The following is a 68213-nucleotide window of genomic DNA, read 5'->3' on the forward strand; positions in this document are numbered from 1 at the left end:
ATACTTTTAAAGACTAAAAATATTTTATATTTGTAAACATCTAACTCTTTAAAAAATACTTTATATTTTTTAAAAGAAAGGGTAATATAAAAATTTTAATAATTGAAAATTTATATTTTGCGGTATTTTTCAAATCCCATCCATCACACCAATCATTTTCAACAATTACAAGGTGTAACATAAAGACTAATAGGTTTAAATTCTCTTTAACTTTCATTCAAAAAAAAAAAAAACTCTTTAACTTGATTTGTTTAAGTTGTGACTTCTGATGATTCGCAAAGGTTATTTATAAGCAGACAAAGCAATTCATGTCAATTCTCTTTAACTTGAGCTGTTTAAGTTGTCACTTCGGATGATTCGCAAAGGTTATTCATAGGTAGACAAAGCAATTCACGTCCGTGACTTCGGCCAAAAATAATAATACAGTTTGCAATTTATAATTAATGCGTTTACATGATTTATCATTTTAATGAAAATTTACATAACAATAATAATACATAATTTAATTGATTTTACTTAATTAGAATATTTATTAAATTTATACGTTTTCAAGTTTAAATTATAACCATTAACTTTTTACCTGAACTATAATATTTAACGAAACTCTCAATATGTTATTATTACTATATATGTTGATAAAAGAATGACATTAGAAGGGAAAATTTGTGTATTTCTGTTGCTACACCTTGATTTTGTAGTTGAGTAGTTTTCTTTCTGATAAAAAGAGTTATAAATGATTTTTTAGTATATAATATTTTTGATAGAAATTAAGAGAACAAAAAGTTGTGCAATCAACAAATTTTACGACTAATAAAAAACCATAACATTTAAAAATAGTGAACAAAACAGTTTATTTTTAAAAGATCTCTCAACAATAATCCAAAGGGCAATCTTTACAATTTTAAACTGAGCACATTGTGGGTAAGAGGAGAGCCAACCCTCACCTCTTTGTTTGCTTCATCACATTGTTGTTTTGATTTCCGCATGATAATGTGTATCTTTTCTCCTCAAAATTTAAACCTTTCATTGTGATTTTCTGTTATCTTCAATTTTGTCCTCAACTATGTTTAGCATGAAGGTGAGCCCCGTGCGCAAACAATTAATTGATGAATTGTGAAAATGCAATATTTAGGGAAATGCTCAAACAAATAAATTTCCTATTTATAAATACTTTTATAGTTCATTTTCATGAAAAATTAAACTTAAGTTAAATAATATATATTCACTTAAGCGTTGAAAGTTCAATCTCAAACCTTATTATGTGTGTAGTAACTTAATTAGTTGAAAAGGTTTGTACCCTTTTTCTTCAGTTCTTCAGTGGAGAAAATTCATGCTATCAGCGACCTGCATTAAAAAAAAAAAAGATAGGTGACAGTAACGTTTATATATTTTAAACAGAGATATGATGTTTTCATCATAATAAAAATTTATAATTCACAATTTTTTAAAAAAATATACAGAAACTTGTTCTCTGGTATAATATATAAAAGCATAATTTAAAATATAGTTAACGAGCATCCTGAACCATGAACTTGTAAAACGTGTAAAATGAATTGCTAGGAAATTAATGCTTTTTTAATTAACTTTTGGATTGCTAGAAAAAAAGATATGGAGATGGTGTGAATGAAGCTGGCAAAAAATGGTATAAATAAAGAATTGAAAAAAATGAAAATTAATTAATTGATTATAAAAATAAATTAAGTTTTTTTTTTACCAGAAAAGTGAAATTAAGTTTAAAAAGAGAACTGAGTTGATTGAAGAGAAATGCGTCGGCCATTGGTCCCCAGTCGATAATTGCACGAAGAAATTAAATGACAAACAGCGGTCCACAGTCTGTGTCGTGACAGAGAATCTTCTACGGACACCTGTTTCGGATATTATAGATTTATAGTAAGCACTAAATAGTAAATAAAGTAAAATTATTTATATTTCCTTTATCAAAGGGTCATTTAAAACGCCTATTCTATTAGAAAGGCCAATTGGTGTGGAATCTTCTTACTTATTAAATATTTAGAGATAACTTTAATATTATTATTTATAATAACTTCTCTTAATATGTACAGATCTAATAATTTTTAATATGATTTAACTTTTTATTTTTTTACAGTTTTTCGTGGCTTGTATTAAAAAAAATAAAACCACTATTTTATATAGGATTCAAAAATAAAAAAGGTCAGTACTCTCTCTATTAAAAAATATAAAATACTTTTAACTGAATCTCACATTTAATAAAGTAATTATTTATTTTTAAATCAACCCATATTAAACATTCTACAATAAATCAATAGGGACACTTTAAAAAAATAAGTAATGATTATACCTTAAAAAATTAAAAATGTCTTACATTTTTAAATCTTCAACTCTTTAAAAAAATTTCTTATATTTTTAAATGAAGGAAGTATAGTTTTGAAAAATAAATGGGATATGTGTTGTTAGTTTGTATTTTAAGGGAGGTTTGTGTAAATTTTAAAAAAATTATATAAAGAGAATGTATGTAAAAAATTTATAATTAAAGTGTTCAGTATCGTATGTGTTAATAATTCATTCTGCCTTTGTGTTTCTGGTTTTAGAAAAATTAAAGACAATCTTATTTATCTGAAGTTTTGATACGAGGATTCGTCCCAAAAAAAAACAAAAGAAAAAAAAATACACGGGGAGATCCGATCTTATCCACCAATCATGTACGTCTGCATGCCAGAAGAGCAAGAGAGGACATTTTGAATATTTGGAAGGTTAGCTTTGCTGCACTTGCTTCCAAACTCCATCAGATGATTCAAAATCCCAACCCTTGCCCATGATTTCCTGCCACCAAATTCTTTTGCCCTCTAAATCTTGACCCTCCACGTGTCTTGCCTTTGCATCAATGTAAACAACGTGCTTGTTTAGTTTATTGTTACTTTTTCCAACGCTTATAATCGAATTAAGAAGAGTAATTAAAATTCTTAAATTATTAACTTACTTTTAATTGTACCTTTAATACAGGAAGAGTGGTTAAACATGTCATCCAAATCAATCATATATGAACATTTTTAGAAATAATTTACTAATACTTAATTAAAGTGTATAAGGCGTCTTCTATTATAAAGACTAAACAAAATTTTTAGTACGATATAGATTATCGTATAGGTTAACGGCAAAATTTTACTATAACACAAACTGTTTAACATAAAAAATATTTAATATTTTTCTTGAACAGTGCAAATAAATACTAGTTTATAAATGTGGGTAGAAGTGAAGTATTCAAATCTTTTTAATTGATATACAAAGATTCTTTACAACAAAAAAGATTTAAATCACAGAGTGGGTAAATACAGAGAAATTCCAGCAAAGACCTAGTATACCACATCATTTATAGACTATTCAATAAAAACTTACCATATCATATGGTTATAAATATAAATTGATTCTATTATTAATAATGATATAGTGAGAAAAAGAAAGAAATTAAAAAGATATCATATTTTAAAAATAAAATTATTAGAAATAATGATATAAAAAATTATTTGATTGGTACAATTTTATTGTATAGTTACAAATAATGTAATGTGCCCCATCTGCACAAGAATTCCTCACAAATATTAATACATCTGTCTTCATGTGACTTCCCCGCCCCCCCAAACCTCCTTTTTTTTTTTCTGCGCAAATTGGAGCGAAAAGAACTTTCCTTTTTTGACACAAAGATAAAAGATTTTTTTGTTAAATAAGCACTGAAAATTTTATTTCATCAAAGAAAAACCATGCAAGCAGAACCAACCACTAGCTACAACGTATGAAGAGAAAAACAAGAGCTTAACACATGTATACTTGGTCTGGACATTGAGCCTTCTGGACCACTTTTTATCATTTTCTTCTTGCAATTATCAATTGGGGACCAGATTCATCCGAATTTCTTCGAGTGATTTCTATTTTTGTTTATACCATTTTTTTTTCGCCAACGTTTTACGTATACTATTTACACATCTTGGTTTTGCCAAAATAAGTAGAATAAGCTAATCAAATTGTCCTTATAAAATAAATAATTTTAACAATTTACTCTTTTTTACTATTAGTCATCAGTATCTGTTAATATTGGATTAGTAATTTTTCTATTCATAAGATTCGAACCCCAGTATTATTTAAGGGGTGTTAAATTCCTCACAACTCCTTTCCTTTTACAATTATTAAATCCAAATTAATTAGACTTTTTTTTTAGTATTATGGACAAGAGGCCCACATGTAAATTTGGGTGAATAAGGTATGTAAAATGCAATTATATGTATCATTGAATCTTTAGTAAGTGGGACCGATTGATTCAATTATTACAATATGTGATTAGTTATCAAAGTTTCGTGTCTCTCCTGCTAACCTTTGCTTTTCCATATCAAAGCTTACAAATAAAAGTATAGATCAGTTCCTCAAGACTTGGTGAATAGATGTTTAAATCCTGTTTAAAAAAAAAATGCTCACATTTAATCTCTGATGGTATCTTGAACAAGATTGTTTATGATAAAAAAAAAATATGTAAGTGATAAAAAATAAATTTTGCAGTGCCATACAACTTTCGGAGCTTGTGAGCACGTCCAATAAAAAAGAAATATAGAAGGTTGGGGAACTGCAGGAGTACATATTTACTTCATTAGTCTCACTTTTTTTTTTTTAAACTTCCCCCTACCTATAACTATAAGCTTACCTCTAAAAAAATTAAGCGAAAAAAAAAAAACTCAATAAGAGAGAGATGAAATTTTACTGACATTTATCCATGAAGTCAGACGTACGTGCGATGCGGTGGCCACTATCTCAATCTCAAATTATAAAATAATTTAAAATAAGATTATACTAATAATGATACTTTGCAAATATATTTTTTAAAATAAAATTATAAATTTTTAAAAATATCCTTACATATTTAATTATTACGTTATAGTATTATTTTAATTCTAAGTTCACTTAAAGGATAGTATTAACAAATATCATTAATAAAATTTTATTTTCTTAAATTATTTTATATTTTGAGACAATAAAATTCTTCTAAAGTTGTCTCATAATTTAGGATATATAGAGGGAGTACTATATTAAAAAAATTTTTTTAATTAATTACACGTTTTCCTAATTAGAAAGAAAAGTACTTTAAAAGCTAAAAAAAGTGAGGTTTCACTCTTTCGTTTAGAATTGCATAAAATTATATCACTCAGTTATTTTTATTTTGAAGAATGACTATAATTCTGCGGAAAAAAACATGGGCAAAATTTAATATTGAGAAAACAGAATTTTGAGTCCATGTATTTTGATCGCGTTTTGCTATTGATAAATAAGAGCATGGAAGACATTCATACACCCATATATAACATAACAATTGAGATAGGATGTCTTTCTACTAATTTTGCCTATTTGTCCTCTCCTCTCGTTTCCAGGATGTCGCTCCCTTCCCTAACAATATACAACAGTTCAGCTTGTTTCGAATTCTAATTGAAATATAATGATATTAGAATGTCATTTACTTCTTCCTAAGTAATAGGCCCACGCAGCTAGTTTTCTTAGTCCCTTGATGCGTTTTCTTCTGTTAAAACCTCACTTCTAACAATTTTATCGCACAACCGGAAGTGATATATGATTAAACGAAACTAAAGTTATAGCCCAGAAATTAAAGCTTGCATATATGTTAATTATCCTCGAGTTGCTATTCATTTGGTAACCAACAAATTATGTTGAATAACTAAATACTTATTTAAAAAAAGTAAAACAAACAAATTACTCTTCTTTAGTGATATTTTGTTAAGCAAAACTTCTTTAAAAATAATAAGTTAACGTAAATAAAGAACAATGATCAGCAGCCAAGTGTGACGAACAATAATTACTCAACCAGAAAATGATCAATATCACCCAGGCTCTATCTTGGTTCCAAAATCACTATCCAGTACTCGACTCAAGATCTCAACTCTTCGTGTTGCTTTCTTTTAATCAATGATTATGATTGTACAATATATAATGTTTATCAATCTTTGTGATGAACGGTATTGTTGCACGGGGTTTTTTGTTCAGCAAGGACTCACTTCTTTAATTACCCTTTTGTTTTCGGTCCCCAAGTGCGTGAATGTACAATGGAAATATTATCAGATAGCTAGATACTAGATAGGGACGACGATGGAATCTTTCTTCCAATGGTTATTATTTTTTCAAAATTAAAATGGTTTTCAATGCTTCTTTCTTGATGTATACTGATTTTAATCATATTTAGAAGTTCTTTTTTCTTTGCCAATAATCATATTTATAAGTTATTTTTAATATTTATTGAAATTAAGGAAAATAGTAAAGCTAATTAATTCTATCTGCAGATTTAATAGGTTTTTTCAGCTTTTCCCATGCATATTTATTAAATATATATTTTAATAATGCAATTTCTCTCACCAATGGTTAATGGAATAGAAGGGGAAACTAATGATAAAAAAAAAAAAGAAATCAATTTCATGCCTTATAAGTAAGATAAAAAAAAAAATTATTCTCTCTCTCTACTTTATATATAAATAAAGCGGGGGGAACGTACGTGTACATATATTGTGTTTAGTCACCTCATGTAGCGTATGTGGCATCAGCTGATTCAATCTTTAAATCGAGTCATTTAAATATGGTGCAAATTAAATAAAACGATGAGGAATATAATAAAGCAATCACTTAATTATGTGTTTTCAGAAAGATCTTTAGAAGTGAGGGAATCCCTTTCCAGGATGTTTTAACCGTGAAAAAATTCGCTCAGACAATTGAGTAATAAGATTTTGGCTAGACAAGATCTAAATATTTACTAAATAATATTAAAAAGAGAAAGAAAAAGTGAGCATCAGACAAGGGTGTGGGCCCCAGCCACGCAAACTGCTACATTAAAGATTCCTCACGATAAATCAATTTTTGGATTTTCATTGTGACAGTGACTTAGCCCATCACGTGCATCAATTCATCTATCCACAAAAAATAGCATATTAAGTTATTAATTGAGCTATTATACAAATTTTTGTGCGCCCCAAAAAATTAAGTGTCAAAAAATTATCTCATATATTTTTATAACATATACTCCCTCCATTTAAAAGTATGAAATATTTTAACTAAATTTTATCCTCAATAAAGTAATTATTACTTTTAAACTAACCATATTTGTTCATATTTATTATTATTAAATACTCTATAATAAATATAAAGTCATTATTAATAAGGACATTTTTAAAAAAAGTAATGATTATATCTCTAAAAATTAAAAATATTTTATATTTGTAAACATCTACCTCTTCAAAAATTACTTTACATTTTTTAATGAAAAGAGTAATATAAAAATTTTAATAATTCAAAATTTATATTTTGCGGTATTTTTCAAATCCCATCCATCACACCAATCATTTTCAACAATTACAAGGTGTAACATAAAGATTAATGGGTTTAAATTCTCTTTAACTTGATTTGTTTAAGTTGTGACTTCTGATTATTCGCAATGGTTATTCATAAGCAGACAAAGCAATTCATGTCAATTCTCTTTAACTTGAGCTGTTTGAGTTGTCACTTCGGATGATTCGCAAAGGTTATTCATAAGTAGACAAAGCAATTCACGTCCGTGACCTCGACCAAAATAATAATAATAATAATAATGTCCGTGACGTCCTCCGTTTATGAATTGAAAATCTAAAATTATACAAAATTAGGAATTAATTGACATAAAATAAAATGCGTGCCACAAATAATAATACAGTTTGCAATTTATAATTAATGCGTTTACATCATTTATCATTTTAATGAAAATTTGCATAACAATAATAATACATAATTTAATTGATTTTACTTTATTAGAATACTCATTAAATTTATGCATTTTCAAGTTTAAATTATAACCATTAACTTTTTACCTGAACTATAATGTTTAATGAAACTCTAAATATGTTATTATTACTATGTATGTTGATAAAAGAATGACATTAGAAGGGAAAATTTGTGTATTTCTGTTGCTACACCTTGATTTTGTAGTTGAGTTGAGTAGCTTTCTTTCTGATAAAAAGAGTTATCAATGATTTTTTAGTATATAATATTTTTGATAGAAATTAAAAGAACAAAAAGTTGTGCAATCAACAAATTTTACGACTAATAAAAAACCATAACATTTAAAAATAGTGAACAAAACAGTTTATTTTTAAAAGATCTCTCAACAATAATCCAAAGGGCAATCTTTACAATTTTAAACTGAGCACATTGTGGGTAAGAGGAGAGCCAACCCTCACCTCTTTGTTTGCTTCATCACATTGTTGTTTTGATTTCCGCATGATAATGTGTATCTTTTCTCCTCAAAATTTAAACCTTTCATTGTGATTTTCTGTTATCTTCAATTTTGTCCTCAACTATGTTTAGCATGAAGGTGAGCCCCGTGCGCAAACAATTAATTGATGAATTGTGAAAATGCAATATTTAGGGAAATGCTCAAACAAATAAATTTCCTATTTATAAATACTTTTATAGTTCATTTTCATGAAAAATTAAACTTAAGTTAAATAATATATATTCACTTAAGCGTTGAAAGTTCAATCTCAAACCTTATTATGTGTGTAGTAACTTAATTAGTTGAAAAGGTTTGCACCCTTTTTCTTCAGTTCTTCAGTGGAGAAAATTCATGCTATCAGCGACCTGCATTAAAAAAACAAAAAAAGATAGGTGACAGTAACGTTTATATATTTTAAACAGAGATACGATGTTTTCATCATAATAAAAATTTATAATTCACAATTTTTTTAAAAAATATACAGAAACTTGTTCTCTGGTATAATATATAAAAGCATAATTTAAAATATAGTTAACGAGCATCCTGAACCATGAACTTGTAAAACGTGTAAAATGAATTGCTAGGAAATTAATGCTTTTTTAATTAACTTTTGGATTGCTAGAAAAAAAGATATGGAGATGGTGTGAATGAAGCTGGCAAAAAATGGTATAAATAAAGAATTGAAAAAAATGAAAATTAATTAATTGATTATAAAAATAAATTAAGTTTTTTTTTTACCAGAAAAGTGAAATTAAGTTTAAAAAGAGAACTGAGTTGATTGAAGAGAAATGCGTCGGCCATTGGTCCCCAGTCGATAATTGCACGAAGAAATTAAATGACAAACAGCGGTCCAGAGTCTGTGTCGTGACAGAGAATCTTCTACGGACACCTGTTTCGGATATTATAGATTTATAGTAAGCACTAAATAGTAAATAAAGTAAAATTATTTATATTTCCTTTATCAAAGGGTCATTTAAAACGCCTATTCTATTAGAAAGGCCAATTGGTGTGGAATCTTCTTACTTATTAAATATTTAGAGATAACTTTAATATTATTATTTATAATAACTTCTCTTAATATGTACAGATCTAATAATTTTTAATATGATTTAACTTTTTATTTTTTTACAGTTTTTCGTGGCTTGTATTAAAAAAAATAAAACCACTATTTTATATAGGATTCAAAAATAAAAAAGGTCAGTACTCTCTCTATTAAAAAATATAAAATACTTTTAACTGAATCTCACATTTAATAAAGTAATTATTTATTTTTAAATCAACCCATATTAAACATTCTACAATAAATCAATAGGGACACTTTTAAAAAAATAAGTAATGATTATACCTTAAAAAATTAAAAATGTCTTACATTTTTAAATCTTCAACTCTTTAAAAAAATTTCTTATATTTTTAAATGAAGGAAGTATAGTTTTGAAAAATAAATGGGATATGTGTTGTTAGTTTGTATTTTAAGGGAGGTTTGTGTAAATTTTAAAAAAATTATATAAAGAGAATGTATGTAAAAAATTTATAATTAAAGTGTTCAGTATCGTATGTGTTAATAATTCATTCTGCCTTTGTGTTTCTGGTTTTAGAAAAATTAAAGACAATCTTATTTATCTGAAGTTTTGATACGAGGATTCGTCCCAAAAAAAAACAAAAAGAAAAAAAAATACACGGGGAGATCCGATCTTATCCACCAATCATGTACGTCTGCATGCCAGAAGAGCAAGAGAGGACATTTTGAATATTTGGAAGGTTAGCTTTGCTGCACTTGCTTCCAAACTCCATCAGATGATTCAAAATCCCAACCCTTGCCCATGATTTCCTGCCACCAAATTCTTTTGCCCTCTAAATCTTGACCCTCCACGTGTCTTGCCTTTGCATCAATGTAAACAACGTGCTTGTTTAGTTTATTGTTACTTTTTCCCAACGCTTATAATCGAATTAAGAAGAGTAATTAAAATTCTTAAATTATTAACTTACTTTTAATTGTACCTTTAATACAGGAAGAGTGGTTAAACATGTCATCCAAATCAATCATATATGAACATTTTTAGAAATAATTTACTAATACTTAATTAAAGTGTATAAGGCGTCTTCTATTATAAAGACTAGACAAAATTTTTAGTACAATATAGATTATCGTATAGGTTAACGGCAAAATTTTACTACAACACAAACTGTTTAACATAAAAAATATTTAATATTTTTTTGAACAGTGCAAATAAATACTAGTTTATAAATGTGGGTAGAAGTGAAGTATTCAAATCTTTTTAATTGATATACAAAGATTCTTTACAACAAAAAAGATTTAAATCACAGAGTGGGTAAATACAGAGAAATTCCAGCAAAGACCTAGTATACCACATCATTTATAGACTATTCAATAAAAACTTGCCATATCATATGGTTATAAATATAAATTGATTCTATTATTAATAATGATATAGTGAGAAAAAGAAAGAAATTAAAAAGATATCATATTTTAAAAATAAAATTATTAGAAATAATGATATAAAAAATTATTTGATTGGTACAATTTTATTGTATAGTTACAAATAATGTAATGTGCCCCATCTGTGCAAGAATTCCTCACAAAATATTAATACATCTGTCTTCATGTCACTTCCCCACCCCCCAAACCTCCTTTTTTTTTTCTGCGCAAATTGCAGCTAAAAGAACTTTCTTTTTTTGATACAAAGATAAAAGATTTTTTTTTAAATAAGCACTGAAAATTTTATTTCATCAAAGAAAAACCATGCAAGCAGAACCAACCACTAGCTTCAACGTATGAAGAGAAAAACAAGAGCTTAACACATGTATACTTGGTCTGGACATTGAGCCTTCTGGACCACTTTTTATCATTTTCTTCTTGCAATTATCAATTGGGGACCAGATTCATCCGAATTTCTTCGAGTGATTTCTATTTTTGTTTATACCATTTTTTTTTCCGCCAACGTTGTACGTATACTATTTACACATCTTAGTTTTGCCAAAAAAAATAGAATAAGCTAATCAAATTGTCCTTATAAAATAAATAATTTTAACAATTTACTCTTTTTTACTACTAGTCATCGGTATCTGTTAATATTGGATTAGTAATTTTTCTATTCATAAGATTCGAACCCCAGTATTATTTAAGGGGTGTTAAATTCCTCACAACTCCTTTCCATTTACAATTATTAAATCCAAATTAATTAGACTTTTTTTTTTTAGTATTATGGACAAGAGGCCCACATCTAAATTTGGGTGAATAAGTTATGTAAAATGCAATTATATGTATCATTGAATCTTTAGTAAGTGGGACCGATTGATTCAATTATTACAATATGTGATTAGTTATCAAAGTTTCGTGTCTCTCCTGCTAACCTTTGCTTTTCCATATCAAAGCTTACAAATAAAAGTATAGATCAGTTCCTCAAGACTTGGTGAATAGATGTTTAAATCCTGTTTAAAAAAAATGCTCACATTTAATCTCTGATGGTATCTTGAACAAGATTGTTTATGATAAAAAAAAATATATGTAAGTGATAAAAAATAAATTTTGCAGTGCCATACAACTTTCGGAGCTTGTGAGCACGTCCAATAAAAAGAAATATAGAAGGTTGGGGAACTGCAGGAGTACATATTTACTTCATTAGTCTCACTTTTTTTTTTTTTAACTTCCCCCTACCTATAACTATAAGCTTTCCTCTAAAAAAATTAACCAAAAAAAAAAAAACTCAATAAGAGAGAGAGATGAAATTTTACTGAGATTTATCCATGAAGTCAGACGTACGTGCGATGCGGTGGATATATGCATTACATATTTATATCACTATCTCAATCTCAAATTACAAAATAATTTAAAATAAGATTATACTAATAATGATACTTTTGCAAATATAATTTTTAAAATAAAATTATAAACTTTTAAAAATATCCTTACATATTTAATCATTATGTTATAGTATCATTTTAATTCTCAGTTCACTTAAAGGATAGTATTAAAAATATCATCAATAAAATTTTATTTTTCTTAAATTATTTTATATTTTGAGATAAAAAAATTCTTCTACAGCTGTCTCATAATTTAGGATATATAGAGGGAGTACTATATTATAGAATTTTACTTAATTAATTACATTTTTTCCTAATTAGAAAGAAAAGTACTTTAAAAGCTAAAAAAGGTGAGGTTTCACTCTTTCGTTTAGAATTGCATAAAATTATATCACTCAGTTACTTTTATTCTTAAGAATGACTATAGCAGAAAAAAACATGGGCAAAATTTAATATTGAGAAAACAGAATTTTGAGTCCATGTATTTTGATAGCGTTTTGCTATTGGTAAATAAGAGCATGGATGACATTCATACACCCATATATAACATAACAATTTTACTAAATTCAGGTTTTGAATTGAGATAGGATGTCTTTCTATTAATTTTGAACTATTTGCCCGCTCCTCTCGTTTCCAGGATGTCGCTCCCTTCCCTAACAATATACAATAGTTCAGCTTGTTTCAAATTCTAATTGAAATATAATGATACTAGAATGTCATTTACTTCTTCCTAAGTAATAGGCCCACGCAGCTAGTTTTCTTAGTCCCTTGATGCGTGTTCTTCTGTTAAAACCTCTTTTAACAATTTTATCACACAACCGGAAGTGATATGATTAAACGAAACTAGAGTTATAGCCCAGAAATTAAAGCTTGCATATATGTTAATTATCCTCGAGTTGCTATTCATTTGGTAACCAACAAATTATGTTGAATAACTAAATACTTATTTAAAAAAAGTAAAACAAACAAATTACTCTTCTTTAGTGATATTTTGCTAAGCAAAACTTCTTTAAAAATAATAAGTTAACGTAAATAAAGAACAATGATCAGCAGCCAAGTGTGATGAACAATAATTACTCAACCAGAAAATGATCAATATCACCCAGGCTCTATCTTGGTTCCAAAATCACTATCCAGTACTCGACTCAAGATCTCAACTCTTCGTGTTGCTTTCCTTTAATCAATGATTATGATTGTACAATATATAATGTTTATCAATCTTTGTGATGAACGGTATTGTTGCACCGGGTTTTTTGTTCAGCAAGGACCCACTTCTTTAATTACCCTTTTGTTTTCGGTCCCCAAGTGCGTGAATGTACAATGGAAATATTATCAGATAGCTAGATACTAGATAGGGACGACGATGGAATCTTTCTTCCAATGGTTATTATTTTTTCAAAATAAAAATGGTTGTCAATGCTTCTTTCTTGATGTATACTTATTTAATCATATTTGGAAGTTCTTTTTTCTTTGCCACTAATCATATTTATAAATTATTTTTAATATATTTTATTGAAATTAAGGAAAATAGTAAAACTAATTAATTCTATCTGCAGATTTAATAGGTTTTTTCAGCTTTTCCCATGCATATTTATTAAATATATATTTTAATAATGCAATTTCTCTCACCAATGGTTAATGGAATAGAAGGGGAAACTAATGATAAAAAAAAAAATCAATTTCATGCCTTATAAGTAAGATAAAAAAAAATTATTCTCCCTCTCTACTTTATATATAAATAAAACCGGAGGGAACGTATGTGTACATATATTGTGTTTGGTCACCTTCTTTAGCGTATATGGCATCAGCTGATTCAATCCTTAAATCGAGTCATTTAAATATGGTGCAAATTAAATAAAACGATGAGGAATATAGTAAAGCAATCACTTAATTATGTGTTTTCAGAAGATCTTTAGAAGTGAGGGAATCCCTTTCCAGGATGTTTTAACCGTGAAAAAATTCGCTCAGAGCCTCAGACAATTTGAGTAATAAGATTTTGGCTGGAAACGATCTATATATTGACTAAATAATATTAAAAAAAGAAAGATAAAAGTGAGCATCAGACAAGGGTGTGGGCCCCAGCCACGCAAGCTCAACGGTCGATGGGCACATACGTAGTACGAACTGCTACGTTAAAGATTCCTTATGATAAATCAATTTTTGAATTTTCATAGTTACAGTGACTTAGTCCATCACGTGCATCAATTCATCTATCCACAAAAAATAGCATATTAAGTAATTAATTGAGCTATTATACAAATTTTTGTGTGCCCCAAAAAATTAAGAGTCAAAAAATTATCTCATACATTTTTATAATATATACTTCCTTCATTTAAAAATATAAAATATTTTTAATTAAATTTTATTTTAATAAAATAATTATTTATTTTTAAATTAATCCTATTTTTCAAACTAACTCTGGTATAATATATGAAAACATGATTTAAAATATGATTAAGGAGCATTCTGAACCATAAACCCATAAAATATATAAAATGAATTGCTAAAAATTAACGCTAATTTTAATTAAGTATTGGATTGCTAGAAAAGTAAGATATAGAGATGGTGTAAATGAAGCTGGCAAAAAATGGTATAAATAAAGAATTGAAAAAAATGAAAATTAATTAATTGATTATAAAAGTGAAATTAATTTTTTTTTTTACCGGAAAAGTGAAATTGAGTTTGACAAAGGAGAACTCAGTTGATTGAAGAAAGATGCGTCGGCCATTGGTCCACAGTTGAAAATGGCGCGAAGAAAATAAACTAACAAAAAGTGGCCCAGACTGTGTCCTGACCGAGAATCTTCTACGGACTCTTGTTTCGGATATTATAGATTTATAATACGCACTAAATACTAAATAAATTAAAATTATTTACATTTTCTTTGTCAAAGGATCACTTAAGAGGCTTATTTTATTTGAAAAGTAGATAAACATGCTGATTTTTTTACTTATCAAGTATTTAGAGATAATTTTGATATTATTATTTACAATGATCTCCTTAAGATGCAAAGACCTAATAATTTTTAATGTGACCTAACTTTCTATTTCTTACACTATTTTTTCATAGTCCTGTATTAAAAAAATAAAACACATTTTTTATATAGGATTCAAAATAAAAAAGAAGGTTGGTACAATTTTGAAAAATTAATGGGATATGTTTTTTGTATTTTAAGGGAGGTTTGTGTAAATTAAAAAAAATTATATAAAGAGAATGTATGTAAAAAATTTATAATTAAAGTCTTCAATATCGTATTCACTTCTTAAAAAATATAAGTCATTTTTAATTAAATTTTATCCTTTAATAAAGTAGTTATCTATTTTTAAATTAACCTTATCTTTTTATATTTACTCTTGTTTAACACTCCATAATAAATAAATATAAAATTACGTCTTTTTAATAAAAAAAAGTAATGATTACACCTTAAAAAATTAAAAATAATTTATATTTTTAAATATTTAATTTTTAAAAAAATATTTTATATTTTTAAATAGAGAAAATATATGTCAATAATTCATTCTACCTTTATGTTTTTGTTTTTTTAAAAAATTAAAGACAATCTTATGTATCTGAACTTTTGATACGAGGATTCGTCCGAAAAAAAAAAAAAAAAAAGATACGAGGAGATCCGATCTTATCCACCAATCATGTACGTCAGCATGCCAGAGGACCAAGAGAGGACATTTTGAATATTTTGAAGGTTAGCTGCACTTGCTTCGAAACTCCATTAAATGATTCAAAATCCTAACCCTTGCCCATGATTTCCTGCCACCTAATTCTTTGTCCTCTAAATCTCGACCCTCCACGTGTCTTGCTTTTGCATCAATGTGAACAACGTGCTTATTTAAGTTTATTGTTACTGTTTCCAAACACTTTTGATCGCATTAAGAAGAGTAATTAAAATTCTTAAATTATTAACTTACTTTTAATTTTACCTTTAACATAGGAAGAGTGATTAAACATGTCATCCAAATCAATCATGTATGTACATTTTTAGAAATAATTTATTAATGCTTAATTACATTTTATAAGGTGTCGTCCATTATAAAGACTAAACAAAATTTTTAGTATAATATAGATTCGAGTATAGGTTAACGGAAAATTTTCACTATAACACAAACTGTTTAATATAAAATATATTTAATATTTTTCTCGGACAGTGTAAATAAATAATAGTCTATAAATGTGGGTAGAAGTGAAGTATTCAAATCTTTTTAATTGATAAAAATGTAATTGTATAAAGATTCTTTTCAACAAAAAGATTTCAATCATAGAGTGGGTAAATACAGAAAAATTCTTGCATGGACCTAGTGTACCACATTATGCAATATCATATGATCATAGATAGGATAAACATAACTTTTAATTCCTGCATTTTATTCATATTTTACTTTTAATTTTTATACTTTTTTTAATATTTTAGATACTACAGTTTTATTTTTTATTATTTTAGATTCTTTCAAGATTCCTATACTTTTCTTTTAAAGGAACCAAAAATAATAAAAAATAAAAGTGCAAGGACTTAAAACATAAAAAAAAGTATATGGACTAAAAACAAAACACAAGTAAAATACAGATACCAAAAGTTATGTTTACCCTTATAGATATAAATTGATTATGTTATTGATGATGATAGAGCAAGAAAAAGAGAGAAAGTTAAAAGATTTCATATTTTAAAAATAAAATTATTAGAAATAATGATATAAAAAATTATTTGATTGATACTTCTTCCATTCAAAAATGTAAAGCATTTTTTAAGGAGTTAAATTATTAAAAATGTAATGCATTTTTAGTTTTTTCAGCTGTAATTATTGCCTTTTTTTTTAAAAAATGTCTCTATTAATAATAATTTTATATTTAGTATAAAGTGTTTAATAGGAGTAAATATGAAAAGGTAAGATTAGTTTAAGAGTAAGTAACTATTTTATTGAGGGTGAGATTTGATTAAAAATGCCTTACATTTTTAAACAGAAAGAGTACAATTTTATTATATAGTTACAAATAATGTAATGTGCCCAATCTATACACGAATTCCTAACAAAATATTAATACATCTGTCTTCAACTGACTTCCTCCCTCCAAACCTCCTTTTTTTCCTACATAAATTACAGCTAAAAGAACTTTCTTTTTTTTAATATAAAGGTAAAAGAATTTTTTTAAAATAAGTACTCAAACTTTTGGCATTATTAACTTTTTCGACGTGGAAAAATTTTGGCAGGACACATATCCATGGGTATAAAAATTAGGAAAAATTTCATTTAAAGACCACAGTAGCAACTTATCTTTAGGTGACTCCCAAAAAATTTTAAAATATCAGTTTAGTCTTATGGAACTAATTGAAAATAAGTTGAAAGTGAAAAAGATCAAAAAACCCTCAGTTCAAATATTAAAAAAAATCACCAACCACTATCTTCGGTGACCAAAGCTTTGTTGGCGACGACAGCCACTGGGCCTCCATTGTCAGAGCTTTGACCCCTGGCTAGACCATCATTGTCAGAGCTCCAGTCACTAGTTAAACTACCGTCGACGGTGGCTAGAGAAATAATTTCTTCAAAGGTGGCCAAGATGGGTGTAGAACCCAAGATCCCTTGGTTCACCAAAAAATTTTGGACCACCAAGCCACTCAATCAATTTAATTATATAATGCATAAAATTATATATATAATAAACCTTATTTTCAAACCACTTGATTATTACGTTACTTGTTAATTATGTAACTTTACTTGTTAATACCTTAAAAGGACTTATTAATTACTTAACTTTTCTTGTTAAACCCACGACTCTTGCAACAGAAATAAATTACTTGCTAATAACGTAAATATACTTGTTAATATCTTAATAGAACTTGTCAATTACTTAACTCTCCTTGTTCAAACTTCTAGCTTTAATTGTATAAGACTTAACAAGGAGAGTTAAGTAATTGACAAGTCCTATTAAGGTATTAATAAATATAGTCACATGATTAGCAAGCAATTTATTTCTATTGCAGGAGTTGTGAGTTTAACAAGGAAAGTTAAGTAATTAACAAATTCTTTATAAGTATCAATAAGTAAAGTTACATGATTAACAAGTAATATAATAATCAAGTGGTTTAAAAATAAAGTTTATTATATATATAGTTTTATGCATTATATATGAGGTGCTTGGTGGTCCAAAACCTTTTAGTGAACTAAAGGGTCTTGGGTTCTACACCCACTTTTGGCCACCTTTAGAAAAATTAATTCTCCAATCACCACCAACGATGGTCTAGCTGGTAGTGGAGCGCCAGTGATGATGGTCTAGTCAGAGGCTGGAGCTCCAGCAATGGAGGTCTAGTGGCTGCCGTCGTCGACGAAGCTCCGGTCACCGGCAATAGTGGTTGGTGGTTTTCTTTTATATATATATATATATATATATTTAAACTTAGGGTACTTTGATCTTTTCTACTTTTAACTTATTTTCAGTTTAGTCTTATAGGACTAAACTGATATTTTGAAATTCTTTGAAAACTACCTGAAGATAAGTTGCTTTTGCAGTCCTTAAATAAAATTCTTCCTAAAAATTATCTACCCTTCCTTTTATAACACGTGATCTAGAAAACGATTGAATGGGTTGCTTATGTGGTCAATATATTCAGAAAGTTCGATGCACATTTTAACTCTTTTATTTATACCTAACACCCAAAGGTACTTTTAATAAACTACCCAATTTGCCAATGATCCAATAACCTAGTTACATGTTAGTTTTCTAATAGGTCATGGGTTTAATCTCATCTGAAATCTTAGACTTTTTAAGCCTACTATTTTTTATCCTTTTAATCAGAGAGGAAAAAATTACTCCAGGCACATCACTTCATTACTTAAATATATTATTAAAATTAAATTTATTAATTAATTCAATCTGTCTGGTTTCAGACAGATTAATTTTGTCTGAAACTAGACACAATGAATTTTATAATTTTAATATATTTATTATGTCAAAAATTAATTTTATTGTTCTTATGTTATTTTCTTACTATTTTTTTATTTTTTGTTTGTTTACTGGGGTAGTTTTTTAACACCCATTATCATAAATTAGATTTCTATTTCATGGTTATTCATTGAATTTTTTTATATAATTGGTAGCTTATATGTGACAGCATGAATTGGTTGTTGATTGGAGTTAATAGTTATTGATAATTTCATTGAGATGTGCTTAAATTGATCAAATTGAGATGGTTTAATTCCAAAAAATCTTAATTCATAAGTCATTATGCTATCAAATTTTTTAAATTCTAGAACATAAATTAATTTGTTGATATTTCAATTGGATAAAATGAACCATATAATTTTTATTTTTACCAGTTTAATTGTGTGTTTGATTAGAGTTGATAAGTAAATAATATCATGCATTGGATTTAATTTGATGGAATTAAGTTGTCATGTTGCTGAAATTGATGATTTATTAGAAACAAAAAGGTTGACTTGGAGGTTTTACTGTCTTGGGAGTCTCAATTTATAAGTTGTTATGCTTCAGGTTTTTTTTTTAAATTCAAATCATAAATTACTTGCTGATATTCGAATTAGGTAACTGTGAATTGTAGTTGGATAAATGCTTTACGAATGAGAAGGTGCACAAATATGATAGCTTGTATAATGATTCAGAACTGCCTTTGTATTCAAGGCACACAAAATATACATGATTAATAATGGTGTTGAAGTTGTTCAACTTGAAAGTGAGATATGAGTAGAGTAATAAAAGTTTCACAAAGTTGCTCAAAATTGTTCAAAGATATGCTTCCAGAGGGTAATGTATTTATAAAATTTATAACTGTGAATTATTATTCATGCATATATTGTGCTTGAATTTACAATATTTCAAAAGTTTAGAGTCATATTTTAAATTAAAGTTGAGACATATATGCAATATTTAGTCTAGTTTCTTCCTAACTAAAATTAACAAGGTTAGAGTAATTTTGTATAGATATTTCTATTCGAAATGTAGACTTTCATTTGATATGTTTGTACTTGATATATTTATATTAATCTCTAGAGCTGCTGTTTATGTATTTATATAGGTTTTATAAATAAAGGATCGATGTATAACTACAAAAGGTGGTTCTTTTTTTAAAAAAATAGCAATTACAGCCACAATTATTCCATAAATGGATATTTTTGGCCACAGTTGTGGTAAATAGCCGTGGCCTTAACTGGTTGTTCACCGTAATTACTTTATTTTTGCTATAATTCCACTAAGACCTATGGTGAAAATTCTTCTATCATTACTATACTCATTTTTAGTACATATCATCTTATGTCGTAAAAATAAGTTTTTAATTATGGTGAAAATTGCTTTTTGCACGAGTGAGATTATCGTTCACGCTACATTCAATCTGGACCAAATTTGCATAATTTATAAATTTTTCAAATACCTAAAATGCCCATTACTTTAATAAAGCACTATAATTACATCTCTCTCATATGTGTTTGTACTCTTCTCATGAGCTCCGACGTAGTACGCCTTAAAAATTCAAAATTGAAGTTATATTTTAATAATTTGATATAAATTTTATGCGTTGATGTACTCTGTATGATTTTTTTTTAACTCTTGTCGAGGTATTTACATTGGCATACATCAATTGACGTTGTATATTGTATATCCATCAATTCTGGGTATAAATAACCCATCCTGCGTGCTCACTACTTCACAAGCAAAGACACAAGCATACGAGACAGTGACTGAGAGGCAGAGAGGAGAAGAAGATGAGTTTGAACCAGAAGATGATCGTGAAAGTGGCCGTGGTGCTGTTCCTGATGGCTTTCACCGCCACGACGGAGGCTCGCCTCAATCCGAGCACCTTGCTGGCCTCGGCGCTGATGAACGGCGAGCAGAACTTCATCACCAAGTCCACCACCACAGCATGCTGCGACAACTGCGTCTGCACAAAGTCGGAGCCACCTCAGTGCCAATGCAGAGACATCGGAGAAACTTGCCACTCCGCCTGTAACTTCTGCCTCTGCGCTCTCAGTTATCCTCCACAGTGCCGCTGCCTTGACACCACCAACTTCTGCTACCCTTCTTGCTCCTCCACCGCTAAAACGGCCAACTGATCACCACGCGCCTCCGTCGTCGTCGTCGTCAATAACGATGTCATCTTATGCGAGCAAAGCCTGAAGCTACTTCAGGCTCTGTTTGATCTGTGTGTCTGTGAATCCTATCTTGTTGTTTCAATAAAAATTCTTGTGCCTTGCATGCTTGTGGAGTTTGCTATTTTGCAAACTCGTAATTGCTTGCAGGCTCTTGATCCCTATTTTAACTAATCCCCTGTTGCTTCTACTAATTATTTTTGCAATTTAATTAATATATAAATCCCTCAAAAAATCAATATCATCTACCCAACTGGAAAAAAGCATTTTTTGCCTTATTTTTCATAATTTTTTTATTAAGTATAAGGAGTAAGCTTGATAATAACAGAAGATATCTCCTTCAAAATACTGAGAGTAATGGATAGATATTTCATAGTTAAATTGTTATATGCGCAAGGGTTGGTGTTCAAATTCCTAACCACTGATTTAAGTGATGAAAACCTCTGTCACTCGTGCCGATAGACTCTAATTAGAGTTTTCATAAATTGATGCTAATGAGTCCGTTAAAAAGGGGAAAAAATCTGGAATTCTTTCGAAAAATGATGAAAATAAAGGAGAACAATGCGCAATAAAAAAAAGGGTTGGGGAGGGGAAGAAGTACTTCTTCCATTTTCAAATTTAAGCCACCAATAATTACTTCATCAAAATTTTAAAAAATTTAGATGGCTAATTTTTTTTCTTCTAAAAATGACCTTAATTAAATAACTTGAAGATATTCCCTTACCCTCTTGTCCTCAGTGAGAGAAACTTGACCATGTAATTGATTAGTGAAAGGTATTGGTGAAATAAATTAATTAATCCTCTAGAATCCAAACATATATATACTCCCTCTATTTTTATATATGGGAGAGAAAAAATATATCACAGTTTAAAAAAGTTAATTAACTATAATAATTATGTTTAAAAATAAAAATGGGCTAAAATACTCTGTATTAATCAATATAACTATACATTAATTATTTTTTGTTAATATAAATTATAAGGAATAATTTAAAAAATTTGTAATAAATATTTATTGAAATGAGTAATTTTATTTATAACAAAATATAAATTAAAAGTGAGAGTTTTTTGAATAATAAAAACGGGGAGGATATGGACAAGTGTCCTATATTTGAGTGGCGAGGTAATATACTAGGGTATATGGTTTACTCATCGGTTGTCTTTATTCAAATTTCATGAATAATCATGTGGTATTATAATATCAGCGAGTCACTTCGTGAATGACGGAGACTACTCACTATCTGTTCACCACGTCACACACAACACACAACACACAACACAACACACACACACACACACACACACACACACAAAGGGAGGTGGATTGGTTAATATATGTTCGATCGGCAAGGCATTCGGCGCTCATTAATATCAACCTAAAGAGTGATCTGGCCCTTCCTTTTTTTTTCAAATAATCTCTACCAGAATAATATTTAAAATATTTTTATATTGCATTTATCAAAATAAAAATTATAATATTTATTGACTGGTCATAGTATATTTAGATAATCAATTGGTTAAAATTATAAAATTTTTAATATTAAATTATTTCAAATCATATTTGTACTATACAAAATACATCTAGATAATTAATTTATAAAAATTATTAAAAATAATATTAAATTAATCATTCGATTAAATTTTTATTAGCTAGATTGGTGATAAATAGATTTATTAAATATTTCTATATTTTTTTACAATATTTTTATTTTAATAAATATAAAATAAAAGTAAAAAGATAAAATTTGAATTATCTAAATCTTCTCAGGAGTGACAAGTATCATAATATTTATCCTTTAATAAGCATAAAAAATAGTACATATTTAATATTATCATTTTTTAAAATTTTGAGAAATTTTTATTTTAATAAATATAATATAAAAATATTTAAAAATAATTTTAAGTTAATGATAGAGATTATTTGAAGAGAAACGAAAGGTTCAAATCACCCCTAAGAGAGATGAGCACGCGGCCACGCGTTTCCATATTTGATCTGCTTCGGATGGTTTAAAAAGGTAGAATAACGTTGGCAAAAACAAAAAACAAAAAAAAAAAAAAAACAGAGAGAAGAGAATAACAATGAAGAACTTTAATAGGTGAGTCGGTGCAGTGGGGGAGCCAACGTTGGGTGACCTATGTGGTCTAACATCAAAGACAAATTAACTGTATTTAATAATATTTTTTCTTAAACTTTATTTAAACAACTTATTAAAATAAGGAGACAAATTCCTTACGATAAAGAGGCTAATATCCATGCTGCATGCCCTTGCAGTAAATCCATTTTTACTTCTATTTACAATTTATAATTAATAATCATTTAGGATAATTTAAACCATAGTAAATAAACAAGAATAAAATTAAAAACAAAATTAATTAATCTAAATTTGTCTTATATTAATTTTTTATCTCTATAATTTGACTTATATTAGGCACAAAAGGGAGTTTATATAATTCTAAACGAGTGCAGGCACGCTACACAATTAAATATTCTTTGTACTACTCTCTCTCTCTGTAAAAAAATATAAGGTATTTTTAACTGAATCTCACCCTCTAATAAAGTAATTATCTACTTTTATACTAATCCTATCTTTTCATATTTATTTCTATTAAACACCCTATAATAAATATAAAGTCATTATCAATAGGGGCACTTTAAAAAAAAAGACAATGATTATACATCAAAATACTAAAAATGCCTTATATTTTTTAATATGTAACTCTTCAAAAAATATCTTATATTTTTAAACGAGGGGAGTACAATATAGGGTATTAATAACTATTTTGGAATACAAAAAAGTTTGGTAAAATCTTTATTTTAAAAAAATTGTGCATCTTCTCAATTATATCCTCATTTATATAAATTTCTTAATAATGATGATTAAAATTTTAATGCATGATTTTTGTTTTAAAAAATAACAATAAGTAGGGGTATATTTAAAAAATATTTCTAAAAACTGCTCAATATTTTATATTTTAAATCAAACAAGACTTCTAAAAAATGTCATATGTTATGTCATATGTTGTAGATCCAATGGAGTAGGTATAACTGGGGATAGAGTCAAAATTTAAAGGGAAAATAATAATAAAATCCTTTTAAGTTATATAAATAACATTTTGATCTCTTGAAATATCATAATTTTTCTAAAGTTTTTAGAAACTTTTTTGTCATTAAAGAATTAATGTAAATAACTAAATTATCCTTAATTCAAACTTGCAAATAACTATTAAATTTTTGCGATTTTAAGACGAAAATTTATAAATCTTAAAATAAAACTTATGAATGACAATCGATATTTACAACATTTGAAAAATATCATGATTTTGTATACAAACTTGAGAATTGCTATGGAATTCTTAATCTGGGAGCAAAACTTGTGAATGGCAATTGATATTTGAATTAAAGGTAATTTAATCATTTACATTAATTTTTTAATGATAGAAAATTTTTTAGAAATTTTAGGGGAATTATGACATTTTAAAGAACCAATTTGTCACTTATATAATTTAAGAAAATTTTATTATCATTTTTGCAAATTTAAAAAGGCGCCCACACATAAAATACGAACCAGTAAGTATTAAAGATTTGAAAAGTATAACATTTATATAATATCATGAAAATATTAAAAATTTGAAGACCATGACCGTCCCTAACCAATCCTCCTAATGGAAGAATGCGTTATTAAAATAATAACAAATAAAGGCCTTTTTTGAAAAATATCAAAGACTTCTTACAATTAAAAATTTAGGAATTTACAACTTAAAAATTTTATTTTACACTAATTTTTTTGGGGTCTTTAATTATCATTCTTCCTAAAAAAAAAACCCAATTCTATTTCTATTCTTCGACGCTGAAGCGTGAAAGCAATTTTTCAGACAATGTCCCGGCACTCAAACTCAGCCTTCCAAATTGTTTCGGCTAGCCCAAAAAAACATTGTTTTGAAGATATCCCGCGAGACTTTTTTATGTATTTTTTTTCGTTTGAAATTTAAATAAACAATGACTAGCATTATTTTTCGAATAAAAAATTCCATAGATGTCTCTATTATTTTAAAATATTTACAAGCATTTAAAAAAAATCTTGAAATTTTAGGGAAATCCCAAAGCGGTGTGTGCAAATTATGGACACCTGATTATTTATCTACCCCCTGAAAAACTTATTTTGCAATCTCAATACCAAAAAAAGATAATTTTCTAAATAGCATAACTTATACTCTCTTCGTTTAAAAATATAAGACATTTTTTAAGAAGTTGAATGTTAAAAAATGTAAGACATTTTTAGTCTTTTGAGGTGTAATCATTGCTTTTTTTTAAGTGCTCCTATTGATGAATGATTTTATATTTATTATAGGGTGTTTAATGGGAGTAAATATGAAAAGATAGTATTAGTTTGAAAGTAGGTAACTATTTTATTAGAGGGTGAGATTTAATAAAAAATACCTTATATTTTTTAATGAAAGGAGTATACTTAACCATATATGCTTAATATACTTTTATCCAATCATATCCGTAAGTGAATTTTAATGTATTATTACTATTAATAACAAGAGTTTTTTATTGAATAAGTAATGTATAAAGAAACTATGTGTCTTCATCTAATTGGAAACAAGTATTTTATATATTTAAGTAAATATTGTTAAATATATAAGTTTCCCCTTTTCAAATTTAAAGCACTAACTACTTGTCTTAATTAATGAAGACTTTCTTTCGTAAAATAGATCCACAATGAGAAGATGGATATATGTGATGAGTAATTATATCTATATGAACCACACAATGAGCTATCACGGAGCAGTACTTGCTTCCAAATTTACTTATCGAAATCTCAAAAATCTAATCTCAACCGTCGGTGTTGTTTTCCTTTTCCTTTGATTTTGATCTCCTTTTCCTTCACGTGTGTATTTCTTTGGGAATGAATATCATATAATTTTATATCAAAAAGAGAAAGAAAAAAGAAAAACCCTCAAGTTGCCCTATAAAGAACCCTCTCTTTTTGCTGGGCTTTCCAAACACAGTAGCTGAAGAGAAAAAGATAAGATATCTCTGAAGAAGAAAGTGATGCTGAAGGTGGCTCTGGTGCTGTTCCTGATGGCCCTCGCAGCAACCGGCGGGGAAGCTCGCCGTGATCCGAACACTTTGTTGGCGGAGGCGATGATGAAAGGCGAAGGCAATTACATAGTGAAATCAACAACGAGCGCCTGCTGCAACAAGTGCATCTGCACAAAATCAAACCCACCTCAATGCCAGTGCAATGATGTGGGAACCACCTGCCACTCTGCTTGTAAGAGTTGCTTCTGTTTGCTGACATGGCCTCCTTCATGCAGTTGCTATGATATCACCACTTTCTGCTATGAGCCCTGTTCTTCCTCCAATTAACGTATCTAAATCTCTTCATGGCATGCACCCAATTACGAATAAGCTGATTAGGCAGCATGCATGTTATCGTCTAGTCTCGTCCAATTAAGCAAAGCTGTCCTCCGGCTTTGTTTCTGTATGCAAGTGATTCTTAATGTTGAATAAAATAGTGTGCCTTGCATGCGTGCAGTTTGTTTCTTGCAAACTAGTTGCTTGCAGGCTCATGATCTTTGTGTTTCTCTCGGCAATCATACCAGATTTTACCTGCATTTTTTTGGTGTTTATGCTATGCTGAAACTTGATTTTTGGACTTGAGCCTTAGCTAATAGTGTCGAGCCCATCAGGATCAAGAGGGACCGTTTTCTAGAAGACTAATCCCCTAAATCTAATGGTGAGTTACTGAGTTGAGAAGGAAAATAGACATCTTCAATCCATCGATGTATCCAACAAGAAGTTTGATCATTCAAAACACAAAGCTAATCATCTAGTAAGTTCTAAATCAAACAAATATTCTAGCCTCAACTTTAATTACTGCCTCAATCCTACCATGCTCGCAGGCTGCTCAAGGTCCACTAGAAGTAAATAAACGCTAAAGAAAAGACTCGAATATGAATAAAACCACTACAAAAAGTATTTTAATAAAAAAATTAATTTTAATTAACCACATAAATTTTGTTAGTAATCATTTTGAACAATTTTGAATAACTTACAATGCAAAAATATTACAAGGATATCATATATGATAAGATCCAGCTAACCTCTAATCTTCTATATCTCATAACAATAAGGTGAATTTGAATAATTTTTTATGTTCTTTTTAGTAATAATCAATTATAAAAATCTTTTTAGTAACTCCTTGTTTTTTTTTAAACAATGGAAACCTAAACAATAGGCAAAATCATGTGACATCTTTGTCCAAAAGCCATCAAAATAGATACCATATGTATACCAATTTAAGTATCAAGTATGTAGTATGCCAAATAATCCATAATTTCATTTGCATCTTGCGACATCTGTACAACTTTAACATCACAATCCCTTTGAATCAAGCTTCGAATTTCCATAATAGAACCCCTATTCAAGTAACTTCTTTATATGATGACAAAAATTTGAATTTGAAACATCAAATTTTAGAATATTTTTGTTGTGATGTTTTTTTCATTTATCCAAAGACATGCATGAGAGATTGGTTGGAAAGACTAAAATGGTAAATATAAACCAAGCTAGTGGCACTGTTTTATTGAAGTTAAATTTTATTTTATTTTTTGAAGTTATAAATACTCAAGCTCATTGTTAACGTAAATAGAAATCCACAATGAACAGGATAGCCAAGTGCGATGATTAATTGTCTCAAACCACAAAATGATGAATCAACAGCAAGCTCTACTTGCTTCAAAATTCACTACTTATAGACAACTCAAGATCTCAACTCTTCGAATGTTCTCACTTAATCAATTATCACGATTTTATAATATAAGAATAATGAAGTTTATCATTTGTTGGGAGAAGACGAAGTTTATCATCAATTTTCCTGTGGCCTCTATTATATGAGCAAATTATTCAGTAAGGACCACTTTATTCTTGGTCCTCCGGGTGCATCAATGTACAATGCAAATATTATCATAAAATGCGTGGTTGCCTTCAATTATCACAATATGTGATTTATGAGATTAATGGATTCTCTAACTTCACCAGATTCATTGCTGAGAGAAGCAGTTACCAGCCATGCCAATCCGCATACTTCTTCTTAGAGATAAAGAGTATACTCCGCAGATGGCACATTAAAGACCAATTAATCATTTTAAGATTCTGATCAGGGTAAACAATAAATCTCTCTTAATTATGAACCTCAGATGCTCAACAATTAGCGCACGCTTCAAGGCTTAACGAGCATTTAAAAAGATTATATTTATGGATCGTTTACTAACAAGATTCATATATTATTAAAAAGACTTCAACCTATGATTTTATGAGATGTGGTGAGTCACATCCTTATTAATTAATTAGACCAATCTTTGTTGGCCACTTGTGGACACCTCCAAAAAATAAAAAACTAAATAATCTCTTTTGACTGTATTCCATATCTTTATTTTATTTTCAAATAATATTTTACAGATATTTTCGAAAAATAAAAAAAATCGTGTAACTTTAACGGAATATTATCTGCATATATATTTGTTTTGATTTTGGAAAGAATTGAGTATTGAGTAATACCTAAATTCTGTAAAATAAAAATGAAGCATCAAGATCAGACAAAGGTGTGGGGTTCAACCTGGCCATGCCTATCCGATCCACGTGTGATATATACATAGTACATACTACGAACGACAACATTAAAAATTCTTTCCCATAAAGATAATCAATCCAATTTTTTGACTCACATAGTGACATTGACGAAGTTGATCACGAGCCTCAATCAATGTATTTGAGGGGGAAAAATTGCATTCTACTTATTGATTAACTTTAGAAAAAGCCTTTCAAATATCTTTACACATAAAAACAAAGAACAAAAAATTATCTATAACTCAAATTTAGAGCATGGAAGACATACATTACATACATACATGTATATAATATAAAAAATTTACTAGATTTATAATATACAATAGAACTCATTTTCCAGAATCTATAAAATACATGAACCATCCTAAGAAGTTTCTTATACATAATATGTGCAAGAAGCATTATTATTCATAATATGAATATAGTGCAGCTTATTTCAAATTCTTTATGAAAATGTAATGATGCTAGCAAGTTATTTACTTCTTCGTGATAAATACCACATACCACGTTGGTAGTTTTTTTAAATCCCTTGAGTTTTCTTCGGATAAAACCTCACTTCTAACAATTTTATTACGCAGCCGGAAGCAATATATTTAGATGAAAGTAGAGTTGAAGCACAGAAATTAAAATTTTGGACATTAATCTTCATACAAATTACTCTTTTTTAGTGATATTTTTTAAGCAAAACTTCTTTTAAAAAAATATTAAGTTAACGGGAATAAAGAACAATATAACGATCAATATATTGATCATTATATAGCCAAGTGTGATGACGAACAATAATGACTCAACCACAAAATGATCAATCATCAAGGCTCTATCTTGTTTCCAAAATCACTTATCCCCAGGACACAACTCAAGATCTCAACCCTTCGTGTTGCTTTCCTTTAATGAATTATAATGATTATCTAATATATATTGTTTTATCAATTTTCGTGATGAATGGTGTTGGCTTTTTGTCCCGCAAGGACCAATTCTTCTTTGTTTGTTTGTTTGTTTTTTGAATGAAAAAGAGAGCAATTAAAATATCAAAATAACTTTACAGACCAGTTCTTTAAGCCTTTTGTTCTCGGTCCCCAAGTGCGTTAATGTACATTGGAAATATTATCGATTAGGGGCGAAAATGGAATCTTTGTTCGAGTGGTTATTATTTTTTCAAGATTAAAATGGTTTTAAATGCTTTTTTCTTGATATATAATCCCTGCTCCTATTTGCACTTATATATATATATATATATATATATTGAATATACATATTTTAATAACGCAATTTCTGTTACCAATGTTTAATGGGGGTGGAAGGGGAAACTTTGGATAAAAAAAATTATTCTCACTACCTATAAATAAAACTGGAGTGAATATAAATATATATACATATATTGTGTTTGTAAGTTTGGTTGCCTTCTCTCGCGTACGTGAGATCAATTGATCCAATCCTTATATCGAGCCGTTTAAGTATGGTGCTAGTTAAAATAAAACAATGAGGAAATATTGTAAAGCAATCACTTAATTACTCTCTTCATTGAAAAATAATAAAGAATTTTTAATTGAATCTCATCTTTCAGTAAATTAATTAACTATCTTCAAAACAGTCTTTTTATATTTATCCTTATCATTTCACTTAAAATAAATAAAAAATATTTTATTTATTAAGGGTATTTTTGGAAAGAATACATGAATTATGCTTTAAAATATTAAAAATACCTTATATTTTTTAATAAAGGGTTCAGAAAGATCATTAAAAGTGAGGGAGTTCCTTTCTATAAAGTTTTAACGATGACAAATTTTGATTAGACAAGATTTGAGTAATATATACGATTTTAAGTAGAAAAGATATGAATATTACCTAAATTTTATAAAAAGAAACAATGAGCATCAGAAAAAGGGTATGACGTGTTCGATCCATCCCCCCTTATCTTTGACTGGTTAACATATTTTAGTCTATTATTGGAATTTAATCTCTCATAATTTATAAAACTCACTCAAAATTTTCTTCAAGTATTACCGAGTAAAGGGAACATTAGAGTTAAGTCACCAAAGGAGCAACATATTTTTTTTTATGAAGCATTTAAATCTGATAATAGCATAGAACGGGGCATTTTCAATACTCAAAAGTCGTTAGAAGTCTACAGATTGAATCAGAGTTAACATTTTTATCATATGAGAATATCATGGGTAATGAGCTGGTGCTTCATTTTATTTTTTCTATCATATGAGAATATCATAGGCAATCAACTGGTGCTTCCTGGTGGTAACAGAAAAACCACCTTGCCCTCATCATCATCATCATCATGATCAATGATGATGATGATAGGGACTAGCTTCCATATGCACTAAAAAAAAATGAATTTAAATCCTTTGAAATAGAAATTGATGAATTTAGGTGACGTTTTCTTTTTTATCAATATTTTTGTTTATTTCATTTTTTTTTATAAAATGTAAAATCTTCTCTCACTCTCTTGAAAAAGAAAACTTTATAAAAATTTACTAATACGATTTTTAAAGAATTTAAAATCTATAAAAAAAATAGTGGGCACCTGTGCTTTCTTCAGTTCCATTTTATACCATGAAGAGCACCAAACTGCCCCTTTCTTGCTGAAATGAAATTAAGAAGTAAATGAGAAAATTTATCAGGGGATATTGTGAGGAGCAGAGGAAGGTTAACTTAATTACATGGGAAGATCGATCTGTGCGATGGAACGCCTTGCTAATGGTGACTGCGGCCTTATTTCTCTTGAAGCACAAAACAAGGCTTTTCTCTCCAAGGTGGCTCATAACATAGTTGCAGAGACTGAGATTTTATGGGTTAGAGTATTGAGAGGTAAATATGGGATACCACAAGAATCATATTCTCTTGGTTTACATCAATCGAATTCATCTTAATTACTTTTGGAGAAACATTGCTGATATTTGGAAAGATACAATGATGCATAACAAGTGGAACCCGGCTGATGGGAAAAGGATCAAGTTCTAGAGTGACTTCTGGGTAGGTGATGCTGGTCCTTTAAAATTAACATCTCTCATTTTGCAGGACAATAACGTCACTGACACATGAAAGTGGAAATGGGAGAAGTTTGGTCACCTGCCTCCTAAACACTCTCCTCCTTACTACTGGCAGCTTACTTCTAATGGAGAATTCACAGTCAAGTCAGCCTACAAAACTTCTGATCAGAAATGTGATGAGCCATCACGAAGTTGCACTCGCTTCCAAATTTACTTATCCAAATCTCAACTCAACCAGTTAGAACCGAAAAATTTGGCCAACAAAATGGCGAAAAAGGAGACAAATTAAAATCCACTGCCAACTCATCTTAATTTGTCACCATCTTCAACAACACATTTTTTCTTAAAATATATAGTAAAATCAAGTGTGTTAGAGAGTAATTTATCTCAACCACAGAATGAATAAGCGTTATCACGAACCTGCACTGGCTTCCAAATTAAAATCCGAAACTCAAAATCTCGACCACTGGTGTTGTTTTCCTTTCCTCAAGTATCTCTTTTTGTTTCCTCTGAAATCTCAATCTTTTTAAGTTTTTTTTTAAAAGAAAAAATGCATGATTCACATGATCATACAAACTCATGAACCAACTTACAAGTATATATCCATCAAATCAGCTTATAAATAACTCTCCTTGCCGCTCACCATCACTTCACAAGAACCACTCATCAACGCAGACACACACACACACACACACAGAATGGGTTTCAGCAAGATAGGTCTGGTGTTGTTCCTGGTGGCGGCGGCCATCACTGCAGCTGCAGAGGCTCGCTTCGACGTAAACACCGTCGTGGCTCAGGCGTTGATGGGCGGCGAACGGAACTACATGGTCAAGTCCACCACAACAGCCTGCTGTGACAACTGCGCTTGCACCAAGTCAATCCCACCAAAATGCAAGTGCAATGATATATTGCCAGAAAATTGCCACTCTGCTTGTAAGAATTGTATCTGTAATTTCAAATATCCTCGCACGTGCGTCTGCACGGATATCACCAACTTCTGCTACGACTCTTGCTCTTCTGCTGCTAAACCTAACTAGCTAGCACCCGATTTCTGAGAATATGTCTCTAGCATCAATAATAATCAATGGTGTCTTCTTGTCTCATGTGTAAACAAAGCCTATACTATTTATGGCTTTGTTATGTGTCTAATCTCATTAAATAAAATATCTTGTGCCTTGCATGCACGTGCAGTTTGCTTCTTGCAAACTCGTTGCTTGCAGGCTCATGATCTTGCTTTATAACCATGCTTATTCTTTTCTTATTGGAAATTCATTGCTTGTAGCTTATTGTAAGTTTTATATTAAAGTAAAAAACTATTCAAAATATGAAAAATAAATTACATTTAACCTGGACCATCCAATTTTAACTAGTGGCTTGGGGGCTTAGGTGATTCAATGGCAGCATACTTTTTGGACAACCAAAAGGTCAAGGATTCAAACGCTCCGAAGCTCTGGTAGCCGGCTGCGGCAGTTCGACCGCCAGTATTGGAGCTTCGACAACAATGATCCTTTTTCTTTAAAAAAAAAAAACCAGATATATGAGTAATTGCATCATTTCAATGAAAAATTTAACTATAATGAAGGTCACTGGGCCTGCAGAATACTATAAAATTCCACTGTGTGGAAATTTTGTGCTTCTGTGAAAGGCCTTGCTTATGATTACCCTTTTAATAAAGTTATTTTATTATTTTTTAACTTTTATAATTTTCTTTTAACTTTTTAATTATATCTTTTTTAAAAAATGAGGAGAAAAAGATAGGTCATTCAATTATCTTTTTAAAATAAGAATAAAATAGAAAAAAAATATTTTAACTTTTGGGAAACATCTTATAATGATAATTGATAATTGTTTTGAGGGACTCAAACCAAATTAAGAATCAAATGTATCCCAAACTTTTAACCTTGCATATGTCAAATCTATTACCTTGTACACTAAGCTTATCACCTTACATACTAATTCTATGACCTTGCATTCACGTGCAGTTTGCTTTCCACAAACTCGTTGCTTGCAGGCGCTCATGATCTTGTTTTATATAGGGCGTCCTTTGTTCTTGCATTGTCTTATTGCAAACTGGTTAAAAATTCGACTCATTATCATCATATCATCTTCTCATCAATGTAAGTTGCAGAAATAAAATTATCGGGGAGAGATTCATTGCACATAAAACTATTATTAATTTTTTTTCTTTTGAATAGTACGAGAAACATTTTCATTCAGAATATAAAACGAAGAACACCAGTGCTGTCAATAAACACACAAAACAAATACCAAACAGACACAAAAACAAAACAAAACAACCCAAAACCCATGCTCACTTGATGGGCGGCTTAGGAAACAAAATAAAGTTAAATTATTATTAATATTATTGTTGTCATTGGCTGAAGTGGATGGACCAGTCCCGTACTAATAAAATAGTGGGGGACCGAAGCAATTACAAATCTTAGGATTTGGGTTTAGGGTTCCATAGTTTTCACATAGTTTTCCCCCTCTTTGTCGTAGGATTCCATTTTAATCTCTTCTAATTACAAATCTAATCTTTTTTTTTTTTGTTGCTACTTATTGCTTGGGGAGGGACTGCGCAAAGATTTTCTTATTCATCAACTCAGGATGCATGGGCCATAACGGTACCTGTATTGTTTACTTAAATTGATTAAGTGCAAAAATTATAAGAATATGATTATTTTATTTCTGTATTTTCAATTAAGTGAAAAATTTGTAATTCTTTTGCATAAGCTCCCATATCACAGGCTGTTGACCCAAATTAATTAATCCTCAAATATATGATCTGATGGGTGACATTTGAGCCTAAAATTCTATACTTACCAACTTGTCACATGTGCTTATGTGCATTTTCTACACATCATGGATTTTGTATACATATTACATGAAATTAAATGTCTCACCACTACACGTAATGAGTCCAATATATTATTTTAGGCCATGAAAGCCCTTAAATGAAATCCAATGGCTTGGATATATATATATATATAGTCTTGCACTCAAAATGGATGTAGTGGATGAAAATACTCAAGTCAAAGGAACAGAAGTTAGAAAGCGAAGTTAGCAACTAATCTATGGGGGAAAAAAAAGGAATTGACGTTAGCAACTAAGCAACGGAAAAAAATCAAGGAATTCTTGTTGGAAGGATCGCACTTAAAGCCAAATGTATTTTGAATTGCTTTTACTGACTTTCTCAAATTCAAATACAGTTTTTTTCCTTAAAAATACATTTGTTTCAAATGTACAAGTTTACTGGGTCTATATACACAATATCTGTGAAAAAAATATGACAACGTCCATATGTAAACAATATCATGCCTGTTTATCATACAAAGTTCATGTAGTTGAGGATAAATGCATCTTTTCACCCCCAAAAAAAAAAAACATCTTTGCATTTAAGCTTTTGAACACATGGAAATAATTTATAATGCATTAGATCTTTCTTAAGTGTGATTTTTTCTATTATGAGGCCTTAGGTGCTATTCTCCTACTCTTCTTTCTCTTATTTTCTATGGCTTAAATCTTTTTTCGAAACTCAGTTATGTTATATGGTGCGAAACATGAAGTTAAACAATTTGCTGCCTGTTTGGATAGGAGAAATAATCGATTTTGGGGGCAAAATCACAATTGGAATGAAAATTATTCACACTGCAAAAAATTGTGTCAATCGATTATTGACGCCTTAATCACGTTTAGAAAGAAGCTGTGGGTGGCTGCCCCAGGGATTAAATTATTGCAAAGGCTGGAAAGTGTATATGTGGATGAGAGTGTGGTGCTAGGAGCCAATGATCCACCGGCGACTTGCTTTTGCTTTTTATTTTATCCAATTATTTTATTTGCATCTCTTCTATCTATTTTTCCATTATTTGAATTTAAATTTTAAAATTTCAACCAAAAAATTTGTTCAAATCACTAAGTCTTTAACCCACCAGTATCCTTCACCTGCTTGATTTTGATTTTGGTTTTATACATCATGAAAGGCAAGATCAAATAGAGCATGAAAAGGATTATCACGTTAATGAATATTCATCCTTACCATTATCTATAATATCTTCATCAGATATGACTCATATCCACATTATCAATAGAAATCAGGTTGTATATTATCATTTTTATTAATTATTGTAAAATTAATGTGTAGTATTTAAGAACTATATCTTTTTCTTTTATTAAAGTTATTTGAACTTAGATATATTGAGTTATTTATTTACATAAATTAGATTGTTAATATTAATATAATTTCAATTTCTATAATTAATTAGATATATAAGGTAAATAATATATTTTACTTCTTAAATAAAGTTTAAAAAATTTTATAATATTATATATAACTTTATCAATAATTTAATTTTAAAAAGTAATGTCCATAATATGTACAGCTAAAATTAATTCTAACTAAGTCATTCAAATATCTTTAATTCTATTAAAATTAATTTTAGATAAATAATATTCAATTAGATTACATTCTAATATAATTAATTATAATCAAAAATAATTATATTAATGAATTGTTTTCATAATTGGTTATACCCATCCGAAATTTACATGGACTCTTGATATTGGATGAGTACACGAAATAGCTAAAAAAATCTAGGAATTTATGACATTATATTTTTTTTCCCAATAATTTGAGAAAGTATGTCATGTCCGTCAATCTTCTGTGATTAACTAAATTTTAACCCCGCACCGAGATTGATACAGTCCGACTGAGGCTGTTTATAAAGCATGACGTTGTTTTCATGTAATATTTAAAAGATATTTTTAAAATTATTTTTTATAAAAAAAAGTAACAAATCATTATTTTTTAAAATTTATTATATAAGGATATATTTAAAAGTGTAAACACTTTTATTTATTTTACCTTTTCTTTTACAACAGCATTGATGAGATTAGTAAAAATATATATATATATATATAAAAGTATCATATTTCAATTTTCATCTAGAGGAAAAGCTTGACATATTTTAATAGAAGACTGTAGACTTGTTTGGATACTTTTTTAGAATTAATTTTAGGCTCAAACTATGATTTTGAAAAATTTTATTCAAACATCTTAATTTTTTCAAACTCTATTTAATTTTCAAACTTTACTTGAGATAAGCTAAAATTTATTTCATTTTAAAAAATTAATTTTAAATATTATTAGCTTGTTATCTTAAATAGTAGAATTACCCACTTAAAATTAATTCTTAAAAAATTATCCAAACATCATTAACTGTCATAACCAATTTCTAAAATTTATCCAAACATTATCATATTTTAATAATCAATTTTTTTCATAATTAATTTTTTCAAGTGAAATCTAAAGATGGGAATACGGGCGGGCTCGGCCCTCAAGGGCCTAGGTCCTTGAGTCCGGTTATCTATTTTTAATTCCTTTTTTAAAACCCAGCCCTTATGTAAAGGGCTCAGGGTCGGGCTCGAAAGCCCTATTAAAAAATAAAAAAATTGAAATTAAATTAAATATTATAAATTAATTAAAATATTTTAAAATTTAAAAAATTAAAATTCACACAATATTTTAAAAATTAAACAACATATTTAGAAATCTAAACAACATACATTCATCAATTAAAACCCAAATCCTCTTCATCCTCATTATCTATAAATAAAATATTAGATCTCTCGAATGTAAGTATACTTATTGAATAATGAAGATAGAGGTGAAAATTCAATATCAATTACCTTTACAACTTCTTCTTCATCATTTACAATAAATATTAACCAAATTGTGTCATTATCAATCAAATATATGTATGTATGTGTATATAAAATAATCAGGCTTATCAGGGCTTGGAGGGCCGCTCGGGCCCGAGCTTTTTTTCATAGGGCTTATTAGGGCCAAGCCCTCAAGCTCGGTTCCTTTAAAAAAAATAATTTTTAAAATCTAAATTCTTATTTAAACAGGACCTACAACCCCGGCCCTCCAAGCTCGATCCTTATTCCCGACTCTAGTAAAATCCAACACACCTTGTAAGTGCGCGTTTGTCAAAAATTAATTTGACAAAAATTAATATATATATATATATATATATATACCTTTTTAAAACCCAATTTAATAAATTAAAAGTTATTTGAATAAATATAATAAAATATATTTTTAAATATATAATTATCAAAAAAACACGTTGACTTAGGATAATGTTTAAGTTTTATTATGTAAATATAATATATTAAAAATATTTAAAAATTAATAAACATTTTTAAATAATATAAAATTTGATGCGTTAAATAATAAAATTAAAAAATAATAAGAAGTTTGATATATTGAATAAAAAATATATACATAATCAGATATATATGAATTAAAACTGAAAATTCATGTGATTAATTATTCAGTAATGTACAATATGATTTTAAATTGAATGGCATACATGGTTCGTCTTACTTTAAATTGCCACTTAAATTGCCAAAAACAGTTTTGTTTCCCTCTTGAAAAGCACATTTTTAAAAGCTTCAAATTGAAGGTAAATAATGTATTATTTAAAAAGTGTTTTGAAAAAAATTGATGAAAGTTGAAGGTTTCATGAGGCGAGTGAACGTAAAGGACATGGGATCATTTCAAGGCATGTGAAACAGGGAAAGTTGTTACTTTGTCCTGTCGTAAACAGCCTCTCTCTTCACAATCGGAGGCAGATCACGTGATGACACGAGAGTCGAGACACCATATCATGTTCACAATTTAGATAATGTCAGAAACATAAATTTACTAGTGAAAGCGATATTTTCATAATAAAATGGGAAAATCACTGCCAAGACGGCTGTAGAACTTTAATTGCAACAAAGGTTCAAAAAATCTGATTTAACTCTGTGCTCATTGAAGTCCTCCTTGTAATTAATTAATTTTGAGGTTTTTTTTTCCTGCTAGAAATTAATTTTGATGTTGAAAATAGATAACTGCTCCTAGTTCAAAAAAATAGAAGTACCGTTTTATTTTAACAATCATCATACTTATTACTTCTTTCGTTTAAAAATATAAAATATTTTTTAAGGAGTTGAATGTTAAAAAATATAAGACATTTTTAATCTTTTGAAGTATAATCATTGCTTTTATTCTAAAAGTGCCACTATCGATAATGACATTATATTTATTGTATAATGTTTAATATGAATAAATATAAAAAAATAAGGTTAATTAAAAAGTAGATAATTACTTTATTTAAGTAAAATTCAATTAAAAATACTTTATATTTTTTAACGAATAAAGTATTTAACAAGTCTATAAGATAACCAATTTTTATAGAAAAACAAATATTGGGATCAAGTAAACAAATCATCATTCAAGAAAATATAAGGCCTGTTTCCTTTTAATAATAATTAATTTCTTATTTAGTAAAAACTCCACAAGATAGTTAGCATAAAATAAATCTTATTATACACTTCTTTCTTTCTACCCATTGCTTACTTCCCAACCACGGCGCAGATTTCCACTGAAGGAAATCCCTCCCCGTGGTTCTCACTAGCTAGTTATTTTATACGGTCACGGGAGCCTCTCCATAACATATGAGCTTATACACTAACAAAAAAGAAATACAAATTACCGATAATAAGATAGGCCGTGCTATCATGGAGACACTAAGAAATGTGATTGGATGACGGACATCCATAAAATATATATGGACACACGCACACACGCTCGAGGGCAAGATTAGCTTAAAGATATCATATGTTAATGAAAAATTTTAAGACTCAAATTTTTATAAATTATTTTTTTATTTAATATTAATTATTAAGCTTATGGATAAATTGGTAAGAGAATGCCACATCTTAATTTAAAATTTTAAGATCCAAGTTTACAAATCCTTCTTTTTTATTATTCCTTCATATTCAAAATATAAGTAATTTTTTTAAAAAAAATCACATACCACTAAAGATTTTATTCTCATAAAAATATATTTTTTTATCCCCGTTCCTAATTACCAATGTATTTTATGATGAGTGAGAGATATATCTATACAAAAATCTAAATTAACTAAGAGGTAAAATGAGTAATTTTTTTTTACATATACTAGATTGATTATATTTTAAATTAAGATTAACTAAAGAAAAATGTTTGTATTTTGGAGTGGAGGGAGCATACGCGTCCAAAATATACGCAATTGAAAAAATTTTACATACTAATAAAATTTTCATCATGATAAAAATATATATTATTTTTTTAACTCTTACTCTTAATAACTAAAGCACTTCATGATGAATGAGAGATAATTTTATACAAGGATATATGTTAATGAGTATAAGGTAAAACGGAGAAAATATTTTTTACATGTATTAAATTACTTATACTTTAAATCAATATTAGCTAAAGTAAAATGAAAACACCCTCCATTAAAAAATATAAAGCATTTTTTAAGGAATTGAATATTAAAAAATATAAGACATTTTTAATTTTTTGAGGTGTAATTATTGTCTTTTTTCCCAAAAGTACCCCTATTAATAATTGTTTTATATTTATTATAGGGTATTTAATAGGATAAATGTGAAAAGATATGATTAGATAAAAAGTAAGTAACTACTTTATTGAAATAAAATTTAATTAAAAATATCTTATATTTTTTAATAGAGTGAGTATATTTTAAATCAAAAAAGTATTAATTATTAAACTCAACTTTATATGATGTGACACCTTTCATTTTGACTTAAATTCACTTGAACATTGATTGACGATAGAATGAGATCCCACCAAAGAGGCACAACTTGCTCTTTGATATTTACTTTTTTTATCTCATTTATAAGTCATATTTTAAAATATATATTTGATTCAATTTATAAATTACAATGCGACCTTTTAAGTAATATTTAAAAAATATTTTTAAAATTATTTTTTATGAAAGAGAAAAAGTAATATAATATCACTTTTTAAATTTATTATATAAGGATATATTTATAATTTCATACATTTTTATTTATTATATTTTTTTATATTAATATTAATAAAGTTGGTAGAAATTATTTATAAAGAAAATCTGAAAAGTATTGCCTGAAAAATTGGGTAACATTGGCCTTATGAACTTATTGAGATAAGGACATGCCGCAGGGCTTAAAGTTTAATTACTTTGCGGGAGCTATAAAACTGCAAAGCAAGCTAAGGAATTCGTAGGTGCAGTTGGTTGGAGGCTAAATGATGATGAAGTGGCTGAGCTGAGAAGTATGGCTTCAAAGATTGAGCCTGTTATTGGTTTTCCTGTTGAAAAACGCTGAAATATTTTAACGTTAATCAAACCAGAGAGTCAGCTGTGACTTGCAGGCATAAATAAACCTTATACCATCTGTAAATGTATGCACAATGTAGCAATAGAGAAAAAAGTAGTTTCGTTATCTATCAGAATTGTATTTGGCATAGCTCGTGATAAAAAATCATTCTCTCTCTTATAAACAACATTAGAACGAGTTGGATTTAGTTATTTTTTTTTATATATTAATAACTAAACTTAACTTTATTTAATATAAGACTTTATTTAATATTTTATGTTCACTCACGCTTAGACATTCTTATAGTAACTTAATCTGAGTTACTAAGGCGCCAAGGGACAATGAAAGTAGAATATTGTAACTTACAATTACAATTGAAGAAGTCAAATGACGTCCCAGGTCTATGATGAACTTGGACCAAAAATTCATGCTAATTTGTGAACATTTAGAAGTGTTTCTGTTACATCTGCAGCTCAAATATTGTGATTTACAGATGAAGTGGCTTAAATAGTGCAATACCATGAGAGATTAATTACATAGCATTCACATATCTGCAGCCACGAGTTATTATCTCCTTTAATTTCAGTTAGTACAAATGTGCAGAAAAAAGAAACACCCACCGAATGAATGGTAAATTCTACCATTTGATTGGCAAATTTTTGGGGCGAAACTAGTAAATAATTACTGAAAGGAAAAAATTAGATATTGTAGAAATCTACTGATCTCACCGCATATTGGGTTTGATCAGACGATGACCGTATGATAATACATCCTTTCTCTGCCAAATAAAAAAAAAAGTGTCTGAGGTTAAAAATAGAAATAGACTAGGTCAAATTAAATTTTAACTAAATAAGCTTGAGTCTATGAGGTAAATTAGAGACATGAGCCTGATCTGAAGCCTGTATAATACTTTTTTTACAATTCAAGCTTGAATTTATCTAAAGCCTGACCTGATCTGAAAATCTATTTAAAAGCCTGCTTAAAAATAAATATATTAGTAAGTATATTATCTAAATCCAAACTCTTCTGTTCTTGTAACGTTAATATAAACAGGGCCATGTAGATTAGTGAGGACTTGAAAATTTCACTAACAGGCAATCTTAGAAAATATTTTGGCATTCCCTTAATTTATGAGAGACCTTCAAAATTAAATTTTGCACCCCTCCTTGACAAGACAAAATCTCTTTTATCAAATTGGAAGGGTCGTTATCTCACTATAGCAAGGAAATCTATTCTTATAAATTCTATCTTCTCTGTTCTTCCTAGTTATATTATGCAGACTATATTTCTATCAGATAATGTTTTAGCTGATTTAGAAAGAAGCTCTAGAGACTTCCTTTGGGATTCTTCTGGATTCAGAAAACCTCACCTCATATCTTAGAATTGCATCACTAACAATAAAAAAGTTGGTGGTCCTAGCTACAAGAAACTTAAAAGTCAAAATACAGCTGATATCATGAAGCTATATTGAGGTTTAATCACAAAACCAATCTGCCTTTAGGTCCAGATTCTTCGTGACAAATACAATTGTAACAAGCCCAACATTCCTATGGATCAAGCCATTTAATAATAAAAGTATGCTCCCTTCGTTAAAAAATGTAAGACATTTTTTGAAAAGTTAGATGTTAAAAAATATAAAACATTTTTTATTTTTTGCGGTATAATTATTACTTTTTTTCAAAAGTTTCTCTATTAATAATGACTTTATATTTATTGTAGGGTGTTTAATAGGGGTAAATATAAAAAAATAGAATTAGTTGAAAAGTAAGTAATTACTTTACTAAAGATAAAATTTAATTAAAAATATTTTATATTTTTTTTGGAGGGAATAACAAAAAAAATATTAGAGTAATGTTTTTCAATAGATAAAACAACAACGAAATTTTATTTTTAAAAAACATAAAAAAATTGAGAGAAGTTATAATTGTGAATGATCTTAGTTTAATCATCAATAAATATTTGTAGCTCGTTAGATGAAGAAAAATACAAGCAACTCATATCAAGGCACGTGAAACTTTCAGGCAAAAGTAGTACGTAAAACACCTGCGATATCATTTCAAGGCACGTGAAAGTGGATGCTCTGTTCAGTTCGATATAGCGATTTGCTGTACACCAGATTGAACCACGACGAGATTTAATGGGAGGCGAATCGCGTGATGGTACGAGAAAGCACGCGGAATATCATTCGAAATAATAAAATATAGAAATAGTAGAAAGATCAGGGTCGCAAGTTCAAATCAAACATAATATTTAAAAAGTTGTCTCCTTTGTCAGGCACGTTTTAAAAAGTTTACTATTTAATTTCATTTATAAACCATAATATAATATTTTAAACAATATTTAATTTTTTAAATTACTCTTTAAAAGAGAGAAAAAATAATATGATATTATTTTTTTAATTTTTTATATAAAAATATATTTAAAATTTTACGTACTTTTATTCTTTTAAATTTTTTATATTGATATTAATAAAATTAATAAAAATAATTTATAAAAAATACTCCCTTCATTAAAAAATGTAAGGTATTTTTTGAGGAGTTGGATATTAAAAATATAAGATATTTTTAATCTTTCGAAGTGTAATCATTATTTTTTTTAAGAGTACCCTTATTGAGAATAACTTTATTTTATTATAAGATATTTAATAAAAATAAATATAAAAAAATAATGTTAGTTAAAAAATAAGTAATTATTTTATTAAAAATAAAATTTAATAAAGATATTTTATATTTTTTAATTGAAGAAGTATTAGAAGAGTGCCTCCAATTGTTTGACCAAGCACTTAGCTCATCTTTGTTGCAATACTTCTTTTACAAATGCTGCTCCTTTTCGACTACGTGGGATCCACGACTTTAATTTTTGTTCTCTCTCTTATTAACAGCCAAAGCATACTTTTAATTCTGTAACATTATATATAATTTTAATTTCATTCTTTAATTTTATAAATTATTTTTTTAATCTTTTAACTCTAATATTGATAGTTTTAAATATTTTTTTTATCAATCACTATTATTTTTAAAAAATAAAATTTAATATGTCAATATTTAATAATGTTTTGTCAATATTTAAAAGTTTAATATAAAAATTTGTTGGAATGAAACTAACAGTGTTAAATTTAAAGAATTAAAAAAATAGTTTATAAAATTATGAGACTAAAATAAAATTTTGTATAAAATTAAATAACTAAATGTATATTTTAATCTTTATTTATTGCATAAAGAAAATATAATATAGGTGAATTTTATAATGGAGTTTGCTATTTTACATTGTAATTAAATATAAAAAAATGAGATATAAATTAAAATCAATTCAACTTCTACAAAATACCTATAACTCATATCAGTTAAAATGAGAAATAAAGCGAATAAAATAGGGAGAATTATATATAAGTCCTTATAAAAAATTAATTACTATAAAATTTATTAGCAATTAAACTTGATAACTTTAACGCAATTCTTCCAATAAAATAGGGGAAATTATATATAGGTTCTATATAAAAAAATTATTATAAAACCTATTAACAATTAAATTAATATTTTGACAAGATAATATATTATCAATAACTTTAGTTTTATTATTAATAAAATTTGTAATAATTAATTTTGTTGTGTGAAATTCTAACATAATTTTTTCAATAAAATATGTTCATGAGCTCCACAGTCACAGTAGCTGGATATCTCAGTGGCGACACACATTCGTTAATAACTTGATGTGGCAGCCTGCATGCCGATGAGTATGCACTTGCCCTCAATCAAAATCTGATCATAGAGGTTTAGAGATCGATGAACCTCCGCATCCAGTGACACGCGTCTTACTTAGTTTCTTTCATTCTCTCTATTATAAATATCATGCCCAGGTCGTGTCTCTCTCAGATTTCAAGTAGCTGAAGAGAGAGTAATACGGTAAGAGCCAAGATGCCTGCCAGGTCACTAATCATAGCCCTCTCCTTTCTCCTTTGGTTTTCCTTCACCACCTTCAACCCACTATCGCTAGCCTCAGCCTCTTCTGAAGAAGAACCAGTGAACGACGTTAATGGAGAACCTATCGTCCCTGGTCAAGAATACTACATAATGTCAGCCGTCTGGGGAGCTGATGCCGGAGGCGGGGTTAAACCAGGAAGAGCCGGAGATGCTTCCTCTTGTGCCTATTCTGTTCTGCAAGAAAGTTCAGAGAAGAACAAGGGTGCTGCAGTGAAATTCCATGTTCAGGGGACAAGCAAGGACAAGATATATCCAGGTTCTACTGCTCTAGCGATCGAGTTCGTGGAGAAGCCAGACTGTGCAGAATCATCCAAGTGGGTGGTCGCTTATGATGGATCTGGATCGTCTTCCTCGAGGCTGGTTATTGGTGGGGCTGAAGATCATCCAGATTCGGAGTTGGTGAGTGGGGTTTTCAGGATCGAGGTGTTCAACGCAATCGCATACAAGCTTGTGTTTTGTAGCAAGAGCAATGTCTTTAGTTCTTCTTCTGGGGCTTGTTATGACGTTGGGGTTGATTATAAGGCGGAGGGAAGCAGGAATCTGGTTGTGGAGAAGCAAAGCAGTGGAAATGTGTTCATGGTCGCGTTCGTGAAAGCTGATTCTGACAAAGGAAAGTTCAGTATTATATGAATCGAGTTGGCTGGCTGCTGTTGCTTATATTTTCTCTCCGGCGGGTTCTCAGAATTTCAGCTAATGTAGGAGGGATTTAATGGTGTTATTGTAGGTTGTCGCTCTTAAATAAATTGGCACCCTTAGGCTTTAATTCAGTTTTTCAACTCTTCTGTGTTTCCTGTTTTTAACTCTCCAAGGAATGGATGAATATGAATCTGCAGAAGCAAGGATCTTGACTAGTATATCTGTGATGATAGAAACAAAGGGGGGAAAATAAAAGGAACAATTCGCATATTATTTCTTAAAATTAATACACACACACATTTGTATAATACAATAGAATCTATATGTTGGACATGCATGATTTTCTTTGAAATGTATGAAAATTTTGAATTGACACGGCACTTTATTTACCATTTAATTAATGATTAATGATGAAACGGGAGCATCCGTGAAAGCCCTTTGTTTATAATCGATGCAGAATGGCACGCTTAAAACAACATTGCCCATATAAAAAGTTTTTTTTTTTTTGGTTATAGTGGGCATTTGCAGTGATAGTCCAGGAGGAGGTTGAATAAATTTTGATCTTTAACTTGGTGGACGCTGGGTTCAATTTTAAGTAGACCTTGCCATTCAACACTTATTGACCAGAATGTCCCTAAAGTAAGTAGGGGGGAAAATACTTGGGAAGTTTTAACTAGACATAGCAATTCACCTGCTCGTAAAAAATTAAAGTCAGGTCTGGCTGTAAGAGTTTTTTTTTTTTTTAGAGAGTATGGTTTTTTAAGTTTGATTTGAATAAGTATAATCCGAATTGAACCGACTCAAATAAGCTTAACTATTAGAATTTCTGATTCTATATGTATATAGAGTTTATAATTTTGACCTGGCCTAAATTTGATTAAAAAAATTAACATTAGGATTGGCTATATAAGTTTAATCAAGTTTTAACTAGTAATAACTTTTTACCATTTCACCAAAGGAAAAAAAAATTGATCTTTAATTATTGCCATTTGATGGAAATAATGCATATATAAGATGAAATAGATAGATTCTAAGTAAAGAAAAACGTTCAAAAAAAATCTTGGATCACGATAAGAATATAAAGATGCTCGAATATCTATCTACGAGTATCTTGAATTTGGAATTGACGACTGTATTTAATATAGGTATTGAGTACTTATATCATCAATTATTCAAATCATTGCAATTCATATTAATGATTTTAAATTCATCATTCTCACTTGAGATTAATGAATTGATACATTCATTTAAATCATTGAAATAGATTTTAATGACTTAAATGATACAAGCACTTCATGTCTACAATTACTGAATCCGTGTCATGATCGTTAATTATCTACAATAAGTTTAAATGTTCAAAAAATTTATCATTTTTTCTTAATTAGAGGGGCAATTCATAAATTACATGCACGATCAACCTGCAATGTCCCACGGGGAAGTTTTTATTCTTATTTTTGGTGAACATCCCACTCGGAAGTTTAAATGTTACTAACTTATAAAACTATCAACAAAAACCTTATAATTTCTGACGTGGTGTAATTTTTTTTGTCTCATTACACGTTTTTTCATGATCTTTTTTCATTTTTTTTAAAAAAAGATAGAGTAAACTGTAAAGGATTCAGACATAACAAACAGAAACCCAAATATAAAATTTTACTGTGTCAAAAATGTAGATTTCTATCAAAATGGGGAAAAATAATAAAAAATTATTCTTTTTCGATCCTATTTATAAGTTTTTTTAACATGTTTCACAGAAGAAAATATTAAATTTATTAACTATATTTAAAAATTTAACAAGATTTTAACTATATTCTTATTAAATATATATGTTAAAAATAAAATATTTTAACATTTGATAAATTTCTCAATATTTATAAAGATAAAAATAAAAAATATAATGATTATTAAAATATCTTATAAATAGAATTAAAATGAAATATAAATAGAATTAAAAAAATATTTTTCAGCTGCCCTTATTTTTTTTAATAAAAAAAGTCGCTTACCTTACAAAATTCTTGTTTGTCTTGCACGCTTTATGAATTGGGTTTTTGAACCAAGTCAGCAAGTGTGTCAATTCGAAAAAAAATAAATAAATAAATAAAATAATGTCTTTGTAAATAGGCTATTGGAGAAAGTTACTGTGTGCAGGATTTCCTCTCAGCTTCCTGTGATGACTTTCGGTTTCTTTCGTTTTTTTTTTTTTTAACTGAGATGACTTTCGGTTTCAAAGTTGCATTTTTATCACTCTTGAATTGATATTAATAATATTAAATTTTATTAAAAATTCAAAATATAATCTTTATTCGTAAAGTCCATAATATCCCTGGAAATGATTACAAATGACCCTGAGTACCTGCTTCCCTATTCACTAGCAAAACTCAAGCATAGAGAGAGATAAGTAGAAGAGTGAGAGAGATAAAAAATGGGTTTGAGCAACAAGGTGACAATGAAGGTGGCTCTGGTGCTGTTCCTGATGGTTTTTGCTGCGAATGTGGAGGCTCGCTTCGACCCGAACACCTTGCTGGCTGAGGTGATGAACGACGGCGGTCCCGCCTATTTGGCGGAGTCGACGACAAGCGCGTGCTGCGACAGATGCGCGTGCACGAGGTCAATCCCGCCAAAATGCAGGTGCGAGGATGTGAAGAACACTTGCCACTCGGCCTGCAAGCTCTGTCTCTGCACGCGCTCTTACCCTCCCAAATGTCACTGCGCTGATACCACCAACTTCTGCTATGATAAATGTCCCTCTGCTTCTGCTAACCCTCAAATCGCAGATTGATACAATCTTACTCATGTGTTGTTCTACTGTTATGTGACCCAAGCATGTTACTTCATGGCTTTGTTTCAATGTGTTGACGTGAAGTAGGTGAAATCTAATATGGAATAAATATCTAGTGCCTTGCTTGCAAGGTCTCTCTACATCTATGTTCTTATGCTTTATTTTCACTAAGCTTTAAATTTGTTTGCACCTCGCTTTTGTTCTCGAGTGGTATAGTCACTTGGGATGTTAAATAATAGACTGTGTACGTAGTGATGCTAAACACTTAAACTAATGCTTTTGGTTGTGTTGATCTTGAAAGTTGAAAAGAATTTAAGACGAGAGATAAATCAAAACCGAAGACCAAAACCCCCGGGGAGGATGAATCTGGAGTATAATCGTTGTTCGACGTTCCTTATTAATTTTAATTTTATCAAAATATGGTTTTATTAAAACAATATATATGTGATCGCAATCAATCAAGAATATGCAGTTTTAATTGTCAAGTCAAGCTAAAGATTTAAGGGGAATTTCTCGGTTGTTATATATGTCGATCGAACGTTGGTCGATTGATTGTGGGAAGATGCATTAAAATTTTAAAATTGAGAAATTTCAACCTTAATATAATGTTAGCTTGTTGCTTCAACTTTCCCTCAAATCACTAACGTGTGATAAAGTTCAATTAAGCTTATGATCTTTTCATTATATTATTTAAATTTTTGTCTCTTCTATTTACTTCAATTATTAGTTTGATTTTTAAAATTTAATTTTTCTTAATAAAATAAGTAAATCTTCGTAATCATGTATAATTGGTCTTTATGGTTTGAAACACATAATCTAATCACTTAATTTCATTATTCCTTTAATTATCAATCTATCGTGAAAACTGATTTTATTTTTATCCCAGGCGTAAAATGATTATGAGTGGAGCCAGTTTTTAAAAACTTGACCAAACCGGGTATCTGGACTTGAAAGTTGAAACAGGCCTAATGTCGGAACCGATATTGAATGTGAAGTAAAAGTAGGAACCGGTTTAATTTGGGAAAACCGATCAACAGGGAATCAATTTGTATGGGTATAATGATCCAACCACGGTTCTATCCGAACATTGACACTCAACTATTTGCCTTCTCCGATTCAACCACTGGTCGTGTATTTTCCCCAAAAATGTGCATCTCACGTGTTATTTATCCATATACGATACAACTAGTTGTCCGAAAATTATTCCCTGTACTGCAACTTCAGTCAAAACCCACAATATGAGCATGACCAAGTGTTGGAGAGATCTATGAATTCAAAACATTAATCCCTATAGTTAAGCTGTGGTGTCAAATTTAATTAACCTCCCTGCATTTTGTTGTGCCTTGAAGACCAAGTAAATTATTTTATCAGCCAACATATATTTTAGAATGTACCAGTACTTTCAAAATTTCAAAAGTTACGCTGTATTAATAACATATTAGAAACTTGGGGGGAAAAAATTCTGATACATTTTGGATCGTGCAAAAAGTGAAGATTAAAAAATTGATATTCCCGGAAAAAATGAGAACATGAAACACATGGTCAAGGAATACATCAAATTGAGTATAACAAGGGTTGAAAGCAGAAAATTTCTCTTGGCCCACGTCTGGGGACCTGGTGTATTCCTAGCATGAGTTATTGATGCAACAACAATATAATTTATGTCGGCTAAGAATGCAACTTCTTCCTTAATTTATGTTGGCCTTAGTTTGTCAAAAAAAGTCAAATTTTATTCATCGTCAAAATATTAATAAAAGAAATAAAAAAACACTTGAAAAAAAATTATCAATACAAGTTAACGCACAACTCACAAGAAACAACGACTCAAACAACAAACAAAGCAAAGCAAACAAATCAAAACAATCAGCCTGTATATGCCAGTCTAACAAAATTAGAATTACTCTTAATCAAAGAATCAGCATCAACAATATTAAAATATCACTTAAAGAAAATGGTGGCACTGAAAGTCAGCAGAAAATTTGCGGCAAAGTTACCAGTCTAGAAACCAAAGTAAAATCAAAACTTGGCACACTAGTTGAGGACCAATTGATTAATACTAGTTTATATTGTAAAATCCATCAATATTGCTATTATAGAACAACAGTTCTTTAAAAGAGTAAATGGCGGCATCCAGTTTTTTTTTTTAATTTTCTACATGTAAAACAGTGGGCCCATTTTTTTGAACAAATCTACCCTCTATTATAATTAGTGTCCGACCTCTTTTTTTATTTTTTTTATAGTAATAATTTAATTATTATATACAGTAGCAAATAAAAAAATAAAAGATTATAAAAATTTTATAATAAAACAATAGTTATGAGACTCACAGAAAAATGAGTGGTGAATATAAAATCAATACTTAGATAGCTTAATAATTTTTGGGCATAAAATTTATATTTTGGATCAATAATGATAATGGGATGATTATAATTAAAAGGAAGGATAATCCCTCTCTTTTTAGATATACATAAGGACTTCATAATATAACGTGTCCTAAGGAATCACTCTTCCTTAAACCAGTTAGATAAGTAATATTAAAAGATGTGATTTAAAAACAGCTGAACATTTATAAAGCATATCAATTAAAATATCAAAATCACAATTATTTAATTAAATGAAATAAGTTTACTTAACTATGTAATGTTACGAACCAGGAAGCCTATTGCTACCACATTAGGCTTTATTTCTTTTTATTGCAGCTTCATCTTATCCAATAAACTATCTTGTGCCTTGTTTCTGGCTTGCATTTCTGCAAATATGGGTTGCTTGAAAGGTGACCGGTCTTCCAAGTGTAGGAGATTGAAATAATTAAAATCCTAAAATATTCCAATTGTTGAATCCAATATGGCCTCTCTAAAACTCGAGAGGGATTCTCTCCCATCGAAAACCGAGCCTCGTGTGTATTTTATGGTTAACTAATTTTTTTAATTTTAAATTTAAAAGAAAGTTTATTTGATATTTTCCTAATATTAGCGTAATTATGTTTGGTTAAGGGTTTGGACTGAAATTTTCTCATTCTGTCTTGTGCTTAAATGAAAATAAAAAAGATTGGTGCCAGACTTTGGATTCTTAGTGATTGATGCTCAGACAAAATAATTAATTTATGATATTATTCATTAATGCTCAGACGAGAAACTAGGGAAGTCATGAATGAAGTGGCAGACTAACAAGGCTATCCAAATAAATAGGTGTTGCCGTTTAGTCGCTTTCAGGCCAGCCAATGATGCCGTGTAGGATTCCTGTGCATACTCTTTTTCTTTTTCTGAGGAATATTGGTACGAAGATTCTTCACAGCCAAAGAGATGTCAGATTTGAATTTTCATCCCAAAAAAGCCGGATATATGGCAATAGGACACTGTATCTCTCAGAGGGATTCCTTCTTCGGGCTTTTTTTTGTGCTTTAATATTATTAAATTAAATAAAAATACATCAAAGTATTTGAATTATCACCACAACCACAGTACTACGTCAAAGGCAGATATGATTTTGTCTGTCAATGATGGCAAAAGATAGGAGAGATCCTTACCAACAAAGCCTTTGAAATTCAAGTTTTTTCGGCTTTTGCCATTTTTTTATCTCCACCTGTGCAGTTTTCTTAGATGGGATTCCCTTTTCCACTAAAAAAAAAAAAAAAAATAACGGAAGGGCTCTTTTGATTTTGAAAAATCACAGTCTGCTTCCACTTAAAAAAATTAATTATATATAAAAATAAATAACAAATCTCATTTTAAAAAAATAAATTATATTTTTATTTTAAAAATGATATATTTCACTTTAATTCTTATTTGTGATTAATTTTTTTAAAAAAAGACTAGCTGTAATTCTCCCTTTAATTTTTCGCTTGCCAAAAAAATTTATTTTCATAAAAATTAGTTTGATAAAAAAATTTATTACAATAAAATTTGTATTTAAATATATTTTTTACTTTTTTGGTGAGTGTTGCTTGATATTTTTTTTAAGAAGTTAATTTAACAAGTTAAAAGTTACTTCCTCCATTTATAAATATAAGACATTTTTTGAAGAGTTTAATGTTTAAAAATATAAAATATTTTGAATATTTTAATACGTAATCATTGCTTTTTTAGAAGTGCCCCTATTAAATATATTACTTTATATTTTTTTAGGATAAATTATTTTATTAAATAAGAATAAATATAAAAAAATAAGGTTAGTTTAAAGATAAGTAACTACTTTATTGAGAATGAGATTCAATTAAAAATGCTTTACATTTTGGACGGATGAAGTATTTAGATGATATAAAATGAAAGCTACTTTTAAATGTGAAATTACTAGAAAGGATATTAGTTTCATTGTAAGTAATTTTTGTTATTCAAATATTGATATATTTAAAAAATAATTTATAAATAACATAGTTTTGAAAAAAATTTATTAGTATACTGATTTATATAAATTTATAATTCACATATACTAAATCATGAATGGAAACTTAAGAGAAATGAAATGCATATTTGAGTTAAAAAAATATCTAAGAAACCATAAATTCATGATCATATTTTAAACAAATACATTTTAGAAATAAATGGTTTCGATAATTAATATTCTATCTCTAAAAGAATATAAAAATAATGTAGGAAATATTATAAAATAAAAAATGATTTTAGAAAAATTTAAAAATAATTGAATTATTCCGTTCAAACTTCAAAATATATAAGTTTTTGGTAAGAAAATATTTGCAGGGTATTATAGCCAGAGCAAGTTCCGTTCAAACTGAAAAATGAAAACTGTTGAGTCAGTAAAAAGTTAAAGTTCTTAGGAAATACATTTCTTAACTTTTTCAATTAACTTTTTCAGTCTGCTGCGATTTTTTTTTTTTTTAACAACCAAACAACTTTAACATTTGAAATTTTTTTAAAAGTACATTTTAAATGTGAAAAGCTTGATATCCATTTTTCATTATTCTTTAATTCGAGTCCTGAAAGTACCACAGCCATTCGTCGTGGAACTTATATGTAAAAAAAAAAAAAAATATTTGCTGACTCGGCTCAATCCAGTGAATACTTGGCTTGGGGACACCGGGTAATTTATTATTAAAAAAAATATATAAGAGCTCAAGTTCATGAAGCCAAGTGAAAGTTATATTACAATTATACTAGCTACTTATATGATGTTACTTCAATTTTTTTATAAATCATTTCTATTAACCTCATCAATATTAATATAAAAAAATTTAAAAATAATATTGTTCTTCATAAATTAAATATTGTGTTTGAATAATAAAAATGAAGCATGTTAAAGACGCAAAGTCTTAAAGATGAATACAAGCTCCTTGAACTCACTTCCTTCAATTTATCTGAACGTGAAAATGCAAAGAAATTGGCATAAAGGGAGTTTTTGATTGATAAAAAAAATAAAATACAAAGTTACAGTGATTATAATTTATAAATTGTAAATAAACTTAAGTTTAATTGTGAAATACAAGATAAATAATTTATAAAATTAAATATGAGACAATTTTTTATGTAGGTTGTCTTGTTATCAGTCGTTAGTTGAGCACCTTTTGCAATTATACATCTAAGACTATTGTGCTTGAAGAATCCAGAGCACATGTGCAATAAATTTGTGATTACTCAACATAGCCTCAGGAGATTTATGGTGATAATGATCACATGTCCACTCAACTGCCTTTAATATTCATTCATTTTGAGTCTTACGAGTCATAATAAGTATAAGCATGGCATGACTTCTTTTGAAAACAAGCTGAACTTTGCTTTCATTTGGTATTAGGCTTGACAATTTGGTTTCACTTGCTCTTTTTGCTTTTGGAATTGATGTTTTATTAAACCAACCATAATAAAAAACACTTTAGACTCAAATAAATCTCATGTTATTTTTTTTATAAAGAGAAATTTTAAAAATATATTTTTAATATTATTTAAAAATTTATATTATAATTTATGCTCCTTTCATTAAAAATTATAAGACATTTTAACTGAATTTTATCCCAACAAAATAGTAAATAATCTTTAAATTAATTTTATATTTTTATATTTATTTTTATTTAATAAAATGTTTATTTTAAAAAAATATAATGTAACTTATTTAATAGCGGTACTTTTAAAAAAATAATTATACTTTTAATTTTTTATAATATTTAAAAAAATATTTTATATTTTTAAATGAAGAGAATAAATAAAGATTAAGTAAATTTTTTAAAATGTACGTATAAATGGAACAGGAGAGAGTACGCACCGGCCCATTTTGAAGCATGTGAAAGTTGTGACTCTGTTCCGTTCAAGACCGACAGCTTTTTCTCTGCAGACCAGATTGACCAACAATGTAGTTTTAAAATGGAGGCAGATCACGTGATGGCAACAGAAACTCCCCCAATAATGTCATTCACCATTAAGTAATAGCCCTGTAGCATAGGATAATTTAAGAAACATTAATTTTCAAATCAAATCGATATTTTCATGCCAAATTAATCTATCCTTGAATGTTTTTATTTAACGAGTGAAAGTAATAATAAAAGTTGAAAGAAAAAAAACGATGTTGGCCTGAATACTCCTTGAAATCTTTTTCTTCCTTTGTATAATTCACTCTTCCGGGAAATGAGGCGCATCGGAATTCATGAAAGTTTTTCATCTCACCCAATTTTTCATCACCAGCAGAATGCGTGAACTAAACATTGTTAGGACAAAATTGAAATTAGAATTAAAATTTCATTTGGTGACTGCCACTAAGAACAAAATTACCTCAAAGAAAAAACCTATGGACAACGGCGAAAAAGGTTTTACTATCAGTTCATGGGGGGACTGAGCTCCATAAATGTGTCAAGTTACTAGCCTGTAATTTAAAATATAATAAAGGTTGAAGTATATCTTAAGTCTTTTAATCTCTTTATTTTGATGTCTTAATTTTCTATAGTGTATTTTTATTCCTTTAAACTTAATATAGTTTGTTTTATTACAAAATACTTTCAAATTTTGACATTCTAAGTTTAATTTTTTTAAAATAATAATGATTGATAAAAATAATTATTTAAAACTAATAATGTTATGATTAAAAAAATTAAAAAGATACTTTATGAAATTAAAAAATAAATTAAAATTTTATACAAGGTCAGACAATTAAAATATACTTTAGCCTTCATTAAATAAATGCTAAAAATATTTGACTTGATAATATTATGACTATTAAAAAAAAAGAAAACATAGTCTTTGGCCCTTGTAATTTTATTGAGTTTTGCTTTTAATTCCTGTGATTTTTTCTAGTGTTTTTAGTTTTTATAAGAATTAAAATCACTGAAAAATAAAAATTATAGGGATCTAAAAATAATGGTCATCCAGTCTTCTTAAAATTATATAAATTAAAAGTACTAAAAAAATGAATAAATATAACTTTTGGTCATTGTATTTTGCTTACATTTTACTTTTAATTTTTATATTTTTTTAATATTTTAAATCTAGACAACTCTATTTTTCATTGTTTTGGATCTTTCTAATGTCCCTATATTTTGTTTATAGAGAGATTGAAAATAATAAAAAATAAAAGTGTAGGAATCTAAAATATAAAAAAATATAAAAATTAAAAGTAAAATATGAATAAAATATAAGAATTAAAAATTATATTTTTCAAAAAAAAAATGTAGGAACTCAAATAACTTGGGTGACATTTTCTCTCTATAAGTAAATGCTCCTTCTTGCCAATTCCTCACACCCAAAACTAAACCCTTGAGTCTCCCTCGAGCAACCTAGCAAACAATGAACACTAGCGCACTGCTCGCATCCTCCTTCTTCCTTGCTCTCTTTGCCTTCACCGGAGCTGAGTTTATATATGACTCCGACGGTGACATTGTAAGCAATGGAGGCAAGTACTACTTATTGCCCCGTCGTGAAGGAGGCGGAGCAATTAAGGGTGCTACCATTAACAAGCCTAAAAGTAGGTCGTGCTACCTTGCTGTCGTTGCAGAACCATTGAACGAGAATGGCTGGGCAGTGAAAATCGGGACGCCATACCGTTTGTTTCACATCTCCGACGACCATCCCTTAAACGTATCGTTCGCCAGATTGCCTTCAAATGCCTGCACTCACTCACCCAGTTGGATCGTCGCAAGTGTCACTGGCTTGGACACAGATCCGGTGATGGTTGGTAAGCCTGAAGAATTTTCAGTTCCTCGTTCTGGTTATTTCTACATCAAGAAATATGAGTCTACCCAGTTCTATAGCTTCGTCTTCTGTTACTCAACATCCTCGTGTGGATATGTTGCTTTGAAGCTGGATAAGTATAGCAACTACCGTTTGGTCGTCACACAGGACAGAAGCGTACGTCCAGTGATATTCAAGCTTGTCAAAGCAACTAGTGAGGACGTGGAATCTGGTGGCATATCCATGGTGGTTTGAAATATGCAGAAAAAACACCTCTGGCTCCTCCGGGCTTCTTGGCCATCTCCAGAGTGTGAAAATAATAGTAGAATCAGTGTGTGTTTTTGTGCTTTCCCTCTTTGCCGTAGTCAGGAAGTATTCCCAAAATCGTGCTTTGGGTTGTCATCAGTCAAAGCATTAGACTGTTAATTTAGTATTTCGTATTAATGAAATTGGGAGCTTTCGTAGGTTAAAAAAACCAATGAGTTTTCATCAATAATGATTCTTCTTCCAACTTAGACCTTAAAATAAACATCCACATGTTGGTTTCTGGCCAGAAAAAAAAAAAAACAAAGTTCAAGTTTACGGTCGTTTCATTTTATTATCAATCTATCATGAAGCCTGATTTCATCCAATATGTAAACTGATTATGAGTAAAACCAGTGTTTAAAGTGGTATATATATGCAGAGGAAAAGGCTGTTAAATTAATTGGAACAGAACAGAGTATTAATTTTCCCGTAGCTTGAAAGGATTCACCTTGTCCATTTTACGTACTGTTGCCTGAAAAATTATTGGCCTTCATATGATCTGAGAACATTTTTCACTAGACCAATCGTAATAAAAATATTTTATTAATGTCATGCTTTAAAATTTTATTAGATTAAATCAACTGATCGATCCGGAATGCCAAAAATACAGAAGGATACGGGTAACCATTAATTGGGCAGGCTTGGTTGCTGGGTGAAAGTGACCACACCTATTAATTAACTTTAATAAAGTGCTCATTTTTTAAATAATAATTTGTCCCCTGTCGTATTCTTTATTTTTCCCGTCGGGGCATCAATCAATAATGTCATTTTTCGCACGATACAAACTAAATGTGAAGAAATATCTGTTTTTAATTAAAAATTTAGTTTGTATTGGCAGCAATGCACGTGATTGCAAATTTCCAACTAAAGTCTAATTTTACTCTTACCGTGTGGTGTGACCTTTAACTCAAAGGATGATGTGTCTGTTTGAATTTGCATTTAAAATTAATTAATTATATGAAAATCACGTTTTGACAAAAATTACTCAAATAATTTTAAAATCAATTTTAAATTTTACAATCTTGTTTTCTTAAAAATATCTAAATACCCATCATACATGTTAAAATTAATTATGAATCTAAAACCATGATTTCTTAAAAATATTCAAACACCTCTTATTATATCAAAATCAATTATGAACCATAAAAATATGATTTGTAAAATAATTTATATGATTTTTGGATAAATTTTTAGAAATGTATAATTGAAAAATTGAATTGAAAAGCAAGTAATAATAGCTTATGAGATAACTATAGTTTTGTGTTTATAACTGATTTTGGAATGTATGTGGATGTTTGGATATTTTTTAAAAGCTTTGAGTTCATAATTAATTTTTGCATGTATAATGAGTGTTTAGATATTTTTTTTAAACCATAGTTTTGGATTCATAATTAATTTCAACATGTAACATGTGTATTTAGATATATTTTTACAAAATCATGGTTTTACCTTATTTTCAATTGTACTTTTTAATTTTGATTAAAATCAATCTTATTAATTAATTTTATATCACATAATATAATTAATTATATTTTAAATTAATCATATTAATTAATTTTTTTATAATTAATTATACCCAATTGAAATTCAAACACACCTGATACCCTCTTCAAGAATTGCCCAAAAAATTAATTGTCCCATAATATTAAATGAATATATGAAAATGTGTATAAATTAAAAAGCTTGATTGAAAAAAATTAAATTCCAAGAACCAAATAAATAATTAAAGTAAATTTAAAGAGCCCAAAAGTTCTATTTTTTCCTTTTGGTATCGACCTATTATATGATTCCAGATTTTATCCAACATGTGTAAATTGATTATGTGTATAGGTATTTAAAAACTCGAGTGGATGGACTTGTTTGACTTGAAACCGGTACATTGTCCGATCTGATATTCTATGTAAAATACTGAAACTAGGAAACGGTTTAGATTGGCAAAACCAATGAACTAGAAATCAATGTGTATGGGCTCACAACCGGTAGGAAACTGGTAAAATGATCCAACTACGGCCGTATCACAAATTCACAATCTGATTATTCTTGAACTAATTGCCTTCTCCGTTTCAAGATTCAACGACTATTTGTGCTTTACTACTGCTTTTTGAACCTTCAGCACATCTCCCAAGGGGTTGTTTTTCCCCCAAAAATGTGAATCTGACGTGTTCTCTTTCCATATATGGTGCAAATAATTGTCCGGACATTATTCCCACTACAGCTATTTGCCTATTTCAGCCAAATTTTGCCATTTTCGACAGGCAACGAGAGCCGCGATCATGGGCAATGCTGTCTAGCACTACTCTTGTTAAATTACCACATTTTTTCAAGATCAAGTGTGAAAGTGACTTGATTTAAGCTTGGAAAAATTGGGAAAAAAAAGGTCTCAGTCAAATAAAATTGAGAGAAAAATAATAGATGAGATTGTTGAAAAATTAGTTGTTAAACAAGGTTAGTTGTTAGTTAATCATAGTTAATTGTGGATACTAAGTTCTTTATAAAGGGTGCCATATATGTTTAGAGATTAGAGGCTTGAAAACCCATCTTAATGGATAGGTTAAGTCAGTCATCATCTCATGGTTAGTCCCCATGGGGTTTGCTCATCAACCAAATAGATTGATTTTATTTGTAATCCTCCAACACAAGAAATGTTGTGTTTTGTAATTATCATCATTGTTATGTTGTTCGCTTCCTGGATTTCTCAACAAAAATGAAACAAGTTATAAATTTAAAGCCCTCAAAATGTTGGATTAAAACAAACAGCCACGTATCTTTCTTTTTTCTCTCTTTTTGTTGAGCAAAAGACAACTTTTTTTGTTTTCCAGTGGTATAGTAACTTGGGATGTTAAATAATAAACTTTGCACGTAGTAATATTAAACTTTGTACGTAGAGGCCTCACATTGGCAGGACACAATGCATTTACTCCGTGACTGCCATCATGCTAGAAAATGGTGGGAGGAGTATGTGCTCCCAGGCTGTACGCAGAATTTTCTCAACTTGGAGCAACGGGACTGAATAGCATGGAACTTGACAGAATCATTGGGATACTCTTCCATCAGGTGTGTTCCTTGGGACATCCTCCTTGCACATTACCTGCTAGAACATCTGGAGGAATAGATGCAAAGTCTTATTTCAGGAGGCTGATACTGAGGCTTTTGAGGACCCTTAATCTTTCATCTTTAAAGTCGCTGCAGATCTGAATTTGACTAGGCATTTCGGCTCCCAGCTTACTGATAAGCATGAGGTGAATCGGAATATTAATTAGAAGGGAAGATACTATCACGTTGGAGACTGATAGGTCTAACTTGAAGAATAGAAAAAGTGCCTGTGGTGGTGAAGGCCCTTTAAAAACCGGCCCTATTCAACAACTCTGCTTATTTGGATTTATATCTTGGCAAATTTAATTCTAATAGCTCTACTTGTTAAATTTAAATCCGGCAATTCTACTTCTTAAATTTAATTTTGTTTATAGGTAGGATAATAGCCTTTATAGGGCCGGCTCTTAAGCCCTTCGCCCTATTTTTATATTTTTTAATTTAAAAATTTTAAATATATATTTAAAATCACAAAAAAGTTTCTATATATAACATTAAGTTTAGAAAAATAAATTTAAGATAATTCATAAAACAACAAATTTAAATCTAATAAAAATTAATAATATCACAAAATTAGTATTGATAATAATTAAATTTTGCTAGCAGCTAGCATTATTATCATTAACATTAATATAATTGAATTCTTCTCCTTTGATTGAAGATTGAAGGATCAATTAAAGGGAAAAGGAATGAGAATACAGTTAATGAATGAAATGAAACTTAGGTTTTAGACTTTTAATGGTATTTAATTTTTTTCATATTAAAATTAATATATATATATATATTTATTTATAAGGGTCAATGATTTTAAGCTCGATTTATTATTTTATACACTAAAGTAGAAACTTGACAATAGATTTTTTGAACTTAAAAAGCCAATTCGATTCAGTTTGATCCTCGTTGATGTAAACAAGTTTGATAGATTATGATACCAAAGCCTCTATATTTGAGAGGTGAATTTTAAATTTTTTTCACTAAATAATTGTCCGAAAATTGCTCCCAGTATAGCGATTTCAGTCAAATTTTGAAAAGACATCAGAAACCGCGATCTTGGGCAATGCTGTTCCACAATGTATTAATATTAAATTACCACATTTTTATCGAGATCAATAGTGAAGTGACTTGATTTAACGTGGGGAAAATTAAAAAGAAAAGTCTCGGTCAAATAAAACCGAGAGAGGAATATAATTTAAAGCCTTCAAAATTTTATATTAAAATATTACTATATATATATATATATTTTCTCGAATCTTATTCATAAATTACATTTTAAAAGATTAATTTAATTACAATTACAAATTATGACATAATTTTTTAAGTAATATTCAAAATATATTTTTAACATTATTCTTCATGAAAAAAATAATGTAACATTATTTTGCTGATTTGTTATGTAGAGAGATATTTAAAATTCTACACATTTTTATTCTTTATACTTTTCTTGTATTAGTACTGATGTGATTAATAAAAATAACTTATAAAAAGAATAAGAGAAATATAAATTAAAGGTCAACTTTATTCTTGAATTGGTCACAAAAGCTAGCAAATGACCTTAAATTTAAATTTAATTATGAATAATTTATATCCCTTAATCAATAAAGCCTTCTGTACTTTTTTTTTCCAATTAGCTAGGCCCATAAATGAATTTCTTAATATTTTTTGTTATAAAATAATGTATTGTGAGTCCCACCAATATTTTTTATATTTTTAATAATTTAAAAACTCGTTTTCTCTCTGCCACCTAAGGATGTTCACAGGACAGGCCGAGTCTGGAACACTCCCATCCTGTGTCCCGTCCCGAAAAAAAATTAGGACTGAATTTTGGTCTTGTGTCCCGTCCCGTCTCAAAAGTCATCCCGTCCCGTTAAAAGTTGGGATGGGACTGGGACAAGATCGAGACATCCCGCCATCCCGATAAATGGAATAATATCAAAAAAAGATCTAGATAATAACGTTCATTAAAATTTTAAATCATATAATTTATTAAGTTTAAAATCAAAATAACACAAGCACATAAATAACAATAATTTAAAATTAATTATTGAATTATATTAATCACAACTACATATTATAATAACAAATATAAGTGATCTTTATGCTATAAGATGAGTAATAAAAGGCAAGTCAAACACAACATCAAATCATTGTTCTTCTACTTTAGTGAAGATGTACTAAGCTAATTACTCTTCTAAAAATAAGCAAGAAATATGTTATAAATAAAAGTTATTAAATAAATAGATATAAGAATAAATTATATTAATATAATTAATATATTATAAAGAAAGATATCGTCATGTTTATTCCATACCAGTAAAATTATCAATATAAAAAAATTTAGTTTTAAATAAGAATTGCAAGTATTAAAATTATAATTGATATAATTAATATAAGTATAAATTACATTAATATAATTAATATATTTAAAATAAAAAATAATATATGGACGGGACGGGACGTCCCGATGGTAATCCTGTGTCCCGTCCCGTCTCGAACTTCTTTCCTGTCCCATCTCGTAAAGTTTCGTTTTGATTATTTTCGGGCCGGGACAAGGCCTGTCCCGATATGATTGGGATGATATCGAGCTAATCAGGATGGGTCCAGACTGAACACCCCTTCTGCCACTTACTTTCACTATTGTGAGGCAACACTTTCTCTCTCTTCCACCAAATATTTATGTTTTATCATCATCTCTCACCATCATCAAACTTGGATCTGCTCCCCCTTCCTCATGCACCTCCATCCTCAACCTCATGGCAACGGCCTCCACTTCTCCTCATGTGACGCAAAGATGCAATTCCATTCACGCCTACTTGTTCTCTTGCTTTAATAGAATCTAGAGCATGCATGCAGCTAGGTTCAAACCCAGTCAAAAGCAGAATTAAGTGCAAGCTCTGTTCTAGAAGAACAAAACAGAGCAAGTGTCCTTTTCTTGGAAGGCCATAGACGCACAAAAATTCTAGTAGTAGTTGCAACAAATCCATCAATTGAAAGCGGTGGTGGAATAAAAGCAGGAGATGTTACATGTGGAGTAATGGTTACATGCTGCATGAAATCATTTTTCATGATGTTCAAAAAATTAGGCAGAGACTGGATGCTAATGCCAGCACTGTCCTCGATTCTCTGCATGCTATGTTAGACTTAAAGGCTCGACTCATCCTCTGTTCTTTGAAGCCACATTTACATAGGCTTGTGCTGACCATCATGAGTAGGAATTGAATGTGAATGGACATGGAAAGAGAAGCTTTAGAAGTGACTAGGTGTGTTCTTGAACCCCATGTCGATGGCCATCGTACGTCATGTCCTTCTCCATCTCCATGAACACCATATATGTTGTGTCCTTCTCTACCTCTACATGCACTTCACATTAATGGCTTCTCCATTCATACCGCACCATTGCAGGTCATCTTTCTTCGTCTCTCTCCAATTATATCCTACAAGGCGAGCATCGATAGAGACAATGATGAACTTGGAGATAGTGTCGACAGCAACAAATGAAGGCAAGGTTCATGTGGACAAGAGATAAAGGAGAGAGGAAAGAGAGAAAAAGAAGGTAGGGATCATCGTTTCAGTCTGAAGCTATTGCTTCACCACGAGCAGCATTGATGTCAGGCTATTGCTTCACCAAGCGCAGCATCGCCTTTACCGGACCCACCATCTCTAGCTGACGCCGACAAACTGTGAACAAAAGACTTGATAGTGGTGCCATTATGTTATATGGGAATAATCGAACTTTATTTTTGCAGGTCGGAGGTTAATGTAGCTAAAATGATAAGAGGAGCCACATAGAGCTGGCAAAAAGAGCCGGCTCTTGAAGGGCTTGGGCCTTAAAAGAGTCAGTCTTTTTAAACTCAAATTTTCTTTAAGACCCTGATATTCAAAGCCCGGCTCTTGACATAACAGGCTCTGGGCCGGCCCTGCGGGCTTTAGGCCTTTTTAACTATTTTTGTTTTTTTTTTAAATTTTTTAATCAAACAAAAAATTATTTTATTCTAATATAATACCCAATCGAAAAAGGTATAAAAAAAACTAACTAAATAACATCTAAATGAACTAAAAATACAACGAAAATAATAGCAATGGATCGGCTAAGTCGACAAATACCCAATCAAAATTAGAAGAGATTGAGCCTTGAAGGACTGAGATATGAGATTAGGAGATCGAGGAAAACAAAGAGCACGAGCACAATATGTGTATCAGATAGAACTTAGCTTATGAGTTACGAATGCACGAGCATGATAAGTGATAGGAGGACTTGAAAGATCGATGACAACGAGCGTCAACTAGTCAAGCATTGTTGAGATTTGGTTCTTGGGAGGAAGCATTATCGGAGTGAGCAATAAAGACAACTAAAGAGTAAGCAAAAACAGGATCAAGAATGACTTGTGAGTTATGATGATAGGGATGGGGACGGCGATGTGATGATTTGCTGAAGAGCAACGACAACTTGTAGCGGCAAAAAGGAGAGAAGCATATTGAAGAAAGAAGAGTAAATATTAAATTGAATGAATCATTATCATGAATTTAGATGAATTAGGGGATTTAAGGTTGGTTTTTTTTTTTTAGAAGATAGCAGCTAAAGATTTCTGTGTGAAATTTATATCAATTAAAAATCAGTTGTTGTCAAAACCTGAATGAAAAACAAGCTACAATGAACTATTGTTAATTTAAAATGAGTTGTTATTAAAACCTAAATGAATACTTATTAATAAGGACTAATCCGAATCCACAAGTATCCACTCGAATTTTGACAAGTGATCTTTGACTGATATAATTTTTAATCAGTGATTCTTCATTGCTATTTTTCCTCTTTTTTTTGCCTTCCATCCTTAGTAGATATGGGCTGATATGTGATGTGGAGTAAGATTTAGTTTAATTTTTTTAAATCTAAAAAGAGTGAAAATTATGAGAATTAATTAAACAAAATATGCATATGCAGGCTTAAACGGGCTGGCCCTCGGCCCTATGGGGCCGACCTGTTTAAGCCCTAGATTAAACGGGCTTAAATGGACCAGCTCGTTTAAGCCCGATTTATTATTTTGGAATCCTATTTTCAAGCCCGGCCCTACTATTATATGGATTTAAATGGGCTAGCTTGTTTTTCCGGCTCTAGAGCCACACCAGCCAACAGAGATGCTAAAGGGTAAGGTGAGCCACTTTTAGATGGAGAGAGAGGGGGAGAGAGAAGGAGAGAGAGTGGGGAGGAGACTGAGAAGAGAGTAGGGTGGAGGGAGAAAAGGAGAAAGATAGGAGGAGAAAGAGTTTTTTATTTTAAAAAATATTTTAAAATGAGGGGTCCTACTATTAATATATTTTATGATAAAAATGTTAAAAAGTTTAAATGTGGAGCCCATATAATGGGAAAATAACGTAGGGGCATGACAGATTGAATTTCTAAAGTGAATGGATAAAATTGATATCAAGTTAAGTTTAAAATTATTTATTAATTTTTGTGTATAATTTAAGAATAAAATTAACCTTTAACTCAATATATATAAGGGGTTAAGGTGATTTTTGTCTTTATATTTCCTTTTAAGAGCAGTTGGCACTCTATACTAATAAGTAAAGCACTTTTTTCTAAATTATTATTTAAAGGAGTAAAAATTTCCCTCCATTAATGATCTGTAAATTGAAGGAGATTTTTACTCATCTAAAAAATAATTTAAGAAAAAAAATGTTCTACTGATCATTCCAGATTACCCAATATTCCTCGAAGGAGAGTATAGAGGTAAAAATTTATTTTAATTTTAAGTATATTTAGTAAATTTTTCAACTAACTATTTATATTTTTTTTAATTGTTAGAAAGGACAATAATTTGTTATTAAGATTTTAAAAATTTAAAATCTGTAATTATTATTATTGTTTTTAGGAATCTCTAATTCTTATTTTCCCAAATGTTAATCCCTGTAGCTATGGTGTCAAATTAACCTTCATACATTTTACTGTCGCTTGAAGACCAAGTAAATTTTGTATGATCCAATATATATTATAATTGTACTTTAAAAATTTGAAAAGTTACTCTGTATTATTAACATATTAGAAATATGAAAAAATTTTCTGATATAAAAAAGATTTTTTAAAATTTTTTTATCTCTAAATAAGAGATGTTGTTAGAATATTTTTTAATGAATGAATTATTACATTTTTATTAAATTAAAAAGAGAAAAAGATAAATATTCTCATTAATTTATTTTTAAAAAATTTATTTTTTATTTATAATACTTAAGAATAAAATTAAAATATTTTTATACTTTTAATTAAATAGTTAAAATTTCTCTCGGCCTGGTTTTTGATCTGGAGGGACCTTTCAGGGGAGAGGAACTTTTCCATTTCTTTCAATTCCATTTCCCTTCACCTCTTTCATCTCAATTATTCATTAATTTTATAATGAGAGAAAAAAAAAAGTGAAGACACCCTTAATGCTCTTCTAGGCTATTATCGAAAAATTATCTGTAGCTTATGAGTTACGAATGCACGAGCATGATAAGTGATAGGAGGACTTGAAAGATCGATGACAACGAGCGTCAACTAGTCAAGCATTGTTGAGATTTGGTTCTTGGGAGGAAGCATTATCGGAGTGAGCAATAAAGACAACTAAAGAGTAAGCAAAAACAGGATCAAGAATGACTTGTGAGTTATGATGATAGGGATGGGGACGGCGATGTGATGATTTGCTGAAGAGCAACGACAACTTGTAGCGGCAAAAAGGAGAGAAGCATATTGAAGAAAGAAGAGTAAATATTAAATTGAATGAATCATTATCATGAATTTAGATGAATTAGGGGATTTAAGGTTGGTTTTTTTTTTTAGAAGATAGCAGCTAAAGATTTCTGTGTGAAATTTATATCAATTAAAAATCAGTTGTTGTCAAAACCTGAATGAAAAACAAGCTACAATGAACTATTGTTAATTTAAAATGAGTTGTTATTAAAACCTAAATGAATACTTATTAATAAGGACTAATCCGAATCCACAAGTATCCACTCGAATTTTGACAAGTGATCTTTGACTGATATAATTTTTAATCAGTGATTCTTCATTGCTATTTTTCCTCTTTTTTTTGCCTTCCATCCTTAGTAGATATGGGCTGATATGTGATGTGGAGTAAGATTTAGTTTAATTTTTTTAAATCTAAAAAGAGTGAAAATTATGAGAATTAATTAAACAAAATATGCATATGCAGGCTTAAACGGGCTGGCCCTCGGCCCTATGGGGCCGACCTGTTTAAGCCCTAGATTAAACGGGCTTAAATGGACCAGCTCGTTTAAGCCCGATTTATTATTTTGGAATCCTATTTTCAAGCCCGGCCCTACTATTATATGGATTTAAATGGGCTAGCTTGTTTTTCCGGCTCTAGAGCCACACCAGCCAACAGAGATGCTAAAGGGTAAGGTGAGCCACTTTTAGATGGAGAGAGAGGGGGAGAGAGAAGGAGAGAGAGTGGGGAGGAGACTGAGAAGAGAGTAGGGTGGAGGGAGAAAAGGAGAAAGATAGGAGGAGAAAGAGTTTTTTATTTTAAAAAATATTTTAAAATGAGGGGTCCTACTATTAATATATTTTATGATAAAAATGTTAAAAAGTTTAAATGTGGAGCCCATATAATGGGAAAATAACGTAGGGGCATGACAGACTGAATTTCTAAAGTGAATGGATAAAATTGATATCAAGTTAAGTTTAAAATTATTTATTAATTTTTGTGTATAATTTAAGAATAAAATTAACCTTTAACTCAATATATATAAGGGGTTAAGGTGATTTTTGTCTTTATATTTCCTTTTAAGAGCAGTTGGCACTCTATACTAATAAGTAAAGCACTTTTTTCTAAATTATTATTTAAAGGAGTAAAAATTTCCCTCCATTAATGATCTGTAAATTGAAGGAGATTTTTACTCATCTAAAAAATAATTTAAGAAAAAAAATGTTCTACTGATCATTCCAGATTACCCAATATTCCTCGAAGGAGAGTATAGAGGTAAAAATTTATTTTAATTTTAAGTATATTTAGTAAATTTTTCAACTAACTATTTATATTTTTTTTAATTGTTAGAAAGGACAATAATTTGTTATTAAGATTTTAAAAATTTAAAATCTGTAATTATTATTATTGTTTTTAGGAATCTCTAATTCTTATTTTCCCAAATGTTAATCCCTGTAGCTATGGTGTCAAATTAACCTTCATACATTTTACTGTCGCTTGAAGACCAAGTAAATTTTGTATGATCCAATATATATTATAATTGTACTTTAAAAATTTGAAAAGTTACTCTGTATTATTAACATATTAGAAATATGAAAAA

The 68213-nt window shown here is 29.1% G+C and overlaps 6 protein-coding genes across 6 annotated transcripts; all 6 read left to right on the plus strand.

The window, feature by feature from the left end:
• The first annotated feature begins 20765 nt into the window (after positions 1-20765).
• Positions 20766-21366, plus strand: LOC129293958 (Bowman-Birk type proteinase inhibitor-like). The gene has a single exon (XM_054932111.1). It carries the CDS (start codon positions 20809-20811, stop codon positions 21154-21156), a length of 348 nt encoding a protein of 115 aa, XP_054788086.1. The 5' UTR covers positions 20766-20808; the 3' UTR covers positions 21157-21366.
• A 4823-nt stretch (positions 21367-26189) lies between these two features.
• Positions 26190-26782, plus strand: LOC129293923 (Bowman-Birk type proteinase inhibitor-like). The gene has a single exon (XM_054932048.1). It carries the CDS (start codon positions 26249-26251, stop codon positions 26564-26566), a length of 318 nt encoding a protein of 105 aa, XP_054788023.1. The 5' UTR covers positions 26190-26248; the 3' UTR covers positions 26567-26782.
• A 5675-nt stretch (positions 26783-32457) lies between these two features.
• On the plus strand, positions 32458-33071 carry LOC129293934 (Bowman-Birk type proteinase inhibitor-like). Its single transcript, XM_054932075.1, has one exon. The coding sequence runs from the start codon at positions 32529-32531 to the stop codon at positions 32865-32867; it is 339 nt and encodes a 112-aa protein (XP_054788050.1). The 5' UTR covers positions 32458-32528; the 3' UTR covers positions 32868-33071.
• An 11816-nt stretch (positions 33072-44887) lies between these two features.
• On the plus strand, positions 44888-45856 carry LOC129293962 (kunitz-type serine protease inhibitor DrTI-like). Its single transcript, XM_054932114.1, has one exon. It carries the CDS (start codon positions 44937-44939, stop codon positions 45630-45632), a length of 696 nt encoding a protein of 231 aa, XP_054788089.1. The 5' UTR covers positions 44888-44936; the 3' UTR covers positions 45633-45856.
• Positions 45857-48021: 2165 nt separating this feature from the next.
• On the plus strand, positions 48022-48540 carry LOC129292059 (Bowman-Birk type proteinase inhibitor-like). Its single transcript, XM_054929564.1, has one exon. The coding sequence runs from the start codon at positions 48061-48063 to the stop codon at positions 48415-48417; it is 357 nt and encodes a 118-aa protein (XP_054785539.1). The 5' UTR covers positions 48022-48060; the 3' UTR covers positions 48418-48540.
• A 7598-nt stretch (positions 48541-56138) lies between these two features.
• LOC129292406 (trypsin inhibitor-like) lies at positions 56139-56777 on the plus strand. The gene has a single exon (XM_054929964.1). It carries the CDS (start codon positions 56139-56141, stop codon positions 56775-56777), a length of 639 nt encoding a protein of 212 aa, XP_054785939.1.
• The last annotated feature ends 11436 nt before the right edge of the window (positions 56778-68213 follow it).

Source organism: Prosopis cineraria, unplaced genomic scaffold, assembly GCF_029017545.1.
Source record: "Prosopis cineraria cultivar Desert tree isolate PC_DT_omini unplaced genomic scaffold, ASM2901754v1 PC14, whole genome shotgun sequence".
NCBI classification, from domain to species: domain Eukaryota; kingdom Viridiplantae; phylum Streptophyta; class Magnoliopsida; order Fabales; family Fabaceae; genus Prosopis; species Prosopis cineraria.

Bases quoted from the DNA above. Each gene is read 5' to 3' on its own strand.
- LOC129293958 (XM_054932111.1), top strand. From the start codon at position 20,809: ATGAGTTTGAACCAGAAGATGATCGTGAAAGTGGCCGTGGTGCTGTTC.
- LOC129293923 (XM_054932048.1), top strand. From the start codon at position 26,249: ATGCTGAAGGTGGCTCTGGTGCTGTTCCTGATGGCCCTCGCAGCAACC.
- LOC129293934 (XM_054932075.1), top strand. From the start codon at position 32,529: ATGGGTTTCAGCAAGATAGGTCTGGTGTTGTTCCTGGTGGCGGCGGCC.
- LOC129293962 (XM_054932114.1), top strand. From the start codon at position 44,937: ATGCCTGCCAGGTCACTAATCATAGCCCTCTCCTTTCTCCTTTGGTTT.
- LOC129292059 (XM_054929564.1), top strand. From the start codon at position 48,061: ATGGGTTTGAGCAACAAGGTGACAATGAAGGTGGCTCTGGTGCTGTTC.
- LOC129292406 (XM_054929964.1), top strand. From the start codon at position 56,139: ATGAACACTAGCGCACTGCTCGCATCCTCCTTCTTCCTTGCTCTCTTT.